This window comes from Colossoma macropomum, unplaced genomic scaffold, assembly GCF_904425465.1.
Source record: "Colossoma macropomum unplaced genomic scaffold, Colossoma_macropomum, whole genome shotgun sequence".
NCBI classification, from domain to species: domain Eukaryota; kingdom Metazoa; phylum Chordata; class Actinopteri; order Characiformes; family Serrasalmidae; genus Colossoma; species Colossoma macropomum.
In genome coordinates this window covers 45,478,843-45,550,931 of record NW_023494791.1, presented here as the reverse complement: position 1 = coordinate 45,550,931, position 72,089 = coordinate 45,478,843, and the positions used below count along the sequence as shown (strand labels likewise).

The following is a 72,089-nucleotide window of genomic DNA, read 5'->3' as shown; positions in this document are numbered from 1 at the left end:
GGGACGAAGTTTTAGCTCTTTAAAAGTTTAATGATTGTTAAAAGACACACATCCTACATTTTCAGTGTCTTTTATTTTGCCCACTTGCAGCATCTGTGTGGGCTTATATACCAAAAGCAGTCATGGTTAAAACGACTCACTTTGTATCCCTTATGATTTAACAGGCTGTTTTGTGTTGCTGATATATCATCACTGTCGAGTAAAAACGCTGCATCTCCACTCTTGTAGGTTTTTTTATGCATAATTTATAAACTCCAGTTACTCTTTGCATTGTATTACAATTTCATGCCAAAGAGACCAACAGAAATGGTCCGAAATTCTTTGGAAAAAATTATATTACATTAACATTCATTGCAAGTTAAGACAGGTTTTTCTGTGTTGTGTAAAGTTACAGTTTTGGAGATACAAGGTTTTGTTCCAAAGATATATAAATATATATGTAAATGAGCTCTGTTCTGATTAGTTGTATTGCGCCTCATGCAAAGCAGGCAGGGCTGAAACACCCCTTATAACTTCAACATGAAGGTGCAGGGCTAAGCTGCTGCAGGCCTAATAGAGGGGTATATGTAAATGTTTCAAGGAAAACTAGCATTTTTTAGAGCATGTAAACAAATAAACAAACAAATAAATAAATGAAATAAATACAAAAAATGGAGATGGAGTCCTGACAGCATGATATGCTAATCATTAACGTTCGTAATTAATAATGGTACAGTGTAATAATAGTATAATAATATGAATTACTGTTTGTTCTTTATTTATTCATATAATTATAATTATAATATATGTGACTTATTATTAATAATAAAACATGCTTAATAATGTTATTTTAAATTCAACATTGACACATTATATCCATAGCAACCAACCCCTCCGTAGCGCCGCCCCCTCTGTCTTACCTGCCGCAGGTGCTACCGGAGCTGAACTCTGAATGGATGGACAGAGGAGGGGCGGTGGAGGGGGAGGGGGAGCGAACCGAAGGCTTTTAAACGGACCGAGGGCTGACAAACAAGCATCGCGCGCTGTTTTCCCCTCCGCGAGTGCGCGCACTGTAGACCTCCCTGAGAGAGAGAGAGAGAGAGAGAGAGAGAGAGAGAGAGACAGAGAGAGACAGAGAGAGAGAATGGGTCGCTACACGGGCAAAACCTGCCGCCTGATCTTCATGCTGGTGATCACCGTGGTGTTCTTCGTGGCCGAGATTGTGGCGGGCTACGCGGGGAACTCCATCGCGCTGGTCTCGGACTCCTTCAACATGCTGTCCGACATGGTGTCGCTCTGTGTGGGGCTGCTGTCCGCCCGCCTGTCGCGCCGCAGCGGCTCGGAGCGCTGCTCCTACGGCCTGGCCAGGGTGGAGGTGGTGGGCGCGCTCTCCAACGCCGTCTTCCTGACCGCCCTCCTCTTCTCCATCTCGGCCGAGGCCATCAAGAGGCTCAGCCGACCAGAGCCCATCGACGACCCTTTCCTGGTGCTGGTGGTCGGCTCGCTGGGGCTGGCGGTCAACGTGGTGGGGCTTTTCATCTTCCAGGACTGCCGGTGGTTGTGCGGGAGAGGCCAGCGTGGAGCAGCCGAGGAGAAGAGCGATGAGAAAGTGGTCATGAACGGAGAAGCAGGTGCTCATATTTTCGCAACGGTTGCTGCTTTTTCGCTTCTATAGAGGCAGAGATAAGCGGGACTCGGTAGCGCGAGGAACAAACGAGCGTTAAACTCTTTTATCCGCACAGAAAGTGCGTTACTTTTGATTTTCCCACCCATATTCCGGCGAGCCGCTCTTGAGCGCTTTGTGATTGGCTAGTGGCTCCTGCTCACGAGCAGTTCTAGCCAATCATAGCACAGCAAAGTCGAGGCTGTCGCAATACGGGTGGGATAAAAACGTGTCCGAGTTGCGGTTTGCGTGAGTCAGCGATTTTTCCTTCGTTATTGACTCTTTTCGACAGTAATGTGGAGCCCGTTCCGCCAGACACAGCAGGAAAAATCTTATTTTTCTGTCTCAGTTTCTGGCAGGATGTCAAACCTTTGGCGTAGTTTGTCGAAATAATGATCCATTTTGTCAAAATATTGCTTTAGTATCTGAAAATCATGACTTAGAATTCATTATTTTGTCGAGATTTTGAGTTATTGAGGCATAATGTATTATTAAATTTGATAAGTAATTATTTCAACGTAGTAAGTAAATTTTCTGAGAAAATAAGTCTTTATTTTGACATAGTAAGCTAATATTTAGAGTCAATAAATCATTATTTCGACAAAGTAAGTCATAATTTAGAGAAAATAAGTCATTATTTTAACATAGTCAGCCAATATTTAGGAAAAAAAATAGTATTGTCATTGTCATAGTAAGTCAAAATGTGGTCCTTAATTTGACATATTAAACCAAAATTTAGAGAAATGAGTCATTATGTCTACATAGTAAGTTAACTAAGTTATTTTGAGAAAATAAGTAATTATTTCGACATAGTCAGTTAATATTTTGAGAAAATAAGTCTTTATTTTGACATAGAAAGCCAATGCTGCCAATGAGTTTTGACATGGTGACATTTAGAGAAAATAGGTCATTATATGGACAAAGTAAATCAATATTTTGATTAAATAAGTCTTCTGTTTTGACATAGTAAGTCAATATTTGGGGAAAATATGTTCTTTTTTAACGTAATAAGCCAATATTTAGAGAAAATAATTATTCTGACAGAGTAAGTCAAATGTTTGAGAGAGTAACTCCTTACTCACAATTTTGACTTATTATATCAAAATAATGACGATTTCTCTAGATATTAGCTTACCTAATATCTAGAGAAATCGTCATTATTTTGATATAGTAAGTCAAAATTGTGACACACTGCTGCCAGAAACAAAGAAGAAGAAAAAAACTCACGACTGTGATTTTGACCCTGTTTAAACAAAACCCTGTTTGCACAGACGCAGATGTATGTAAATATGTATGTGCATGTACAGTGATTATGAGCAGCATGTTCAGTGTGCAGGATTTGAATGAAAAGCCATTCTTTGACAGTTGCTTCACTTTTTACAGTGTGGTCTCAACCTTCATTTTAACCTTCTCCACATGTTCATACTGTTCTCCCCAGATCTGTGTAAATGGTTCTTAACCCCCTGAATGCCAGCAAGTGCGCTCAGCACTGGTTTTCTGTCCATCCACAGGCTCCCTCGCCCAACAGACTGACTCACAGCAGAAAGATAAGAATCAGAGCGACGGCCAGCCGCTAAACATAAGAGGTAGGTTCTCTGGACTTATCGTGCGTGCAGCTATCAGACAGAAAGCCCTGCAGCTATCAGACAGAAAGCCCTGCCTGATCACACAGCCTCACTCACCTCTACTGGTCAAAAGTTTGGGGACACCTTGCCTTTTTCACTGTTATGTTTCAGTGCAAAGGTTTTTTCAACATAAAACAGCTGAGTGTTGATACTGTATAATTCAGCACATAGATCCATGTTCATCAAGGTGTCTTGCTTGGTATGAAGAGTAAGGGAGAGCGAGAAACAAATTTTTTTGTTTGTTTTTGTTTTTTTACCAAATCATTCTTAACATTTTTGAGTTGAATATTATTAAATATTTGAGAAGAAAATGTGTAACGCTCTATAGAAGCAACATATACACTGACCAGCCATAACATTACAATAACCTCCTTGTTTCTGCGCTCATTGTCCATTTTATCAGCTCCACTTACTATATAGGTGCACTTTGTAGTTCTACAGTTACAGACCGTAGTCCATCTGTTTGCATACTTTGTTAGCCTGTTTTTCAATAGTCAGGACCCCCATGGACCCTCACAGAGCAGGTATTATTTGGGTGGTGGATCATTCTCAGCACTGCAGTGACACTGACATGGTGGTGGTGTGTTAGTGTGTGTTGTGCTGGTACGAGTGGATCAGACACTGTGCACTGTGCAGGATGCACTTTAGTTTGACTAGCTTTGCTGCAAGTTGTTTTTTTTTTTTTGATGCTTAGATCTAAACAGCTTTCTGTTTCACATGCTTAGTTACTGCAAACCTACAAAGACAGCATGAACATTAAAACAGTGAGGTGTCCCCAAACTTTTGATGGGAGGCTAGCACTGCACAAAGTGGACAAAATACCACGCGGTATGGACTGCTCTCATGGTTATTTATTATTTTATTATTTTAAGCTATGCATATCAAATAACTAAATCTTTCATAACAAGCTATAATTGATGCAGTTTATTAATGCATATGTAACTGTTACATAATCATGAAACGGCATTTACAACCTATTAGATAATGATTATGTTGCTGTTGATTAAGGCCTTTTATTGTGTGTTACAGTGTTTTGCATCAGTTCATTAGACTTTTTAGCAACTGTTGCAACCAGCCCTTCAGTCTGTTACAGTAAACCCAACATGTGGGGTAGGTTGTAATAGTTGTGCTCCCACTGCTTTTGGCTGAATTGTTCACAAACATTAGTTGCTGGAGAGAAAGTTTAACTTTTAAAAATTGACCTGCATTATTTTGACCAAAACGATCCACCATTGTTGGATCACAAGAATGCCTAGATGAATCAAAGTGGCCACAGAAACTCATCTAGAATATTTGAGGTTGGTCAGGATGCACATGATGAAAAGTTTTGTGATTTGTTAAAGGACTCTTATTTTGCATTTATTTGCATATATTATATTTCTTGCTGTATTAGTATTGCAAAAGTAAAAACAGTAACAACAGTGAACGGTATGTGCCTTATTTAGCTGCAGCGCAGAGATCTGATGGACGTCCTGGCTTTGCTGTGTTTATAGTTGATTACACTTGTTGCTCTTCCTCCCTCTACCTCACTCACCTCTCTTCCTCGCTCTCAGGAGTTTTACTCCACGTGCTGAACGATGCTTTGGGGTCAGTGGTTGTGGTGGTGGCCTCTGTTCTGTTTTATGTAAGGCCCTTGCCCGACAATGCCCCCTGTAACTGGCAGTGCTATGTGGACCCCAGCCTGACGCTGGCGATGGTGATCATCATCCTGTCCTCGGCCATTCCTCTCATGAAAGAGACCACTAGCATTCTTCTGCAGATGAGCCCACCTGACATGACTGTCTCCACAATATGTGAGTATGAAGGGCTAAAATAAGCAAACCTGTTGTTTTAGGGCTTTATTTATTCACACTTTAGAGCCTAATGACCAGGGCCAGAGGCAGTTAAAGGTGGAATAGGCAAGTGCCTGGGGCCTCCGTATTGCCAGGGGCCTCCACAACGCTGCTGTGACAAAAAGGTGTTGGTTTTATTATAGGATACGTTGGTTTGTTGTCACTGGTCAGAAAACCATCGATTCAAGCACTTGGCATTTTGCATGTCCCATCGAGACAATGTTTTATATACTTATGAATAAACAAGGGTACATGGTGTCTCACTTGTGAAGTGGTCAAACAACATAATCTTTATTCTGTATGTAGAATATTACAGAAAAGCACAGAAAAAGTTTGGACAGCACTCGTATAATTCATAAAATATTTATTAAATTCACAGGTCAAGCACAGACACAGCCTTCCTCAGCATGCTAATAGCATTCCAGCCCTCAGCCCAATAAATATATATAATGTTCTATATGAGCAACATATACACTGACCAGCCATAACATTAAAATCACCCCCTTGTTTCTACACTCATTGTCTAATTTACCAGTTTCATTGACCATATAGGAGCTCTTTGTAGTTCTACTTTGTAGTGCATACGTTGTTTGCCTGTTTTTCAATGGTCAGGACCCCCATGGACCCTCACAGAGCAGGTATTATTTGGGTGGTGGATCATTCTCAGCACTGCAGTGACACTGAAGTGGTGGTGGTGTGTTAGTGTGTGTTGTGCTGGCATGAGTGGATCAGACACTGTGTAAGTTCCATGAACCACCAGCTTAAGATACCACTGAGGCGAGTCACAAGTGCCAACAAGATCCATTACCAACCAATTTTTTCTATTTGTTTACTTCTTTGGATTCAGCACTTTACAGGTCCTTTTTGATGAGGAAAGTAGCCTCTTTACCTTTTTGCTAAACAACCAAGGGTTTCCTCTCTTTTCTTGGTCCACAAAAGAAAAAGAAAAACTTGAGAGCTAATAGCACCCACTTGTGGAGAAACTTCAGCTCCTAAATGTGTGTGAGTGAGTTACAGACCAGTTCAACAAGAAGCTATCTAAAAATGAGAAGTTTGGACATTTGTTTATTGCATGCTGTTACCATTCTACATTCTAGAACTTATTATACATAAAGGCTTATGTATAATAAAAGTCCCACTTAATCAAATACTCCCACTCAGCTGAACTCTTAGAAGACATAACTAATTACATAGCTAATTTACATTTATATTCAGTTTTCATTCTGCGTCGACAGAGTCAGCACTTCCATGTGTTTCAGTGACAAGAAATAAAAATGTGGCACAGATGTAGACTATAAGTTGTATTTTTTCTGCATAGACTGTGTGGAATAATGTTTCATCAAGTTTAAATCATAATAAAAATCTCCTCTTCTACTTGCAAAAACAAATGACTTTTCAATTTTCCTCTCTTTCTCCTTTCCATCCACACAGTGGTGGACGTGTGCCGGCTGCCTGGGGTCATCGGCGTGCATGAAGTTCACGTGTGGGAGTTGGTCAAGGATCGCAACGTAGCTACCTTGCACGTCAAAGTAAAATCTGAATTTCCTGAATCCCAGTTTAAGAGCCTCCACTCCCAGATCAGGGAGGTCTTCCACAAGGCCGGCATCCACAGCGTTACTGCTCAGCTGGAGGTCAGCGACGGTGAACTGGACAGCAGCCAGTGTAGCAACCCCTGCATGTCCCCCGACTGTCTCAAACTGTCCTGCTGCCCGGTAGAGTCTAAATTACTTTTAGGACATAAAGCGAGCCAGTCCCGCTCATCTGGAGAAGTGTCAGTGGACATGATGGACGGCACCAAAAACCTGCTCAGGGAACGGGACACTAAAAAGTTAGAAGGGAATCTCAGAATCTCAGATGTCACAAAGTTTTAAGCCTTGAGGGCTAGTTTCTCAGAACTTGACGACGCCTGTTCCTTGACTGTCCTCTCTTTGCTTTTCAGTCAAAGGATAAGGCTAACGTGGCTCTGAGAAGCTGGCCCAGAGTGTTTCAGATAAAAAGAAAAAGAAAAAAAAAAAACAGGCACCTCAGGGAGACGAGTAGAAGGGCCTCTGACTTGTGAGTGCAAAATTCAAACTACTGTATTTATTAACTTGCTGTGCTTGTACTTGATGCCCCCTGGACTTTGAGTAGTTGGGCTTTAGGCAATTGTAAATCTGTCCCTGCTGAACTCGGTGGAGATTGTAAGCAATGCTGACAGTGCTGGAATACAACTATATACATTCAGACTCCTAACCTTAAAGGGGAATTCCACTGATTTTTCAAATTTTGTGCATAATTACATTGTTAATTCATAAACAAAGTCATTTAGAGTGGTTTGGTGTGAAATGCTCTGTTCTAGAGAAACTTACTGGGTCAGAACTGTTCACAGTGGTGGTGATAGGAACCAGACGCCTGAGGAGTTTAATGCTTTAATGCCTCTCGCACAGAAAGTTAGTACACATTATTAATACACTGCCAGAACCTTGTTTTATGATACTTTTATGCTAAGCTTTTAGTCCTACAACACATGCAAGGTGTTCTAAGGCACAATAGTCCCCAAAGAAATCTTATTTTTCAGATTTTACACTTTTTTACCATAAATCAACATTCCATATAAAACTCGGAAGACACATGTAGGTTCACTGGCTTCAAAAACTGTCCGATTCAAAATATGAATCGGACAATTTCTCTATATCAAACCACTCTGAATGACTTTGTGTACATCTCATTGGTGGAATTACGCAGAAATGTTGAAAAATCTAATTCGTCTTTACATGTAAAGCTACTGTATGATTATGATAAATTTCTGTACCAATCTCTTAGTAGAGCTGGCTTTTTGAAGCCCAAATAAGGAATTGCCGTTCTAGCCGCAGCTCTGGGTTTATCAGCAGATGGTGAAATCGCCTGCATATTTTAGCTTTTGGTGAATGCAGTCTTGTTAGCATTGCTGCTTATATTGCTCAACCAAAAACTGGTCAAGCTTTGACCAGTGGCAGCAATTCCTGATTGAGGCTTTAAATAGGAAAGCCAGAAATGTTTATTCTGCTTTCTACATTAGTAGCTACATGGTTTGCCACATAAGAACAGGAATGGAACTTTTACCGTAAAAAAGTCACAGGCGAAATTTCCCAGACAGTGCCTACTACTATTAAGCAATGTTCATTTTTCTTAAAATGCAATCATTTTTTACTGGAAAATTCTTTTACCTTTATTTAAGCTAAGACCAATGTGGCATTGTATTTATATACTGATGATTATTAGTCTTTGGACCAGGAATAAGTACAATCACTAGGACTTGAAGATGGCTTTGATATTAGAATGTATTGTAAACATTAAAGTCTGTGTTGTTTGTGTAGCTCTGTAAGGTAAGAAAGTCAACCATATGACTAAAAGTATAAATGTAGCAAGAACAAAGTCCATGACTTACCAAATATGGCAGCAATTTGAAAAAAAAATGTGAAAATTTCATCTTTAAACAAACCAAGACACTCCATTTGTACACGCACAGGGTCATTTTAAGGATTGTCTATGGTTATTTACAGGTGAAATTTTGGTGATATTTTTCCTTATAAACAATAGACTTCAATTACTGTGTCACGTTTTGTCTTTTCTGAACTCTGACCTGATTACTTGTTAAGTTTGAGTGAACAGCTGTAAATTTCACTGTAAAATCAATTCAGATGTAGAATCAGTTATCGTTGTATTACCTGTTTGTAAATCACATCATATGCTCTTAAAAATAAAGCTAATATTAAAGATATCTGTTATTACTGTACATTCAGATTCACTTCTCTGAAACACCATTACTTCTTAAAAAACAAAGGTTCCTTCGAGCTTTAAATGGTTCTTTACACATTCTTCTTTCACTCCAAAGAGCTTGGCCCCCTCTCACACCATTATTTTTAAGAGCATATCTTACCATTATATCATGATTTATGAACAAGTTATACAACAAAAATTTATTTTACTTTCTGATATTCACTCAAACATAACATCATTTGTCTGATGCCATGCTCTACCTGTCCTTTGTTCACTGTCCTTCTCTGCCATCTAAGCATTGGCCCGATCTTCAGGAGATTCTGATTTCAGTCCCTGGAGATGCTACAGTCATTCGTGCTCAGGAGTGCAGCATCATTGTCCTCACTGTGTCAGGGGAGCTAGGATGGTTCTCTCTTTCCTCTCCATCACTCAGCGAGCCAACATGGGTGTCTGTCAGCTGATGTAATAGAATTAGTAGTTAGTGTTCTCCTCCAAGCATGTTGAGCTGCCCAGTGGCATTGTGTTAGCAGCAGTAGTGATTTATATGGCTCAGAGGAAGCAGGTGCTAACGCTCATCCTCCCAGCTTAGTAGAAAAGTAATGTTGAGGAAGGCCTAGGCCTTGGAGAAAAAGAGAAAAATATTTATAATTTTATATATATATATATATATATATATATATATATATATATATAATTATAAATATTTTTCTCTTTTTCTCCAAGGCCTAGGCCTTCCTCAACATTACTTTTCTACTATATATATATATATATATATATATATATATATATATATATATCACAGCCATAAGAAACGGGCCAAAATGACTTGGACGAAAATCTGGAATCTGGTTCTATTGACTTTAAAAGTTGACATTAAAAGTTAAGCAGGTTTTTTCCTTCCCCTGTAAAGTTACCATTTTGGAGATACAAGGTTTTCTTCCAACAGCGATACATATAAATACACATACACACACACACACACACACACATATATATATATATATATATATATATATGTGTATACTCCACACACACACATAGAGAGAGAGAGGTCCATATAACTTTTTTTGTCTCTGGCTGTTTCCATTGCTACACTGACTAAGGACTGTAGGTAGTGGAAGATTTTTTTTTACCCCAAACTGAGACGCCCTAGTGACATGAAGTTAGAGTGATGATGACATATGAAAGGTGATTGTGCCCAACCACACTGTAAAAATGTCTACTGCAAAGCACTAGAAAATACGTATTCAGCAAATATGTATTGAGCAGCCTGGAGCTCAGGGAGCGCCTCACATACTCAGAATTATAGGAATACTCTGTGTGTTTCTGCTGAAACACCTGACCTTTGAGATAACAGGTTTTCTGTTATTTCTGAAAAAAATTAATGTACAGGGTAACTGACTGTTAGCTATGGATACAGTAGTCATAGATTGCACTTGTTGCACAGTAGTGAAAATACAAGCGCTGAATAATAATTACCGCTCACCAACAGGGTTGGGCTTTAGTAGAGCTCAGTAACACTGAGATTAATAACTGATCATCACATTGATTTATCAGTCTACTCAGGCTTTAGCAGAGCTCAGTAACACTGAGATTAATAACTGATCATCACATTGATTTATCAGTCTACTCAGGCTTTAGCAGAGCTCAGTAACACTGAGATTAATAACTGATCATCACATTGATTTATCAGTCCACTCAGGCTTTAGCAGAGCTCAGTAACTCTGAGATTAATAACTGATCATCACATTGATTTATCAGTCCACTCAGGCTTTAGCAGAGCTCAGTAACACTGAGATTAATAACCGATCATCACATTGATTTATCAGTCTACTCAGGCTTTAGCAGAGCTCAGTAACACTGAGATTAATAACCGATGATCACATTGATTTATCAGTCCACTCAGGCTTTAGCAGAGCTCAGTAACACTGAGATTAATAACCGATCATCACATTGATTTATCAGTCCACTCAGGCTTTAGCAGAGCTCAGTAACTCTGAGATTAACAACCGATCACCACATTGATTTATCAGTCCACTCAGGCTTTAGCAGAGCTCAGTTACTCTGAGATTAATAACTGATCAAATTGATATTTAATTTCTCTATTTTGACTATGCACTCCAAAATACTCCCACTACAACCGAACCCTGTTCACCAATTGTATTTTTTTAGTTTCTTTTATCAATAACACTATATCTGTTCCTGAACTCCTTCACTGGTTGCGTAAACTATGCTCGTCTAAGCTGGAGGAAGTGAAGCAGATCATATGAAGAACATCCTTGTTGTCAGGAAACATGATGCACTGCACATGGCTTTTTCCAGCATCTCTCTCTCTCTTAATAGGTACGTACAAGATTTGGTGCAAACCAAACGGAGTGTAAAGATAACAACAAGTGCAGCTCGTACATCCCAGCAGACGGATAATGGAAAAGTCTTCCTTCCCTCTCTGACGCACCTCCTCCTGGGGGGTTCCACGCTTACGTGCATGACAAAGAGCTGCGCATGAACTCCAACGACCTATAGACACCACCATTCACCAGTCCAACACTGAGCACTGCTTTAAAGTGATAGTTCAGTCAGTACATTCTTTCCCCCCTTATCTAAACTGTAAATGAGTGTCTGAAGTTTGCTGATTTAGTTTTATACTGGACGCAACGGTTAAATGATACGACATGATACTTACAGATAAGAATTAAGATAAAGGCCCATTTTGATTTCAGGTTGACCAACTAGTCTCAAACAGAGTTAGTTCCGCACACTGTGACATCCTGTCATCTACAAAAATGATCAAAAGGATGCATAGATAAAGTAGATAAGATAAGTAATAGATAAGTAGCCTAGATAAAAAGATAAAAACATAGATAAAAACAGAAGTAGCAGTGGATTTTGTGGCACAATGCGAATTGCTGGCTATTTGCTTTCAGTATTTGTTAGCTATATTAGCCTCGTAGCTCCATCCATCCATCATCTAAACCGCTTATCCTTCTGGGTCGCGGTGGGGTGCTGGAGCCTATCCCAGCTGTCATTGGGCGGAAGGCAGGATACACCCTGGACAGGTCGCCAGTCTCGTAGCTCCAGCACAAAACTAAAGAACCAAACATGCTTAATCAGGAATTTACTTTTGTTTATATCTTCTAATAAATGTGAGACAGATTTGACAGATTCTTCATACATTCAAACTCAGAATCCACCGGCTCAGCTAATGTAAGTCTCTCTAGTACTGTACAAAACGGGTTCTGTAGCTTAGGTTCGTTTAAAATCCAAGCAATGGATCCCAGGACCCCCAAAGCGGTTTCACTGTCATGTGAAATATCCCTCAGCCTCATTACCACCAGTTATACTGCTCCTGCTGAATCACTAGAAATAAAGCAATAAAGGTGCCAAAAAGGATTCTTTGGAAGTGACAGAAGAACTATTTTTGTTTCCCTAAAGAACTTTTCAGTGGAAGATGATGTTCAAATCTGAAGCTTAATTCTATGTCTGTGCCATTTAAAGCTTTTTATTACAGAGATGGTGACCATATTTAGGTTTTCAAAACAGAACACACAGGGCAAGAGGGCAGCATGGAGTAGCAAAGTCCCAGTCATTTCAGGCAATTTCCCAAAAAGGTCCCAAAAAGAGGACATATGGCCACCCTCAACAGAACAGAATTGAAGTCCAAGCAGGGCTGTTTCCTGCTATACCACTAGGGGGCGTAGAGTATGTACTTTTTAGCACTTATTCAAGCCCTTTCTCTTTTCTAAACTAATAATTCTGATCCTGTATACAAAAGAATGGGATTGGTGGGTGGGGGCCCTGCATCTGAGCCAAAAGCCATTGGATACCATTATTTTTAAGAGCATACTTAAGTACTCTTTTCGAGTATGTATACCTTATCAAACATCGTACTTTTCATTCCACTCTTGCATTCCAGAATGCAAGAGTTTTCGAATACTGAAAATAATAGTTTCCGAGTAATGTCATGTTTTAATAACCAGCAAGTTTTTTAAGAGAGTTTATAACTCTGTTCTTAATGTCTGGAGTACTTCTTAATAGAAATGCATGAAAATACTCACAGTACTTTTACTTTCAGTACTTTTAAAAGCACCTTCTTTCTTTTCGCTCAGGTAATACTTTACTAAGGGTATCTCCACTCTCATTCAAGGATATGCGTACTTTGTCCACTGCTGAAAATCAGCATTCTTTTACAAGCACTAGCGAAAACAGCCAGTGCCCTGGGGTCAGATTTCTCTTTAAAATGACAACAGCGCTCAACGAGTTTTGGTTTTTGGCCTTATCAGCAGATTTGTGTTTGGTAGGAAAACCGGCATGCAAACGTTATCATTCAGCAAATGTCGCTTCTTTCTGTCATTTAATGAAAACTTCGAGTTAATAAGTGGCGGTAATTCCTCTCTCTCTACACCAGATGGCGATAAAAGACTCTGAGTTAGGTGCAATGAATGGAAGTCATTATAGAATGAAGATTTACCATGAGGTGACCACTGTAAAATTTAAGTAAACTAACTGCAAAGCTCTGGAAAGCTGTAAAAACAAATGGCAAATGTTAGCATCACATGTTTAGCATCTCAGCATCCCAGCAAATTGAGTCGGTCAGCAAGTTCGGTCAGATGTTGGAGGGTAAATGTTAATTTTCCTTGAGTTTGTTGTGCAAGTTACTACTTTGCATTATGCAAATTAAGTAAGCAACCCAAATAAATAAAGCCAATCAACAGGCATTCTCAGAATGTCATTATCTTGAGCAGCTATCGTTATTAAAAATGAATTCCACTCGCATAACTTTATGGTTGAGAAGTAAACAACTTCATAAACATCATAAAACAGTGTCTCAGGCATCAGGCAGCATATTTATAAGCATTTCATGTAATAACTTTCTGTGAGGAAGCTTTTAGAGGTGGATGTCTGGTTCCCATCACCATCACTGGGAACAATTCTGACTCTAAGTTTCTCTAGAACAGAGCGTTTCACACCAAACCACTCTGAATGACTTTGTTTACATCTAAACCCTTTAATTATGCAGAAATGTGGAAAAATCAGCAGAATTCCCCTCTAATAAAATATTCTCCTTAGCTATGTTTGGACATTTTACAATGGCTTTGAAGATAGCTCAGCCAATCCGATTTAGAAGCAGAATGTGTGTGTGTGTTTGGTTGGATCACATGGTGTTTGGTTTGAAGCTCCTGCATAAACATCATTAGTTCTATGGCCTGTTTCAGGTTAATTACACTGTACCCAAGATTACACATATGCTACATAGACTGTCTGGCCTTCTTTACTGCCTTGGAAATTAGGTTAAAGGTGCTATTTAGGACATAATAACTTGGCTAAGGCACTTAAGCGGTTTTAAAAGGAGCAGGGCTAATCTAGCAGCCATCGAAATGAATCAGACAGTCAAGTAAGGCCTAATCACACTGATCAAACTTCAATACAAACTAACATCAGTGCATCATGGCTCAGACTTTAAAACCTGTTCCATTCAGTTCCATTCAGTTACAGTAAAAACTTCATTGCATATTTGACCTTTAAGCTGACCTGGTCTGACCTCTTTCATAACCTCTTTCCATTGTGAACAGGCTCTGGGGTTAAAACCTCACTACGCGCCCGGGTTTATATGTCATGTTTGTAACCAGTTCAGCATGTTTTGTTTTCCGAACACTCACAGCTAATGGTTAGCCTTGGCTTTTGCATGTGGACCACAGGCACGTTTGTGTCAGCCTAGAAATAGCTTAGAAGCACAAAGACGGTACCTAAAAAGGCAGAACGTGCTACTTCTAAGTGCTCATTTTGACCGTGTTATGCTATTACATGCTGTTTTTCATTAATTCAGTCAACATTACTGCTTTTGCAAAGTGCCTTCCAGGGTTAATAGAACACATGAAGCTTAGCCAGCATTAATAATCTTCATATTCCATTCATCTCACTGTCAGTGTCTTTTAGTTGGGCAGGGCCGTTTTTTGCTGTAAACGGTGGATGCTTAGGGTCTCCAAGCCACCAGGGGGCCCCAAGTATGTACATTTCAATTGTTGAAAAACATGCACTGTACAGGTGCATTTTTGTTCATCAACGTACAAAACTTACACACATTTCACACATTACACCAGTATATATATATATATATATACACACCGATCAGGCATAGCATTATGACCACCTCCTTGTTTCTGTGCTCATTGTCCATTTTATCAGCTCCACTTACTATATAGGTGCACTTTGTAGTTCTACAGTTACAGACTGTAGTCCATCTGTTTCTCTGATACTTTGTTAGCACCCTTTTACCCTGTTCTTCAGTGGTCAGGACCCCCATGGACCCTCACAGAGCAGGTATTATTTGGGTGGCGAATCACTGTCAGCACTGCAGTAACGCTGACGTGGTGGTGGTGTGTTAGTGTGTGTTGCGCTGGTCTGAGTGGATCAGACACAGCAGTGCTGCTGGAGTTTTTAAACACCTCAGTGTCACTGCTGGACTGAGAATAGTCCACCAACCAAAAATATCCAGCCAACAGCGTCCTGTGAGCAGCATCCTGTGACCACCGATGAAGGACCAACATAAACTGTGCAGCAGCAGATGAGCTATCGTCTCTGACTTTACATCTACAAGGTGGACTGACAAGGTAGGAGTGTCTAATAGAGTGGACAGTGAGTGGACACAGTGTTTAAAAACTCCAGCAGCATTTATATATATATATATATATATATATATATATATATATATATATATAGATATATAGATATATAGAGATAGATAGATAGATATATATTGATACACTTTTGCATCAGTTTGTTAATAAATTTAAACATATTTCAAAATGTATTACTTTAAAAATCTACTTTTCAAAAAATACATGAAAATACATTTTAGGTAAATTTTCAAAAATACATGAAATACACATGCAAATATACAAATAGTATACTATTGATGTATTTAAGTGTGCTTCTTATGCTATTGTTACAAGTCGTAGAGTCCTTTTTTGGTTCTAGATAGAAGCTAAGAGTGAGACGCTAATGAACTGTACGTCATTCAGCAAAACATAGAAACACCAATAAAAACAAATGGAAACATTAAACGGTAAAAATCCACACATCCAGTGATCAAACTCTACACATTCTCCTCTACATTTATGAAACTGACTTTGCCTCAGGACCGTTCTGACCTGCACCCTACACGTCCGTCTGCTTGTAGCTCGGAGCTTTTGGGAAATATTATTACGCAACATATGAACAGCCATCAAAATGTTTTAAAGATAAACAAATCAGAACCACATTTCTATTATTATTCATTCCCTTAGTTTGGTTCCTAATAGGGTGGTGAAAACACATTGATCCTTTCTGGAAAGTTGGAATGGTTTGTAATAATAGTCAATAAAGTATGTTCCCTTTTTCTGCCAAAATAAAATTCTCAGGCTATTTTCAAACTCAAAAATCCCCCCAAAAGCTTGATGAATTGATTTTGTCTGTATTTCACTGGACCCGCTCAACACACAAGGCTGACCACGATTAACCCTGTAAACTCGGTAAACTTGGTATCCATCTATCTTAAGACTTATATATCTGTATGTGAACAAAACCAGTACAAAGACAATCTTACCAACAGCGTCCTGTGACCACTGAACACAAACTGTGCAGCAGCAGATGAGCTATCCTCTCTGACTTTACAAGGTGGACTGACAAGGTAGGAGTGTCTAATAGAGTGGACAGTGAGTGGACACAGTGTTTAAAAACTCCAGCAGCACTGCTGTGTCTGATCCACTCAGACCAGCACAAAACACACTAATACACCACCACCACGTCAGTGTTACTGCAGTGCTTATTGATCCACCACCCAAATAGTACCTGTTCTGTGAGGGTCCATGGGGGTCCTGACCACTGAAGAACAGGGTAAAAGGGGGCTAACAAAGTATGCAGAGAAACAGATGGACTACAGTCTGTAATTGTAGAACTACAAAGTGCTCCAATATGGTCAGTGGAGCTGATGAAATGGACAAAGAGTGTAGAAACGAGGAGGTGTACTTAATGATGTGTCCAGTTGGTGTGTAGCATTTGGCCAAAACCTCAAAAGTACCATAAAACAATGTCTCAGGCATCAGGCTGTGTATTCATAACCATTTCATGAAATAACGTTCTGTGAGGGAGCTTTAAACTCTGGTTCCTACTGTTTTTCTACAACAGAGCATTTCACACAAAACACCCTGAATGGCTTTGTTTACATCTTAACCATTTACTTATGCAGAGCTTTCAGAAAAATCGGAGCTCCCCTTTAGTACATGGAGTGAATTTGACCCGACAATAAAGGTTTGGAGATAAAAAAAAGTTCTTTAAAGTAGAACAACTTTTGTTTCCCTAGAGAACCTTTCAAAAGACAGTTCTGTAAAGCAGCATCTTTAGAAATGTTTCTAAAGGCTCCACACAACATGAAGGTCCTTTCCAGCCAAGAAGGTTTATTTTGTATATGTATTTGAGGCTGTTATTGACAGAAGACACACCTGGGTCATGTTGGCTGTATGCACGTGAACTGTGAGGTATATTTGTCCTCTACAGGCGTCTGAAACTTCAGGACGTGAGACCTGCAGGCCTTCTCTCACCTCCACCCGCCCAGCACAGGTCACACCAGCAGCCTTCATCCCTGAGCGCTCTGTGATGTCAAAACAGACAGCAAGGACACATGTGAACACTCAGCCGTATCTCTGTCAGCAGAGGGAAAGGGCGGGGAGCGGGAGAAAAAAGAGCAGAGCTGCTTTGCATTGACATCACATGTTACCAGGCAACAGGGGAGTCAACATCAGTTGTCACGGCAACTCGGTTTCACCTTCAAACGTCCTATCCCGTCGACTCCCCTCCGTCTGTGCATGCGTGTGTGTGAGAGTTGTGTAACTCGTCCATGAGAAGACACCGCAGGCATGCGACCGTCCTCTGCTGCTCACAGTTACACTAGCTGCTAACAATTAAAATACAGTTTAATTCAATTTTGCTCCTATTTGAAAGGGAAAGTCCACCATTTTTTCAAAATGTCTGCATAACTGAATCATTAAAATGTAACCAAAGTTATTCAGAGTGGTTTGATGTGAAATGCTTCATTGAAAAGAAACTAACAGAGGCATTATTATTAACAGTGGTGGTGATAGGAACCAGACGTCTGCCTCTAAAGGCATGATTTAAGGTTTTGGCCTGTTTTCTTACTTGCATAGATCTTTTTTATATTATTTATATGATGAAGAGGTACATGCAGGGTGTTCTAAGGCAAAATAGTTCTCAAAGAAAACATAATTCTCACGGATTTATGATGATTGAGACCCCTGGTTCCTCTGGTTTTTCTAGAAGGAGCCATTTCACTCATCAAACCAATCTGACTGACAAGAAGAAATTTGGTGGAATTTCCCTTTTGGTTAGGTTTTTTTTACAGTCACCTCTCAAAGAGTGACGCTTCACAACTTACTGAACTAAATATGCTCAAATCTGGTCGTGTTATGTTTTTTGAGGGGGATTTTTTATCCCAAATTTGTCCCCAATTTAGTCATAATTTCATCTGCTAGTTAAGTCTCCTCCAATCATGCAATGCTACCGAGCTGGGAGAGTGAAGGTTTGTACACGCTCTCTGAAACTCTCAAACGGCTACCTGAAAACACTCCTGCTTAGTGGACATCAATTATTTTAATGTTCAGAATGTGAGGCAGCTGCCTGGAGGAGCCCATGGCTGCTGATTGTTGGGACGAGGTTTGAGGAGTCAGTGCATTTTTTTAGAGGCACTTAATAATCTGATAACTGCAGAACATTTTTGTCAGATTTTGTCAGTAATCCGATGAACGCATTTATATACACTTGAGTAATCAGGTAATGTAAAAACTCTGGGTCTACATGAGTCAGACAGTAATCGGATTTCTTTGCAACCAGCCAATAAAACTCACAGAAGACACAACTTTACCTGAAAATATTAATATACATCATCTAGACAATGAAGAATATTTAAATCCTTAATTTCGTCAAGCATGTATTTGGTTTCAGCGTCGCTCCAAAAGTGTTTTGCTGCATCTCACTGCGACGCTGCTGCTTATTTCCGGTACAGCAGTCTGTTTTCGCACATGCACAGACTGACAACTCCGAAAGAAATCAGAGTAAGAGCATACGTGCATTGAGAAATCTGATTACCGATCTAAAATCCAGCTCTCTTCATCAGATTTCCAGACCTTAATCCAATCGAAGAAATCAGATTATTCATTATTCAAATGGTCATGTAAAAAGGAATAATCAGATAACTGCAGAAATCTGATTATGATCGGATTTTTGAGTACATTCATTTACAAAGCTTTGAAATTCGTATCATTTGGCCTTCCTAACCATGACTACGAACTAACCACAGCCCTAACTAGCTAACTAAGGCCTGAGACCTTGGAAAGTATTCTGAGAGCTCAAATCTCTTGACAGTAACACATTTTGACCAAACTTTGCATGCTGCTGTACTTGTTACTCTGCAGTGTATGGAGGTTGCTATTTACAGGCTCCCTATAAGTGGTCTTTTTATGATACCCACCCCTAGCGCCCACCCAGAGGCAAGACAGGAGGAGACACGAGGCTGAAAATGTAGTTATTTATTGGAGCGCTGACAGCTATTGATTTAACGACAGACGACAATGATTGAAAAGAAGAAAAAAAAAACAAGCATACCTGAGGAGAGTGACTATAGTGTGATTTACCAACAAAGAGAACAACAGATAAACAGTATCATATTACATAATGATTGAGAGCGTTTGGTGAACCTTACAGACGAATAACATTCCCCATCACAGTGGCTGGATCTTCCTCTACATCACAACAGAAAGATTAGCTGTGTTGCACTTGTAAACATGTAAACTGCATTAATCATTCAGCATTGAAAACATATGATTACCCTCGTTCCTCATTAACAATAACATAAGATTAGATGTCCTTTGATTAAGATTATAAGCTTAATCTTTTCCTACCGTAAAGTATGTCAGCATTAAGGATAGATACAAACACATAAACAAGACTGATTTCAATGGATTGTCAGGCATGTTGCTAAGAGGAGGACGGTGTATCAGATCAGTGGTGGATGGCGAGGGCAATGTACAAGTGTGTGTGTGTGAAGGGTGGTCTTGCCCCATAAAATGATCATGTAAAACCCTCTTACATGATTTTGGTAATGTTTTCAATCTTCACTGACACACTTCCACCTTCCTGTACTGCACTCTTACGAAGCTAGTGTTGCTTAATAATGTCGCTTTATGACAATTTGCCTCGAGCCACATAGATCAACTCAAACTATGAGGTAAAAAAAAGACAGAGGCAGAAAGAGGCCTGTCACAATTATTACATAATCACCTGTTCGCAGTTATTTGAGCTGTTAATCGCAATTTCCACAGTTTTTCACAATCATATTTAAAGAAGGTGTTTTCATCAGCTGGACTAAAACAAATGCATGTAAATAAAAGAAAGCAGCAAATGGATTTACCGAGACACGTCTTGGGTCTTTTACAAAAACAGAAGCTCTAACTGACTGGTGCTAATCACCTCTAGAGGGCAGTGCTGAGTTATGTTTGTTTATTTGAGCTCAAACTGTATTGGTCGTCAGCAGGAAGCTACTGAACAGCTCCCGTTTACGCGAAGGCTTGCGCTTAACAGTTGCGTACCATAAACAAAGAGAATAAAACTGTGGATTGCAATTAATCTCCAGTTCAAATTTTGTGATTGTGACAGGCGGAAAGATCCCAATGAAAAAATGATAAGCAGCATGAAGATTCGGTTACATATTTCTTTCAGATTTTTATCCTATTGGAAAGGCTACATGTAGATCAAAAAATAAAGAAAAACCTTTCACATCCATACAAAACACATAAATGTATTCATGTAATTAATAACGACACAATGCAGATTTGACAAAATAAAGCGCTCAAATGCTCCGCCCACAAATACATTCTGTTCTAACTACTGTTGCTAGGTTAGACAAGCAGTACGGAACGTTCTCATTCAACTCAATGAGAAACTATATTGACCAAAAAGAGGGCATTTTTCATTTTAAATGATATTTATTTAGTGTGCATCAGTATCATACTGTTAGATTGTCTTTTGTGTGTGTAATTGAGCACAAATACTATTTATATGGTGGAGAGATACATGCAGGGTGTTCTAAGGCAAAACAGTTCTCAAAGAAAACAATTTTTCAGATTTATGACTATGGCGACTGCTGGTTCCTATCACCATCAGTGTAAAGAAATCAGTGACGGTGAGTTTCTCTACAGTGAACCAATTCACTCATCAAATCACTCTGAATGAGTGTTTACATTTTGACGACTGAATGGTGCAGAAATTTTGAAAAATCGGTGTAAGTCCCCTTCGGGTAGGTTTTTTTAAAAAAAAATTTTAACCTTTTCAACTCCTTGAGACCACCGGTGGTTCCAAAACGCACTTCGTCATATTCTTCATAACTTTCATATTTCATAAGCTACATTCAAAAGGTGGGGGTCGTATGAGAGCTGTAACTCTTCTTTCCAGTCAAGTAGATGGGTAATGTAATTTTAAAACTTTATAATAGAAGAAGCTGAACTCTCTTTTTTTGTCTACTGAAGTTTGACCCATATTCCACAAATCTGGGCTATAAACTATAAACAGATGGCGTCTCTTCAGTGATCTGCTCTGTAAAAGTTATTTTTATTAAATAATTCAAAGAGCATCTAAGATTTTTGGCTTTCTGCAATAAACTGTAAGCATATAGCAGTATGTGTATGATCATAAAACACGTTCTGTTAATTTGAAGGGAGCTTTTAAATTAAAAATCAAAAACATCAGTAAAGATTTACAGTTATTTCATGCAGTTACTGAATAATTTGCCTTACAATTTGGTCATGTAAATTCAGATGGACAAACCAAAATATACCCTGGTCAATAAGAGGTTAAACACATTCATGGTGGATATTCTGTTGCCAAAATCTCTAGCCACTTTAAATAAAGCGGTCTTTCCTAGAGCTGCAACGATGGTCTAACCTGGTAACAGTTGCTATGAAACAATGCGTTTGTGGGCGGGTCAGGTTTTCAAACATGTCTGTATTTCACTATAGTGTAAACAGCAGTTCCTCCAGTCACATTTAGGTATTTAGTCTATTTCATTCTTTTTTTTAATTCTTAATTGTATCAAAATAATCAAATTCAATGCACTGTTAGATTTCTCTATAGACTTCCTATAGACTCAGAATCACTACTGAATCAGATTGTGAGGTCAGAGATTTATGCCCCTGCAACTAGAAACATAATGTAAGTCGACACGGCCCAAGTTCTTATTCGGTTGGGATTTTTGCCAGCGTTCCATAAACCTCGTCCAGCCTGGCAACAGTAGCTACAAAACAACACTTTTCCGGGCGGAGCACAGACAGATCAACTGAGGAAGAGAGAGAAGAATCGCTGTCAGAATATCCTGTGTCTAAACAGCATCATGAGACATAATGTGAACCCATATCCCACCAGATACCTTTCCCCAACCGTAGATTTGGAGCACGCTGCAGCAACAAGCAAGTACATGGTTGGAGTATCTGTTAACTAGATGATCTCAAAGCTCAATGAAAGCTGGATTTACATATTCATACATACAGCATTAAACAAGCGTCAACGTGATTTACTTAAAGCAGCCCTGACTGAAAGCTATAAGCCATTTAATTCGCTTCTTTCTCCATTTTACAATCAAATTCACCCAATTTCTTTTTTGTTCTTTTGCAAACTGCATAAACACAGCCATATTTGATGAGTTTGTTTGTGCTGTCTTTGACCACCAAATGGCTGTGAGCAGTATATCTATCTCTCTCTCTAAGCTGTGGTAGTAGAGTATGTCTCAATGCGCTCTTACTTTAACGTTCAGTTAGTTTCCTACTGCAGCTTTGCCAAAGCTCAGTCTTTGGTTTTCCTCATGCAAAAAGCATCCGCAGCCATGCACTCAGCCCGCCTTTGCCTACCTGCCGTACTAAACCAGATGTTGCTGGAAAAGATTAAGTAAATAACTATTATTCAGCTTGATTCACTTCTTTAGTCTTAAAGGCGCTATGTACGAGAGATATCCGGCGGCTTCCAAGTGCTTAAATGCTGTCAAGTCTTTTTCCCCCCCATTACAGTGATTTGTTTGGCTACACTGTGACTAACAAAGGCCAACAACAGTGCCTTAATCAACAGCTATGCAGTATGGCTGTTATCCCTAACTATAAAATAAATAAATATATACAAAAAACAAAAAATCTATTAAAAAAACAAAATGGGGGCACAAAAATAATCATAAAAAAAATATTAAAATGATTTCAAAAGATGGCTAGAGCAATGAGTGACTCACTGCCTTGTGGCAAAGTAAAATAAGAGGACCAAGACATTGAGAAAGGAGAAAATACCACAAAATTAAAACAGGAAAATAAGACCGAGAGGCAAAAACAAAAACAAACCTAAACGACAAAACAGTAGAGCTGGCCCCAACGGCATTTTGCACACTTTGAACACTCGGTTTTTTCCGAATGATTACTTGAAAATCACCCTTACAAGAAATATTTACATCGCATAATTACCTAGAACTTTAATTTCGTTCATTTTTTTATTCAAAAATGATTCGTTTTCGAATGGTAACAGTTACACATTCACACATCCTTTTTTAAGATGAACGTCCCAAAGACACAGAGACCGATGTGCTGTAACATGATGTCTGATACACAAAGGAAGATGACTGGACTTTTGCTTACAGATCGCAGTGATGATACAGTAGTTGCTGTGATGATAAACAGTCAATTTACCTGGATAGCCGAACTAAATTAGTGATCCAAGTTCGATTCAATCACAAGTGAAATAGCTTAGATGAACATTAATCTTGTTCAGGATTGAGGTTGCAAATTATTTCAATGTTCTCTACTAAATTCGCCACTTAACGCCACTCACAACCTACGAATCAGCTAAACAGGCTAGCTGGCCAGCCTGCAGAGCCTGTTTCTTGGCTCCGGCTAAACAAGTGACCTTGGCTTTGCCTGAATGTTCAGGTAAATGGCATGAATAACATGAATTTCTCTTTGTTTAAACACTGTTTGCCTTTATAATATCTTTTATTAACTTATCTTGCTTCAGTTGGTTGAAGGCCAAGGGTGACACTCTGAAATCATAAGGGGGGGACGGGGCAGACTGTGTTCAGCCTTTAGCTAACATTATGTGTATGACATCAGGTTTTACAGTCTAATATCATTACCATCATTCAGTATTGACCATTTTTCCAGGTTTAATGATAAAATGCTTTGTTTAAGACAGTGATAAATACATCTCTACAGGCCTAATCACACCAATTTTATAGACAAAAATAAAAACCATAAATGAAAAAGATTTAAGAATGAACGCACATATATTAACGCCGTCTTTCACACCGAGTCCAAAACTGACTGACTGCGACGTCGCAGACAAAATTTTAATCCTCGATTACTGCAACCATCGATTTACTGCAACCAATCAGAGCCCTGTTGTCATGGTTGCAGTCTAAACAAATGGCAGCAGAACATTTACATTTATGGCATTTGGCAGACGCTCTTATCCAGAGCAGCTTACAATTTTTCACCATTTTTACACAGGTAGGCAAAGGTAGTGTTGGGAGTCTTGCCCAAGGACTCTTATAGGTATAGTGCAGTGTATTTACTCAGACAGGGGATTGAACCCCAGTCTACAGCGTAGAAGGCAGAGGTGTTACTCAGTACACCATACAAACCACAGAACAGCTCATCTTGCTCAGAGCTGACTATAAAAATGCAAATGCTAAAGAAACTACATGTAGGACCTGAGGTGAAAGGCTGCAAATGGCGGTGAGTACAACACAATGACTGGTTATAGCATTCATAAAAACAATGCCAAATTCATCGCTGCTACTATTTGAGGAATCCATTTTTCCTTCCTCTTCCATCTTTCTCCAGATTTCCCATAAAAACTTATGTTTTTGTCAGAAAAAAACGTACTTGGTGTGAATAGGCCTTGACTCTTTACTGTTGGGACTCCAGGAGAAGGTCTGCTGGGGTCTAAAGGACTACTAAAAAATGAAGTTTCTGAATACTAGATAATGAAACAACTACCAACATAAGGAAAGAATCCTCAAGTATTCAAATGATTGGGGCCAGCCCTACAAATAAAAAAAACAACCAAGAGACTCAGTAAGGATGGAACAGACAGAAGGATATTCAGGGGAATGAAAAGATGAGTCCGGGTAAAAACACGCACACATACAACCTTCCTCCCTCTCACACATGACTCGCACAGTGACTTTTGTAAAACAGTATATTTGAGCTTCCAGCATAGAAGAAAAAAAAATCGATCCTTATTTCTTTCTGCTTCCATCCATCACTGTAGCATTGAGGCATCTGTGAAGCAAGCATGCTCCTTTCTTTCCTTCTCCCTTCACTGAAAGCGACAGAGTGAGGGATCCAGCTGGAAAAGGCAGCGATGCTGAGAGTTCATTGTGCGGGATGTGCTCCGTTCCAGCAGGGGGCTCCACCTGCCTGCAGTCCTTATATTCGCCCTGATCCAGTCAGTCTTCTCACTCCTTCTTCACCTGAGGTCCGTCCTTCTCTCTACTTCTCGGGGGCTTTCCGTTCCAGTGGCGATGGCACGCCAGCTCCATCATCTCAACCCCGCCCATGACCTTCTGCTGAACCAGGAAGAATGCCACCACCAGCAGAAAGTACATTCGCAGAGGTGCCCACAACCAGAGGCCGACGAAGGACAAGGTTATGAACAGGGTCCAGTAGCAGAGGGACGCAGCTTTGACCAGTGTCACCCTCAGCTCGCTCTTGCAGGGCGGCACCCGGGCCTCGGGGTCATCGAACAGCCGTGGCGACGCCCCGTAAAACTCCCGCAGCCGTCGCTCCTTCTCTGCCCAGCGATCCTGGCACCAGGCCTGCAGGAGATCGGATTGCTCGGGCAGGGTGGACAGCGGGTAGCGCCGCACGTGGAAGTGGATCTCGCGCGGGAAGAGGCCCAGCACTAGGTGGCGCTCAGTCTGAGGGATGTTCTGCGGGTACGCCACGGTGACGTCGTGGACCGCGTCCAGGTTGTTACCTGTGGAACAGACAGGGGAAAGCAGAGGTGGAGTTATTTCGGTGATCCACAAGTACATGCAGATACTTTGTACCTACTGTTGAATAATTAACTACTGCTATAATTAACGACACAACTTTACAAAAAATTATTTAACATTTAAAATAAAAAAAAATCCTGAGAGCCTCGAGACTAAATCTTTAGCATTAGTTAGAGTCGCTAAGTTAGTCTAGTCGGCTATAGTAGCCTTAACCAACAGCAGTAGTGAATGGAATTAACACTGGCAATGTAAGCTTGCTGTGTCTAATGATTAGGTCATTAACCCTGGTGTGGTGTTGGGGTCTGTTAGACCCATTTTCAATGTTTACCAAAATAAAAAAAATTGTGATTTATTATTATTATTATTATTATTTCAACCCCAGATTCTTTGGCCTTGGCAGGGAATAAAAGTGTGGTGGTGCTTCACTCTGTTCTCCTCCTACATGGCCTGTTGTTAGTGTGTGTGTGTCTGTCTGTGTATGTGTTTGTATAGGTGTGTGTGTGTGTGGACGGACAACATGGATAGGCTGCTGACTGGCTATAGCTGCTAAAGGAAAACACTACGCTGACCACTTAGCTCAATCGGAATAGAAAAATCCACATGAACACTAGTCCGATTGAGGCCATTCGGAATACAATTTCTATCTGATGGAACGAGGTGGGTAATCCTGTAAATAATCTGTTAAATAGAAGAATAATATTCATGTAAACGCCCGTATCTGATTACATTCCCAATCTGAAAGTTTAAGTCCGTTCTGATCATGTGCGTCGCGTCATAGTGAAAGTTTATAATGTTCAACATGGCAGGAGCAGAAACTGGTCTGCAGAGGAGACGAAGTTTATGCTCTGAGCTTTAAAAGACGGCGGTGGGACGGACGTCCAGCTCATGAGTCTCAGAACACGACGTCTTCCTCTCGGCCTTCTTTAAAGAGCACACGCGAAGTACTTTTTCTGAGTCTGATGTTTTTAAAGCAATTAAAAAAAAAAACCCAAACGCGCCGAATGAAAACTCATCTCACTCAGACTGGACCTCACGTGACGTTCGCTGTCATGGTAACGTTTACTCTAAGTGGTACTCCAAGCATGTGCGTCATTTTGGATCAGACCACTTGTAGTGTGTATTTCAAAGATTTTCGATCAGACTGTTGAATAGAGTGAGCATATAAACACCTCAGTCTAAATCTGTAATCGGAATGTATTCAATCGGATTGGCAAAAATCTTTGCATGTAAACACAGCCACTGTGGACAAACCATTTCTCAGTGGTGAGTACATGTATTTTTCACGCTACTGTCTGAGTGTCTTTTACAGCCTTGCTGTCCATCAGACTACGTTGAGGACTGGCCCATCGAGCCCTACTTTGAGCTCTGCCTTAAAGTGTTGGATTAGTTTAGAAATTTCACTCTCATCTCTAATGATTTTGTTCCTACCTACATTTAGCCCTAGCTGTCCCCAAACTTTTGACAGGTATTGTAAACGTTACAATTTGCTGATACAAAGGCCAGAGGATGAGTCAAGTGCGTCCTAGTAGGCAATGTTACCAGAACAAACCCGCACTTCAGTATCTTGTAGCAAAGGCACGACAATGAGGACTCAATGAGTAATGGGTAAAAATGAGTGAGTATTCAAGCAATTTTAGATGCAGTCTTCCAAAAAAAGACCAGTGCACATTACTGTGTATTTCTGGCAGAGCACCTCAGAGCATGTCTTTAAATATAGCACATAATCTCCGCTAGCACACCGACACCATCATCACACTGCTTACATAAGAGAGAGCTGCCAGGCATACAATAGAGTCAGAGCATGACAAATGAGTTTAATGGATGACACATGCCTGGGCCCCCACGCACACTTACCCTGGTGCATAGCGGCCAAAAATAGAAAGACTGGATAGAGGGTGCGCATGCGCATGGCGGCATGGCATCAGCTCTTGGAACATATTCTAATGTGTGGGACATCAGAGAGGCTCATACACCTGTTTAGTGGCGCATTAGTGTAATACAGAGCCGTCTGCTTTAGACTCTTGGTGGGACGCCAGCTTTACCTCATTACACTGTGACAGCATGTGTGTGGAATCTGAAATGCCACCGTGCTCCATTAGCTACAACGTAAACCTCTGAGAATAATCTAGATTTGTGTGGCTTCTAAAACATGACCTGATGTTCACTACAGCCCTACTGGGTTGTTTCTGTGATTTTAATCCAGTATGAATCTGTAGTGTGTGTAGTTTTACAGTCTGACAGTAATAATTGTGAGTGATATTAATCCAGTATGAATCTGCAGTGTGTGTAGTTTTTACAGTCTGACAGTAATAATTGTGGAGCGATTTTAATCCAGTATGAATCTGCAGTGTGTGTAGTTTTACAGTCTGACAGTAATAATTGTGGAGCGATTTTAATCCAGTATGAATCTGCAGTGTGTGTAGTTTTACAGTCTGACAGTAATAATTGTGGAGCGATTTTAATCCAGTATGAATCTGCAGTGTGTGTAGTTTTACAGTCTGACAGCAGTAATGGCAGGTCGATTTTAATCCTGTATGAATCTGTAGTTTGTGTAGCTTTTACAGTCTGAAAGTAATAACTGAGGCCTGATTTAAACCCAGTATGAATCTGCAGTGTTTAATTCTCTTAGTCTGACAGCAGTAATTTTAGAGTGATTTTAATCCAGTATGAATCCGCAGTGATGGTAGCTTTACAGTCTGACAGCAATAAGTTTTAATCCAGTATAAACAGTGATGATGTTGGAGTGAATGGTCTTCTGTAATTGGCTGAATGCAGAGCTCCCTCAGTAACAGTAGTCAAGTTCCAACCCACTTCATACTAATGGAATAACAAACCCTGTTAATAGACACAACTGTGCAGTGTGTTTTGCTACTAAGTGGGTCCAGGGGTATAATGATCACAGACCTCTGGGCTATGATCTTTTAATCCAGGCCCTCTGTGGGAAGTTGGGGAAATTACAGATACTTTATCCTAAACCAATCAGCCTGGGCATGTTATAAAATCCCACACATTATAAAACCTCACCTGTTAAAACTAATCCAGCTCTTTTGGTCATAATAATAAATAAAGATAATAAAATTTAACGAACAAAAGACAGTTTATCTTCCTGTACCTTCACATTCTCTGTAGCTTTTTAGGACTATCTATACATTCCACAACACTACTGGAACAGAGAGATGAGATGCATTAGAACTTCCTGGTGAATTGAGAAGCATGGCATGGAGCATCATGGTGCACAGCTCCTTTGTGTCTGGACAGCTTGAAATCACTGAGCCAATTCCAAGCTGTATCAAGTTAGGACATCCGTCTGTGATCTAGAATCTAAAAATGTCAGCCAATTCAGAGTCTTGACCTCAATCCCACTGAGAAGCTATAGTGTGATCTGAAGCAGGTCCTTCAAAAGCAAAATAAAAATAAACAGGTTCCAAAGCAAAATGTAAATAAAATGAAACATTTTAACAGGAGGAATGGACCAAACTGTTTCTAATGGCTGTGCAGGACTCACTTGTAGGGTCTGGTTGGGGTTACGACCAATAAGAGGTTCCACTTAAATTAACTTGGCTGTTTAAAGCTATTCGATCATCATATTGCAGTGTAAAATGTAGTACGTTATAACAAATCCACAGTTGAGAGGACAGGAATCAAATGCTATCTGTACCATTTACTATTTATTTACTGCATTTTTTTCCAGTTTGTTGAACTCAACAATTAAATAGAAATTGTGCACCAAAATTAGCAGAATCATGGAATAATTAGGAGCGTTCTCAGAGGATGTGCTTATTGCCACTAAGAAAAATCCACAAAACATGATCTGAACTTTTGCATACAAATGTACATACAGTATGAGTTGGTGTGGGTGGCTGTGCTATTAAAAGCCTGTTGCAAAACTAAGGTACTGCAATTTGTAGCAGTTTCTAATTCTAATATATTAATATTAAATGTCATTTTGTATCGCTTAGCATTAGTGTATTAACATTACACAACATTTGGGGGATTTGGTTTCTAGCATAATCCTGTTTCGCAATGGCCTCACAACACCTTGTGTGTTACCTCTTCCTTATATACTGATATGCTGAAAACATAAATTAATACTGATTTACTTCAATAAGCATCATATAATTGCTTAACTAAGAGTTAAGAGTACATTTATTAATTATTTAAAATTTCACAAGAAGTGTTCATTTTAATTGACCACAATACAGCACCACAGTTGAGTACTGGCAACCGATTTAATTTTAGTCAATATTTAATTAATACTTCATAATAATTAGAATTTAATTATTGGACATCCAGCAAATCAGGTCGGTATACCATGAAAGCACGAAAAGTTTAATAAATCATCACAAAAACATACAGCGATACTTATCCAAGTACTGTAGCCTCCGACTCCGCTCTGTCCCTTAACCATTCAGGCCGGAATATCAACTTTCTACATCTATTCTCTGATTAAACAGTTTTACACCAAGTCTAAAACTTGACTGCACAAAAACGCAGATCAGTCTATTGCGATGAATACGTTTTATGGTTGTATCAGAAAAAGTCTCACTGTAAGTACAGTGCAGTAAACTACTACAGTATAACAGTTAATATAGTTCATAGTAATACAATTTAGAACGGTATAGAAAGAGGAAGCATGCGATTTGATATCTATGGAGTTTAGGCTTCAAGTGAAAAAACAGGCTTGCGTTTTAATAGACAGAAGATGTCTGTCCAGCACAGCCGATGGGGGCTGAAACACTGATTAAAATGGAAGCGTCTCTGTTCGGTAGGGCTGAATGATTTGGCAAAATGATCTAATAGCTATTTTTCTGACTACTGTTGTAACTGCTATTTAAATTGCAATGATTTTGTAGTCATTTGCATAAAATATCTGGCATTATGAGCTTAAGAGCTGTGTGAAATCTCTTCAGACAGATGTTTATTTGAAAAATGAAAAAGATACATGATCATAAATTCAGCACTTCAAAGAAAAATACTTAAGATGTTTTAGGCAAGCAGCCTCAGACTGATATTTTTGCTGAAGAAGGCCAGCTTATCCATTTATTTAGGCTTTTTGAATGCAGAACAGTGTGAGAAATTGACAGTTAGTTGGGGCTGTGTGGTGACGTGCACATTAAGTGGGTGTTTGGATGCTTCTGATTGGTCCGTCCATGTACAACTAATCAATGATTCATCTATAACCTGCACGGTGCATAATAATATGGATTACAGTGAAAACCTGTTAAAATGCAAAACAAATTAACACATATTGAAATTGTTATCAGACACAGTAAAGTTATTAATTATTAGTCAGCATATGGCCTCAAATTTCCTTTCTGTGCATCACTAACAAAAATAATTACGCGCAACATCACGCTATTGCATCAAGTTCGGGAACAGGGTGTTCAGTAAAACACTGTTTTGCATTGGTGAAGTTCCATTCTGACTGTCAGCTGTATGAACACAGAAGGAGCCCGACATGGATGGGTTTATTCCCAGGGCTGAAGGGATCAGGTGCAGCACATTTCCTTAATTAGAGGTGCCCTCTGAGACAGAGTAACCCAGCAGGAACAGAGCAGCTACGGCAAGGGAGGGAGCATCATCACTGCAGGTCACTGCAGATGGTTTTGCCTTCTTTTACTAATACAATAGTTCTTTTGTCTCCAGAAGCTTAAAAACCAAAAAAATAAATTAATAGTATGAACCTATTAAAAAATACTTGACAATTTTTTAATCTGCTGAGAAATTAAATTTACACAACACCAAAGAAAACAGTAGTTGTAGCCATCTTGAAGCCCGAGTCTAGATTTTTATAGATGTCACACAGTGTCAGGAACCACATAACCAAGTATTTATGGTTACTTAACTTCATACAATCTCAGCATTATTACATATTAAGGTTTATTATCCAGTAACTACATAGACTACAATGCAAACTGGCTAAGGCATATAATTAAATAATAAAAGTTTGGACCTGCTGACGGGTCCAGACCAGTTCACCCTGTTTGTGAATTATGAATATAAACTACAATATACCCACGGTTAACTGAAAATCCACTCGTTGCATCTTACTAATACTCAAGTATCAAAGTTAGAACACATCCCTACTTAGAAACACAGTGAAGTACAATGTTTAAATGAGCCCATGTGAAGCCTCTGACCTTTCCGAAGTGTGTCCACGATGAAGGTGAAGCCAGTCGTCCGTGGATGAAGCACGTACTCATACTTTGGGAGACCATTCTTTTCCGCAAACTCATCACTTCTGGCACGAGTGTTATCTACAGATGACAGATTTCATAGATTAGTACAAAAAAGTTAGGACAGCATGTAAAATAATACTAAAAAACAGAAAACAGTAACCAATGAAATCTGTTTGAGCTGCATTAAATTGAAAACAGTACAAAAACTGATTTCGTTTTACCTGTAGAACTTTGTTTTCTTTGTAAAAATATGCTCATTTCAGAACTGACGCCCCCCTAACATGTTCCAAAAACAGCGTGTTTACCTTCATCCTTTTAACAACACTTTGCAAAACATCCAGCCTTTGGCTTTACAAGTCTTCAGCTGTGCAGCTGTACAGACCCACCACACATTTTCAATGGAACACCGAATGCAGCTTGCTGTTGTCATGTTAAAATGAGCATGGATTTCCCTGAACAACATGTTTTCTATAAGGCAGCTTATGTTGCTTCAAAAAGTGCATCTCTCTTTAAGCGTTTATGGTGTCTTCCCAGATGCCACGGGTGCCACATACGTCCCCATACCATGACAGACTCGGGCTTTTGCACTTTATGCTGGTAACAATCTGGACTGCCCTTTCCTTTATTGGCCCAGGGAACAATATCCATTATTTCCTTAGACAATCTGAAAGGTTGACTCGTCAGACCACAACACGTTTCCACTGTGCATTCTCATTTTAGACGAGCTTGAGCCCAAAGAACTTCTGCTGTGCAAAGCATAGTCTTCCCTTACATTTTCAGCAATAAACAATGAGTTTGTCAAAGCACTCCTTAACCCATGTGGTGATATCTATCACAGAAGCATGCCGTTTTAGTAATGAAGCGCTGTCTGAGTGACTAAAGGTCACAGACTTTCAGCTGGGCCCTTGCCTTTTACACACAGAGGGTGCCCTCTAAATTCCACTTATGATATTATGCATACTTAAAATCCTTAAAATCTCTGCTGTCTCTCACTGAAGAACATTGTTCTTAAACTGCTGAATTATTTGCAGACATGTTTTTCGGCAAAGTGGCGAGACTCGAACCATCATTAAAACTTTGTACTTTCTGTTTAAAGAAAGTGTCAAAGTGGATTTACAAATCACTGCTTTCTGTCTCAAAGTGCTTTGGAATTGAGGTTTGTATTTGGATAACCAAAATAAATAAGTAAATGAATACAGATTTTGAATATCAGTTCATCTTTCTGTATTTTCTGGACTCCACAAATGTGTAACAAGCAAAAATCACACAATTGTAATTATTGTAATTATTGCAATAATCCTATTATTCGTCCATTAACCCTTAGCACTTCAGCCTGGTAGCACCAGCGATTTAATCTGCCAGGTGTCGTCAAAGGAAGTCGAGGCTGAGTGTATATCAATACCCTGCCCTATAAAGAGCTGCTGAGTGTCTTTCTTGTTCTGTCTGATAGAGGTCACGATGTTCACGCGCTGGTGCGCACACGTGTGCCCTTCTGTGTGTGTGCACCTAGACCCACTCTTGATCAGTAATTAGATCAGGCCTTTGTGATCCCCTGGGCTCCTACAGACAAGATTAAGCATCAAATCCCCTTCCTCCAAACTAGTGGGAGCAGGAGAGAGTGAGAGAGAAGCTAAGCCCACTAAAATGAAGACGTCACTGTTAAACAGGTATCAAAATCTCCTCTAAAGCCAGCTCTAATAAGGGGATTGGACAGACCTCCATGAAGAGAGGTATACTCCTCTCTTGCAGCTTCACCTTGCTGGTTTACAGAAAGAGACTGCAGCCCATCTGTTGATGCGCAGTTTGTATTAGCCATCCGTAGCCTTTAGTCAGTTTCTGCGGCTTTGTTGTCAGATTTTGCAGTGACTGTGACGAGTGAGGTCCTTCGGTGGTCCCTCTCCATTCATGAATGGGGTAGAGGGTGGCTAATTAATTGTGCAGCAACAGATGGGCTAGATAGCAGGGATAGGTATAAGACCAGTCAACACATCAATAGTCACATAGTTTACAAAGCCAGAAACCCACTAACAGTTTCAGGTAAGATCTGGGAGGTCAACTGAAACTGTCTGCGGCAGGCAGACCATTAGTTTGGAGTTCTATAAGCCTTTTTGAGGTTGCAGGATGACTAATCAAGAGAACTCCAAACGTACTGTATACAGTATAGCAACGTGTATAAAAATTGGACTACTGAGAAAGTTGAAACATGCACAGAAGTCAAGTACTGTGGAGCTGATGTTGAGTATTGTTTGTCTTCAGGTTATTTTTAAACAGTCTTTAATACAGTCATTGCCTAGATTTTGTTGTGTGGTTTTATTCCACTGTTTGGTTTGAAACTGCACTGAATGTTGATTGCAGCAGCAGGTCATGGCACCCCAGCATAAACTGGGTGATAAACATTTGCTCTAGGAGCAAAGCACTGGCACTGTCTCAGAAATCTGTAGTTCCATATAGCTTACATAAATAAAATCTCTCCTTCTGAAATACCACTTCTTTCTATTTATTTGCTATAAAAACAAATTATAAAATTATATATATTTAAAAAACATTAATTGTGCAGATGCTGGCTTTGTTGGATGCAGTAAAAATGGCTTAACTATCCAAATACCAGTCAAATAGTCAAAAGTCATTTTGACCATGGACTGTTTAAATACTAATCAGCTTACTAGCAACTACAGTTACTATTCAATAAATACTGAAAAATAGTACATTTTAATTGAGATTTGCTCACCTGCATAATTTTTTTCTGGGTTTTTTGTCAAAACATAAAATGGCAAACAGACATCTCTATATTTTGCTTTGACACACCGTAAAGCAAAGAAGAATCACTTTTTCTCTCAATGTAGGGTAAATATTAAGACCATGCCCACTTTTCAAAGCCTCTGTTTCTAAAGAAGTTACAAGTCTATATTTTATACGATATCAACTGGGCACAACAGCCACATTTACATGCAGCCTAATAATCCATTAATAATCTGACTAATAGCTCAATTGGAACAGAATACATCCATGCATACACTTCAATCGGAGTGCAATTTCTATCCGATTGAACGAGATGGGTAATCCTGTAAATAATCTGTTAAATAGAACAATAATAATCATGTAGAGAATAATAATCTGAAAGTTTAAGTATGTTCTGATCATGTGCGTCACGTCATAGTGAAAGTTTATAATGTTCAACATGGCGGAGCAGAAACTGGTCTGCAGAGGAGACGAAGTTTATGCTCTGATCTTTAAAAGACGGCGGTGGGACGGACGTCCAGCTTATGTGTCTCAGAACACGATGTCTTCCTCTCGGCCTTCTTTAATAAGGACATGTGAAGAACGTTTTTCTGCCATAAGTAGTAATTAAAAACACCATAAGTAATTAAAAACACAAGCGTGCCCCTGAAAACTCGTCTCTCTCTGACTGGGACCTCACGTGATGCTCGCTGTCACGGTAACGTTTACACTAAGCGGTTCTCTACGTACGAGCATCATTTTGGATCAGATTACTTGTAGTGTGCATGTAAACGGAGATCTTCATTAGATTGTTGAGTAGAGTGAGAATATAAACACCTTAGTCTAAATCTGTTTTTGGAATCGGATTGGCAAAAATCTTTGCATGTAAACACAGCCAATGACGTTATTCCTAAAAGTAGTAGAAATCCAAGTAGGTCAACTAAGGAGGCCTTCATTCACATGCACTGCTTCTAATGCCCATCCCTTATACTGTGTGCATGTATATATACACATGAGCATATGTGCGCGAGTTGTGTGCGCCTCACCGGTGAGGTCAGTGCCCTCGGGGAAGAGAAGCAGCTGCAAAGGTTCCCTGATATCGCAGAAGTACTCCAGCATATTTTCCATGTGGCTACGATCCTCCTCCCATCTCCTCTGGATGAAGATAAATGAGGCCACCTGCATCGCCCATCCTAAATAAGATGCACAAAACACGAGGAAACATCACTGTAATGACCAGGATCACAAGAACAATCTTCCTCTTACCCCAAACACACTCAACCACCCAAGACATGTTTGGTGTTTTTGGCACTGAAGCTATAAGGCTAGTGTGGGTCAGCCACGAAAACCCATGAGCAGTGAAGAAGGTGACAAGTTCAGAGACTTATTCTCCTCTAGAGGAATCAGGCAGCATCATTCCTAGGAGACAAATTTAGCACCCAAATTTTCATGCTTTCTGGTGCACTCTGAGACTAATACACAGGGGTAACTGCTGTAGAAATATTTAATTCATTCAGTCGGACAACAAGGCGAATACAAATTTTAGAGGCCATTCTCTGAGAGAAGGATTGAACTCTCAGAATGACCAGCTGGCAGCAGACACCCCTGACCCTCTCAAAACTAAAAACTCAAAATCTACACAAGGTTTGACCAACAATCATACGAATGGCATGTTTATCATTCAAAACCGTGAATTTTGCCAAATGGTAAATAAGTAAAGGAAGCTAATACTCAACCAATTAGCATTGTGCTAACTGCCCGCCTACATCATTACATACCACCCACATCAAGCAATAAAAGCATCCTGAAGCCTGAATTTTGTCCACACTTTCGTCCATTTTCAAATTTTTGGGGTACTGGGAGAGTTTTGATTTTTCAGCAAAATGTCTATCATCTAAAATGTGTGTCAGTAAGATTTACAACGCAATGCAAAACAGGTAACATGATAAAACGGAAGGATAAGAGTGTGTGTGGTGTGTTTATGCATATTATGTGTTGGGAGGAAGGAGCTCACCCACCAAAACCAGGCACCGCTTTGAGGGCAACTTTCAGGCAGATCTTCTCCAGGCGGAGGTAGCTGTACCTCAGCAGACAGCACCACAGAAACATCCAGTCCAGCCGAGTGCGATGGTTCATTATAATCACACTGCGCTCCCCCGGCACAAAGCCATCGCCTGTTATAACCACCTTCACTCCAAACACCACCTCCAACAAAGCCTGGAGAGAGAAGGAATACACAAACATCACTCAGTCACATCAAAAATTTTGGGTGCACCTGGATCTGCATCTGGCAGACGCTCTTATCCAGAGCGACTTACAATTTGATCATTTTACACAGGTAGGTGAAGGTAGTGTTAGGAGTCTTGCCCAAGGACACTTTTTGGTATAGTGCAGGCGGTTTGTCCAAGTGGGGGATTGAACAGAGGTGTTACCCACTACACTATACCAACCACACCACACAAACCATAAAAACCACCAGTTTTAAAACCAAATTGCAACCACCTGACACACTAAATAGATATTGCTGTTTAGATTTTGCCATTTTACTTTGCAAAAACTGTACAAGTCAAGGATTCAGCAAACAGATACTGGTAATTATTTCTTCCCAATTAAAAAGTAATAGTGAAGACCAAACACTACTTGGAAAATTTCAAAAGAAGGCAAGTTGTCAAGCTTTTGAAGGGCAGTGTACGTAGTGCTGGGCACTAAGGAGCAGATTTACTGAAAGAGGTGCTAAATAGTGACAGTCTAGAACTTTCATGCAAATAAACACAGTTGCAACCTCGTAATTAACATATAAGCAGCACAATGTAAACCCGTTTCGCTCCAATCCTTTTTGTTTGGAAGCTTTCTTTGGATTTCCAAAGGGGAAAAAAAAAATTCTAGTCCTATGTGAAAAAGTATAAATATTCTGAGATAATAAGTAAATACTTTGAGAAAATAATACATTAATTCAACATACACAATCAAAATATTGAGAAAATAAATAAATTTCAACATACATGATCAAAATACTGAGAACATAAGTCATTATTTCATCAAAACAATTCAAAGAGATCCAATATAAGCCAATATTTGACATATTATTGAAAGGATTTCTGTTAAAAACTGGCCTTCATTTTGTTGGAAGGATGTCTCTGAGCAACACTGTCAGTCATGTTTGTGCCAAAATAAAACAAGCTTTTCTCAGGTGTTCAATAGCACGCATCATCAAATCAGTATTTACAGTATTTATCAGCTTTAGTAAATCAGAGTAGGTGCTTCATCATAATAATATTTAACAACAGTATTTTGAGCTTTGAGAAATAAATTCCCATAAAAGCACACACAATGAGGCAAAAGTGCAAAATCATATTAATTGATGTTATTAGTTACGTTTATGGGCCGTTGCATCTATAACAGTAAAGTGTCAGTCACTTTTTACTGCCAAAAAACAGTTTTGTGCAAAACATAAGTAGATCTGCCCCCCAGACTATTAGTCTGGCTTTACAGGAAGGTCTTTATGCAAATATGCTCTTGTTTGGTCAACTTGGGTTGTAATCAGAATGTGTAACGAACTGAATTCTATGGGAGTCAGCGGTTTTGCTGGTTTCTAAAAATATAGTCTTTTCTGTTTAAACAGGAAACGATCTGAAAGTCATGCTGGATGATATCCAGTTCACAAGCGGATATACGGGTTTCTCTATGCAACAGTATTTTGGCTAAACAGAAGCTCCTCTTTTTACATGTTAAACATGTTATACATTCAGGTTTCAGCACGAGTGTACAGTGTCACATGACGTTGTCACGTTTATTCTTTCCTTATATTACACTATATATGCTACAGGCCAAATATTTGGAAGCAACACCAACTTTGTAGAAATACAATTTGTTATTTTCCTATAAGATAATATATAGTAACATGTTTATTAACACAAAAAGGGTTTTTTCCTAAACGCCTGTTGAAGTTGTGTGTGCAAATTGCTTTGGTTTAAAACAAGAGGTCAATAAACACATACTTGGCTAACTGATGGACACTGAATTGGAAAATATTTATGAAACTTAAAAAAAAAAAAACAAGCATCATTGTATGCTTTTATACTTTCGTACAGTTGTATGCAAAAGCTTGACCATCCCTGGTCAAAACGATGAAGGGAACATGATTTTTATTTATTTCCTGGGAAAAAAATAAACATTCAAAATAAAATGTGCCCTACCAATTGTTTAATTTCAAGGTAATTTAAATATAATGTAATTTAAATGTGTCCTAGAATACGTTAAATAAAGCAAATAAACAGTAACTGTGTATTAAAGTGTGTTGTCTGTGGAAGATGTGTTCACTCAGATTTACTTTTAATCTGACCAGGGGCACCAAAACTTTGGCATACCACTATATTTTTGTGCCTAAAAAAGCCAAGAAAAAGCTGCAGTAGATTATTGGTGCACTACAGTGCTGATCTAATGAGCGATGAAGATGAGAACATACCACAGGCAGGGTCAGCCAGGTTGCCACGATGCGGTCAGTAAGCCAGCGGTACCAAGCGGGGGACAGCAGCATCAAAGGCAGCACTGGACCCAGCATAAAAATACTGCCGAAGAAGCTGCCCAAGAACAGAGTGACCACAAAATAGAGGCCGCGTACAGAAACCATCGCCATGCCTGGGAAACTGAGAGACGCAGAAAAAGAGATTTTGGTCAGTTTTGCTCATCATTTTTTTAACACTGATCAGAGAAAGAACTGGACGAGTGGGCCGATGGAGCCGGGAGCACAGGCTGATTTGGAAAAACCTTTGGGTGAATTGATCCACGGAACAAATGGAAAACCAGTAACAATGACTGGATTCCTTTATTGGACAATAAGGCAATGTGCACAAGATCTATTTTTCTTCTGTTTTTTTTAGGTGACCAGACAGATTATCCAAACAAATTAATTGCGATTGTGCTTAATAAATAAATCTCTGAATGATTCTATTTGATATGATTCCTTAGTAAATGATTCACAGCATCATGAAATACCAAACTATCACAATCCAACTAATCAGATTCAGAATTGTTTTTAAAAACACAGTGAATATAAAAGATGAAAGACAATATTTACACAGCAGAATATAGAATAAAAACAAAAACCAAACATTTTTGGGACTTTTTTTCTATATAATAATTGAGAAATTTGGCTAGTCATTCATTTAATTTCCACTTACTTTAAACAAAATAAATTAAAAAAAGGCAACCGACATCTAAGGCCCAATCCCATTTCACTGATCGCCCCTACCGCTTAGCCCTTACCCCTCCGTTTTGCATGTTCATGTGTAGGGGTGGGGTGTCCCGATTTTTGTTGAGATAGAAGGGTAGGGCGCACAGGCAGAGGCGCACTTCAAACTGAATGTTATGAGACAAACACAAAAAACGGCAAGATGGCTGCGCAAGCGACCAAAGAAACGTGAGAATTTTCGTCATGAGAAAAATGTGGTGACTGCTGTATTATCCAAGCTTAATGGCATTTTAATGTATTATGGTCCTTTTCTTCACAACAAGCATAAAAACAGCTAGTAGTGTGTCTTGTTAGCTAGCTAAACCCGTTCTTGTTCAAATTTTCCCGTTCTGCCTTAAACGGTGCAGCAGTTCTGATGCCTGAGGCGCCAGAATGTAACTGTTGCTCCATTTAAGGTGGAACGGGAAAATTCAAACAAGAAGCTGGTGAATAGCTGACTTTTTCACAAGAATTAGGGGTGGGCGATAATAAATAATTGCCCCCCTCTTTGAAGGCATATGATTCCCTAAATGTAACTAAAGCCCAGCAGTGAGGAGCTGAAATTTACCCTCCTCTGCTATCACTGCGGACTGGCAGGGTCGCCTACAGAGCAGCTCTAATAGCTGTTAATGAAGTAATGCTCTTTTTATTTGAGGGTCCCATTTCATAGGGAAGATTTCAACCACTACCCCTTGTAACTCGAAAACAAGGGGTAGGGGTAAAAATAAGAAATGGGATTGGGCCCAAGTCTCGAAGTGCAGACACACCATATACTGAAAAATTACCACAACATACTGGAGTACTAATCTAAAATAACAATATATATTTGTCGGCGACCAAATATTTATGAACCTGACTGTATTTCGTTGTGAAAGTGAATGTAATGTTCTATTAAACATATGTTTTCTGCTTTGTCCTCAGATGCTGAAACATGTATAACTTGTACTTATTGGCCACTTTGACTGGAATATATAAAAAAAAAAAAATGAATGGTCTGACTTTTGCACAGTACACACTTTACTGAATATTATCACAATCAATTCTAATATCCCAAAAAAATGATGTAGCTGAATAGGAACATCCGGTATGTTATCACCCCTATTTATCACACTCTAAAATTAGATTTAGGACAGATGGAGCCCTTGAACTTGGACACTAACGCACACAGTCGCAAACTCTGCAGCCCTTCAGTGGAGCTTTAAATATTTTCTGCAGTCTGTGAAGTAAAAAATAATGAGAACACAAAACAAAAAAAGTTAGTTAAAGGGCAAAGTCAAATATAACTCTGACGACGTGAAAAAGTGCAGCAGCAGCTCTACAGCTGATTTGCTGAGAGTGCATCAGGGACATTTGCTCAGCAGTGGACAGCTGCTCAATGTGCTCCATCTAGGGGACTAATTAGGGTCATTAAGGGTCTTATTTTCAGTTTACAGACTCAAACATATCTTGTGTATTTTGATTTTAACATGACCAGGCAGCACAGTTACTACTTACACATATGTGATTAACAATTGGTAAATATTAGGGTGGCACAATACGGACAAAGTGCTAGTGTGATAGGCCTCGCTATATATTACCACTGGTATACTGATAGTGTGAGATGGTTAAAGACTGGCCTGCATTATTTGGTCTAACATGCTGACCTCCAGTACAGGGCAAATCAGAGACCACCCTTTCATTTACAAGTTATCAATTTTTAACCATCAGAAAGAAAGAAAAAAAAATAACAGAAAATTTAAACAGAAGCCTCAACAACAAAATGTAATATTATTTACCATGTTGACTCTCTACCTCCATTACAGCTTTCATTCTTTTCAGAAGACTTGCTTTCAGCTATTTAAAAAAAATAAAAATAATAAAAATCTGCAGGGGTATTTTTTCACACCTCCAAAAGTTCAGTCTTACAAGTTGGCTGCATTTTCTGCTTCTTATGCCTTAAATGATCCCAAATACACATTTAGACTCATTCTCCACATCTCAGATGTCCAGTTTCAATGTTCTAGTGTGAAATTTCTTTTTCTCTTTTCTCATTGAGGGCTTCTTGACAGCTACACATCCTTTAGACCCTGAGAGCTGCATGGGGCTCTTTTACTGCCCTGTTGTGGCTCCACAGCAGAATCAGATTTGTAGGTAAAAATAAAATAATCCTCCTTTGCAGTAAAATAAAGCTCTGCTGGTCGTTCAACATAGTTTAACAGTAAATGGTCTTAAGTGGAGTTAATGTACAACTCCTAATTCACCCTTTAACCCTGAAGGTTGGCGTGCAGACTGCTGGTCACCATAGCAACGCAGACAACAATCTCACCTAGCGAGCAGCTAACAAAAAGGCAAAGAGAAAGATTTAAGATGAACATCCAAAATTTGGAGACAAATTGACTTATTTGACTCAAACAAGCTGAAGTCAGTTTCTCATTCACCAGCGTCTTGCTCACATTTTAACATTTCTCCTTAAATGGGCAGTTAAAGTCTGGCGTCCCAGGCACCACTTAAGGTGGATTGGGAAAATGACAAGAAGCTGGACGATGAACACTTCAATTTAAAATCATCAAATGTTGAGACATTTTACAAGAAACTGTTCTACTTTTGCAGAAAAGTTTCCTGCCGGAGATGCGAGAAAAGCAGCTATAGCTGAGCTAAAGCTTAAAGCAGAGCAAAGTAAGTCTGTGTTTTCATTATATTTAGCCTGTACTAGAACATCAGCACATACTGAGGCATATTTACAGCCAAAAAATGTTGTGGCTCCAAAGGTGGTTTGACTTTCGTGGGACAAAATGGCTCTTCTACACATTTGGGTTGCCAAACCCTGGGATTAGATTGCATCTAATCTCATCAGTAATATCACCTTCAGAAATCTGAGAAGGAAATTAAGGTGAATTTGGGTAGCTGCTTATATGAATGCGTGTCTCTTTGAAGAATAACAATGTCAGTGACTCTACTGGGAGCGGCTTTTGTTGAGAGAACACAGCTGTTTTAAGACTGGAAGTATGGAAAAGTTAAAGAGGCAGTAGAATGCATAAAAGTAAAAGAGCACAGAGACTAAATGCAAATAGATTTGTTGATATTATCCTTGGCAGTTATTGGCTTTTGCATAATAATATTAATCAGGCTAATTAAAGCACACAGTAAAGAACACAGACTGGCAGAAGGCTCATTTGCCTTCTGCAAAGGTCAATATCACAATAACGATTACCAAACATCAAACTGTGCAGCTGTGAGTAACACTTAATGCCATCATATTTTATAGGGTACAACATCCAGAGTGGAATTAAGAACAGTCATATTTTAAATCGCTGTCAAAAATATCTGACTATGTTTCAGCCCAAAGCTCTCCAAGAGGAGGGGCAGTGGCCAGTCCGGCTGGAGCTTAGAGTTAATCTTCTCCACTCTGTGATGTCAGTACGCTCTGAGTCATTACCGCAGCTTACGCTACTTCCATATCCCAGAGAACTCATTCGGACTGACCGCATTGTTTCCAACTATAACTCAATGCTTCAATGCGGTTTAGCCATGTCCTCATCCAGACAGCCCTTGCTGGAGCTGTCCATGAATAATACATAAACGTCACAACATCGCATTTTTTGCAGTGATACAACATATTTTTGATTTACATGTAAAAAAGAAATTCTAACATTCGTTTAGTCAAAGTCTTGTTGCCAAAACAAGCCATTTCAAAGGCACATACATTTAAAATACACAAAAACTGCAAATGGCATAGGGGACTTTTGTTTTCTGTGGTTATATTATTACTCTGGTGCCAAGCTGACATCAAACTTGTGCCAAAAATGCAACAGTGGCGGTAAAGAGTTAATTTAGTATCACAATCCTGTCTAGTAAGTGAACAACACGGCAACCAGCCCCGCGGCAGCTGCAGCAGCGCGACCGCCAGCGTGCTTCAAACGGAAAACATTTCGAAGCAAAAAAAACAAGTCTTTTCAAGCCAGAAACACATGGCAGTTTGTGTTTAAGGTGTGGTGAATTCAGACTGCCTTAAAAATCTAACCAGCGTGCTCAGAGACCTCCACTGTTAGAATGTTTAATCACTGTGTTTCTCTCCCTGGAGTTCGCTGGTTTAGAGTGGCTGCTGAGTGACTAGTTGTTGTGGGTTTCAATAATATAATTTAGAAACAAGCGATTATGCTTAAAGCCATTTCTGTCATTGCTGCTGTATTGAATTTTCATTAAGAATAGTCAAATTTTAATGCCACAGGTATTTTGGCAACATGACAATCTCTTTCAGGAATATTAAGGAGCGTGTTTGTGTGTGTTTTTTGTTTGTTTGTTTTTAAACAGAGCAGTAGAATCCTTTCCAATTCTGTGTTTCCTTTAAGATTTTTTTTTTTAATAGCGGTCAGACCCAGGTCAGACCCCACGCCCCCCCGGACTGGGTCAAGACCACCCCTCCTTTAACCCCCCCCTTTCCAGCCACTGAAGATCAGGCTCCGGCCGTCAGTCTTAACCACTTCATTTCCTTACCATAAAGTTGTAAACAAACAAGATATATCGTTCTTAACAGTAGCTCGCCCTCGTTGGCTAGCTGGCTAGCATTAACACATTACAACGAGCAAGTAGCCGGGTTTCCACATACTAAAACAGATAAACAGTCCTTCGACACAGTTTATTCATATTTCAGACCACCATTGTCTGCAAAAGTCCACAAAACGTAAAACTGAACTTCAATACTGCAAAATAAGGTCAACCCAGCCTCCTCACAGTGCGCTATGTTCACTAACTACAGCTTGCAAAAACATTTGAATAGTCCGCACTTCGGCTCAACTCGGCTCTCGCCGAGTTTTCTAATTGCAACTTCATGGCTTTTTATAAAATTCCGGCTGGTGCTGCAAAATATATACAGTGGAAACACTCCAATTCATGTGAAAATTAATTTTATAGCATAAAATCAAACTGCAGCTGATTCAGAGTAGTATGCAGTACACAACAGAAGGTAGGCATTTTTTTTCCCACGGCTTTGTGGTTGAGCTGTTGTTGCACCTAAACGAATTCACAATAATAGCACTTACAGTTGTCTGGGGCAGCTCTAGCAGGGTAGAACTTCCAAGAACTGACTTGTGGCAAAGACAAGTCACTGAGCTCTTCAGTACGAACCATTCTACTGCCAATATTTGTTAGAGACTGCATGAAAATATGCTTGATTTTATGCATCCTTTCATGCAGTCTCACCTATACATGCTGAAAACAATCAGAAAAAAGGAAAGTAAATGCAAAGCAACACATTTATAATGCTGAGGATTTGCTGAATCAATATCTATATGCAAACTGAAAAATACACAAAAACGTTTTACCCATCCGAGTAAAATCACCACTCTGGAGAGCTGCTTCCTAAAGCTCTGTTTTCAGCGACTTTAAACACTGTTTTGGGTGGACAGGAGGCCATATAGAGACAAAAAAAACATCTTTTAATAAGTCAATATACGCACTGATGTGGTCTTAGACAGTTGGCATGATGCTAACTGGTGGGATCTAAGCTTCTATTATTTGTTAGCTATACTAGCCTTGTAGCTCAGGTGCAAACCTACCCCTTTAATCAGAAAGAAGCCAGTCCACATTCAGATCTGTTCCAGTTCCTAACAGACCTGACCAGACAATGATCATAACCGATTAATTCGTTTTTTGGTCTTTACTGTCACTGCACATCACTGCAGCCGTGCCCAACCCTTCTCTTTCTCCATGACTCAGCACTCGGACCAAAGGTGAGGTGAGGTTGTTATGAAATCATTCCTTTTTTCCTCTCTCAGCAATGGAAAATATGAAATAAAAGAAGAGGGGGGGGGGTGATGACTCTGCAGTCGAAACACATGCGATTACCTCCAGTTTAGATGCACTCCCACGCATGGGACAGTGGGTCAGAACACGTTCACACATGGACCTTTGAGGCCTCTGGACAGTGGGAAGTGGCGTGTCAGTGGAACGATAGTGTTTTTGTTAGGTCTAAATGAGGTCGAGGGAAAGAAAACAATACTTTCCATTATTATCACTGCATGTGAAGTGGAAACTAGGGGGCTGATTCACAGTTCAACCAGTGTTAAGACTCTGGCGGACTTGAGCGCTGTGGTGTCATCATTCCTAAGATGCACGTCTGCTCTTCATCCAGTATGACTACAGTATTACTGATGAATCTGCAGAGAACTATTTGATTAGCTAACCTAACCTTTGGCTTCTCTTCAGTAGCTTCTACGATCATTTAAAGTTCCTTCCATGAGGCAAGTAATTTCTTTTTTATAGTGCAATGAAACGATTAGCACCATCATTGTTTTTTATTTGCAATCTGCTGATTGTTATCAGAGAAAATGGCCTAAACTGAAGAATAACAAACCATGTATATCCTTTAAAATATTCTAAAATATTTTAGTGGGAAAAGATACAATAAGAAGCTTTTCTAAAAACGTAATTAACAGTAATATGTGACAAAAACATACAGTGTATATGATAATTAAGCCCATCAGACTCCATTTCTTACTGTAACGCTGTATCTCATTTTACCTCCTACTGACTTTAATGATGACACTGCTGCAAAGACAATAATTGCCATGTTGGGAAACAACTGAGAGAATGTTTAAAAAAAATTAAAGTTATAAAATTATGAAAATATAATACTTCATGGTTTCTCAAAGGTATCTAAAGTTGAACTCCAGAGCACCTCCGCTAGAACGATGGAAAACATGTAAAGCATCCGGATGTGGATTTGGAACCCGTGTCTAGCAGTCTGGACTTTCTCCAGCAGGGGGAGTTCTCAGTACACAAGTTGCTTTAGTGTGCATTCCTTTAGAGAAGAAACAGCCATAAACCTCAGCAAAATCTAACAAATGCACAAATGTGTTTGTGATAACTTAAGGACAGTTTATTACCAAACGATATCGACTTACTCAGTATCAATTACACAGTCTTCCTTAAAGAATTACACTACATCAGTTAAATGTTAAAAAGCTTCTAAGAACAAGTAATAAATTTATCTGCTGCTCAAACTGTTTAAATGCATCAGCCAATAACATTATCTAAGTAAATCTGACACTGCAGACCTGCTAAATTCTGCTTTTTTTTGGACATAATTTTCAGCCTTTTTACTCTTTTGGACAAAAAACAAAAGTGCCACTTTCATCCATTTTCAATAACTATAAATTAAGTGCACCCCTAACTCACCACATTGACTAGTTGTAGCAGCCCAATATAAGCCAAAGCCAGACTGAAATACCCACCCACAGCCCAACTCCCACTCATGCAGAACAGACATTCCTCACATTCAACCTTCTTTTTCCCATTCGGTTAATTAAAACCTGAATTTTCAGGGAACAGGCGGACAATTACAGCCCTGAAGCCTTTGGGAATAGTGTTCCTCTGCTGTGCTGCAGAGATGAGGCATGTCAGACAGTGTGTCAGAGGTCCCGAGAGGTGACCCATCCCTCGAAGAACGCGCTCTTGGTCCACTCTGCAGTCTGCTGAGCAACAATGGAAAAACCAGCAGACTTTGACCCGTTACCATCCATCCAAATCTACATCCCCACACACACACACACCGAGTTAATTACTGTCTGTGCTGATGAGGGCAGGCCGTGGGCGGGGTGGAAACTCGGCTTTGATTACTTTTTTCCACTGCACTGCATGAGAACAATATCTAAAAGAGTGAATGAGAATAGGCGCTCAGCCAGGACACTCACACACCACGTCTGCACTACAGGCGTTTAACGATTGGAACGGCATATCATACACAAAAGCTGTGCCATGCCGAGTCACGCAGTCTGCTTTCAGAAGATCTGACCCGATCAACGTTAAGTTCAAGTCACAATTGACTAAAGAAAATGAATACAGCACAATATGATACCAATCCGAGCATTTTTTTCTTTTAAACTGTAGCATTTCATTTAGAACAGCTATCTAAAAGTATATATATTTCAAGCAAACGATAACAGGGCACTAGTATTCCGACAGGTGAACATAACTGAACTTAGACTATATGTTCAAAAGTATGTGGACACCTGATAATCACTTCTATATGGCCTTGCTGGACACTCCGTTCCAAAACCATTGACGTTGGCAAGCAATAACAGCCTCCACTCTTCTGGGAAGGCTTTTCACAAGATTTTGGAGTGTGTCTGTGGGAATCTGTGGCCATTTAAGTCAAAAGAGCATTTGTGAGGTCAGGCATTGATGTTGGACGAGAAGGCCTGACTTGCAATCAAGCAACTCATCCCAAAGGTGTTCACTGGGGTTGAGGTCAGGGCTCTGTGCAGGCCACTGGAGTTCCTCCACACCAAACTTGTCAAACTGTCTTTATGGAGCTCACTTTGTGCACAAGGTCTCAGTCATGCTGGAACAAGAAAGGTTCTTCCCCAAACTGCTGCCACAAAGTTGGAAGTATATAACTGTCTAAAATGCCTTTGTATGCTGCAGCATTAACATCACCCGACACTTGAACTAAGGGGCCCAAACCCTTGGAAAAACAGCCCCAGCACATTATCCCACTTCCACCAAACTTTACTGTTGGCACTAAGTGCATGTAGTAGCCTTCTTTTGGCATCTGCCAAACCCAAATTCACCCATCAAACTGATAGATAGTGAAGCATGAGGCTCCAGAGAACACGTTCCCACTGCCCCAGAGTCCAGTGGTGGCGTAGTTTACACCAACTTACTAAACTGTGCTATTATGTCATTTTTTAAAAATTTTTTTTTGACAAAGACTGAGCTTCAAGTCCACGTGTTTGCTCCCGAGTCTGGTTTAGAGTCAGGGTCTGTCTCAAAATTAACAGCGGATAAACTGTTGTTGCTGCTATTATTATTATTGTTGTTGCTGCTTCTTGTGGCAGTAAAAAAAAAGCAAAACAAAGTCCTAAAGTCCACATCACCCCACTCACTTAACCCAGTCTGACAATTTCCCACAGTTATTTTCCACTTATTACCTCAATAAAAGGATTCTGTTACTAGCACAGGCCAAGTGTGTGCAAATGTTGCCCATTTCTAATAATTTTAATTCTAATATAATACTTAACTATCTAGTAATGATAGCGTATCGTTGTTATCACACAACCTACTTTCCTTCGCTTTGTTATGTCACATCCATTCATCTGTTTTTTTTTAGGCTAGATTTGTTACAGAATCAGATCAGATTTGTTATTTTTCTCTCATATCTGACCCAGCTTTCTCTGCTGGTCTTAACCCAACAAAGATACTGAATATCAGATTGGTGAGTAAAATGCATTAATCACCTTGCCAGATGTGCTTCAGCCTCAATAAACATCTCATCCTTTTAAAACAAATCACTCAAACGCTTTCTGGCCTCTACCTTCAACATCTTGCAACATTCTGAACTTATTAGAGGGCTCAAAATACCTGAAGATGGATGGATAACAACCATTAAATTCACTGAAGACTAAATCCACTTGATTTAAAAGCAAGTCTAGATTAGAGAGTGTGGAGTCAACATCAGAGCGCTTCATTTGGCTAATGGAGTTGTAAGCTGTGGTCTGTGGGGGGGGGGTCTCATTCTTGGGCTTAGTTTCTGAAAAATGTTATATCACAACTCGTCATGTGGCTGTTATATCATGGTATTTGGTTTTTCCTTTATGATTTTTTACCCAATTTGGTCATGATTAATTCAGGCATCCCTCTATCACACAATGCCACCAAGCCTGGAGGGTGAAGCTTAGCATCCAGGACAACTGAAGTCCCAGAGCAAATTTTTAAACTGCTGCTAATGCAACGTCACTGGAAAGCTCAACAGGCCATCAAGGTGCCCTGCGATTTAGTATTTCATACCCAAAGGTCGTGTCACTCAAACTGTTCTCACCTCAGGCTAAGTGTGGGTAATACGGCAAATATCGTAACACAAAACATCACATCAGTTTTTCTGAGGTTTGTGAACAATCTGTAAAGCCTGTATGATTTTAGCCCATTTTTAAGCCCGAATTTCACGATTGTGCTGAATTTCAGCTTCATCGGCCGTCGTTTGCCGTGCAGTGTGAGGGGAAACGATGCCCGATTAACTGTCCAAACGAGCTCGGACTGAGCAATCGGATGATCGGATGGATTTCTGACATGTCCGAAATTTTGGTCGCTTGTCTCACAGTGTGAGCAGCCTCACGAACCGATTTCTCAAAGTCGCCCCCAAAACCACACACAATCGAAACCACCGCTCCTGCACAGAGGCATCCATATATGACGACTTTGCTCTGTTTGACTGAGTTGAATTGCAAAGTATAAATAAATACGGTGTTTTGTCCTCGTCGAGCTGTCTGTAGACTGCCTGGTCCTCAGCTTCAGCGCACAGTGTGGCAAAAGTTAGCAAAGCTGTTTTAGCGGTTTGTCAATGGCTGAATCTGGCTTCTACATCAAAATAGTGCACAGTTTGTCCAGTATGGAACTGTGCACAATGGCTAAATCTCAGAAGGCTTTTTATTAGACATTTGATGCACTTTATGGGTGCAGGAGCCACTGTTTTAATATTTGGTGCACTACAAAGGGAGCAGGGAGCCACTTGAGATTCAGCCAATGTTCTTGCTTGGGACTCAGAGGCACAGCGTGTTGTTTAGAATGAAATAGCTTTACTGGAAATTGTCTGTAGACAGAGCGTCTGTAGTGGCTGCGTTTCATGTGCAGTGTGAGCACCCATGTCATGTCAGTCGGTCCAAGTGTTTTCGCACATCGTGTGCACATAAAATCGCAGACTTTGGCCGAACATGAGGGGCGATTCAAACATACAGTGTGAGCTGTCACCAAAGAACAAGATTTCTAAAATATGCCCGGCTTAAGGGAGAAAATGCACCAGCAAAAATGTAGTGCCCTAATCTGAAAAAGGTTATGAGAAACTACAGTGTTTTTTTATTATTTTAGTATGAAAATCAGTCAGTGGCATAATGAGCTGCCATCCAACCAACTACTTGCTACTACTGGAGTTTATGCAGTTACTGTACATGCGTTTGTACCTATGATACACATACGAAAGTGCACTGCAACACCATTAAATCACGATAAACATAACATATCGCCCACCCCTACCATCCATCCACTACAGAAAAAAGACTTTATATATGAAGCAATTACTGATAGGCAAACGAAGACACTGAACATTCAGTATTAGTGACAAGCACCATCATGCTATCTGCACACTTGAGCCAGCTCTGATTCCCTACACACAGCAGTGGCTAATTCCACTGCAGTGCCACTCCTTTCCGAAGACAGGGGAGAATGCAGCAATTGCAATTCACTTGTTTTCTTCCAGTAAATCAAATAACCACAGAGAGGAGACAAAGTGGGAATTGCTGCCTTCGTCCTTCATGCTTGGTTCATGCATCCAATTAGACTGGCTCTACTCCATCCCAATGGGAAACCGTATAGAATGTAGACATCACTGCGGAACTTAGGGCAGCTGTAATTGTAAATTCAGTCATTTGGGTTATCAAAATATCAAGTAGCCAAGTCATTTTTCCATTTAGTTAATAGGTTTAGTGAGGAGATCTCATCTCTGCATGCACTTTTGCCTAAAGACCATACACATTAATGCATGTTAGAAGTAATGACTAATAAAGCACTGGTGAAACAGCAGACCTGACACATGTAAAAGGCCTTCAATCTTCCATACACACACAGCAAAACTGCACATAAAATGCATTATGTGCATAATATGCAATCTGTGATTGCAGCCCTCTTATTCAAACATTAGCTGCTGTAGCCTCTTCCTATAGTCCCCCTATAGCGGCCATTCTGCCAGGGCAATAAAAATCAGCTTGGATATTTTTATTAATGTAATCAAATGAAATATTTTTCCCCCGTTATCAGATTGTGATTGTTTAGCTGCTAGCGAGCAATGAGGAGTGAAAGCCAAGGGCTGAGCCCCTTCTGCGGCTGTGCTGAGACAAAAGGCTGGTTTGCAGGTTTCTACATATCGAATTGTGTACAGCTGCCACAATAACAAACAGTACTTAAACACAATAAAAACACTTGTTAATGTTGACTTGTTTGCTCACCTACAAAGATGAAAATCTGGTTTTGTAAATCATGCTATCGAAGTGAATTTTATCAAGAAAACGGATGCATAGTTCAACCTAGGGATCTCCAAAACAGACGACAGCCCTTTGCGCTGGACAGTGCTCACGGGAGACCTATGGGCAAATGCAGCCACTGTTGCTCTCACTGAGTGTCGGTAATTGCTTTGGAAAATCTTTAGGGTCAAAATAAGAGAAAAAACCAAAAGTGATTAATCAATATTAACTACAAAAACAATGCTACACACAACAATGCCTCTGGAAGCATCAACGAACAATTTCACATAATTGACAGCCCTAATATATAAATAATACATAAGACTCAAGCAGCATATTGCACATATTTCATAAGCGACAGACGTTTTGCACTCCTAAACTTGTGTCTACAAATATGAGCAATTTATCAGCCTCAAAGTTTCAAAGCAAGTTCAATGCACATTAGACTGATCTAATAGGGGCATTTTTACTACATCATGACCAGCAAACACACTCCTCCTCATTCCCATAAACCAACAAACCAATGTGACACATCATAAACATTACAGCACACGCTTCAGAAGTGTCCCACGCAGATGCCATTAGGCACTGACAGGCTTTCTGACTTTGCCCATTACTGTCAGTAAACTGATTTACGGTGGAGGCCTATTAAGAACTTTGTACTTCTATTTATCTTAAGGCCAACTTGGGCACTTCAAAGATGTGTCTGGTTGGTTAAAGTGTGACACGCCAAGACAACTGAATGTCAGGCAATCAACGTCTGCACCTGGAGAATCAGGTTTACACTTTAACTGCGGCGGACTTCAAAAGAAATTAAACACCATCCTACATGTTCCAGGATCTGAAATGAAGGGTAAAGACAAATCTTGTCTACACAGATGCAGCCAATTATGTCAAAACTCACCAAACCTGACCAGGTCAACTGTACTGTCTTTGCACTTCAATAGTTCTGTCCAGATTCCTTAGGGCCCCAAAATGAGGTTCAGCAAGTATAACGTGATTTTCTTAAATGTAACACGAAAAGCGTGATTTCAAAGAAACTTACCAAGTCAGAATTGTTTACAGTGGTAGTGATGGGAACCAGATGGTTGAACAGTTTAATGCCTCTATAAGCTCCCTCACAGAGAGTTATTACATGAAGTGGTTATGAATATGCTGGCTGATGTCTGAAACAGCTACAGCTAAAACATATTTTTAAATATATTTATGGCACAGAATGCACAGCATCGTGAAAACAGTCCTCAACAAAAACTGCCACGATTTACCAATATTTTACCATCAACATTACATATAAAAACTCAGAAGATGCGTATCGGACCACTAATCGTTTTGAATAGTAGATAAAATGGCTTCGTTTGAATTGTAACTAGTGAGACTATGACCACCAGAGTAAAAAAATCCAGGTCGGCAAGTTTCTCTACAACGCACCATTTCACATCTAACCACTCTAAATGACTTTGTTTACATCTCAACAACTGAATTACGCCCATTTTAAAATCAGTTCAATTCCCTTCAATACTTCATGTGACAGCTCACTGAATGAATACACTGGAAAGCTGATTGCCAGGCAGGGCTCATATGGTGCCATGGCACTGGCACATAAAAACATAGCCAGAAGCAGAGGTTACAGCCCAATTCAGTCTGTAGTCCACTGCCTCTCGCCATGCAAGTTACAATAATCAATTACGGCATTACCTTGTGGGCTCAATGCTGTCACAGAAGCTAAACAGCTTATAACCAGCTCACCACTATGTTAACGTTATGTAGTAATGATTAAAGCTGCATCACATGTGATGACAGCTTCTCTATTAAACTAGCTATGTATTTAATTACCCACTTCATGGTAATGTCCAGATGCTCCAAGTCACACTAATGCTAAATGACCATGACTATGTTTTACGCCAAGAGCAAAGTTTCTTTCACTCTCTCAAATCACAGTAGCACATTATTATCAAAAAGAGATGTATTAGGAATACAACGTGTTCACAAGCCTTTTCAGTGCTACCATCACTAATGTTATTGAATAACAAGCTTAAAGCAGAATTCCAGACATTTTTCAAGCTCTGCAAAATTAGTTGGTTAAGATATAAACAAAGTCGTTCAGAGTTGTTTGATGTTAAATAATTCATTTGTAGAGAAACTTGCCGACTCAGATTTCTTTTCAGCGGCAGTGATAGAAACCAGGGGTGCTGATGTCTACAATACAAACAGCCATTTCATTTACTATCCAAAACCACCAGTGAACATATACGTGTCTTCTGAGTTTTCTATGTAATGCCTATGAGGGCAAAATAATGGTCACTCTGAAAAATAAGTTTTCTTTGGGGGCTGTTTTGCCTTGCAATGCCCTCCACAATGAATGGATTAAAATGTTTTAGACTAAAACCCTCTCAAACAATTACTGTGAATCAGTGTTTCAGACATCAGTCTGAGTATTCATTACTATTTCATGCAATAACTTTCTGTGAGGGAGCTTTTAGAGGTGGATGTCTGGTTCCCATCACCATCACTGTAAAGTTTCTCTAGAACACAGGTGCACAACCCCCTCCTGGAGGGCTCGGCGTCCAGCACGACTTGGTGATTTACCTGCTCAAACACACCTGATTACACTCATCTATGTAAGCAATGTGAGCAATGAATGCTGCCTGTTGAGGCAGGGTTGCCACCTCAGCCCTGTAAAATTGCTGAACACTCAATCAGTGGCATGATTTTTTTTACTAAAGAAGTTATCAACAGTGCACATTCCCCAATACACTGTCCCTTCATTGATGGTATTCTGAACTAATAAAATATATTCATATAAAAAAAACAGGTTTATATGGTGTGTTTGAGCAGGGCAGCCACCACTCTGAATGACTTTGTTGACATGTTAGCCATTTAATACTGCAGAAATTTTAAAAAAAATCGGTGGAGTTCCCCTTTGAACGTCTTTGCAGCCTCAAAAAATAATAGCAACGATCTAGATTTATAGCTATATAACGTTAATGACCAACCATCAATAAAAGGAGGAAGGAGTGTTAGTTAGCGTCGACACCGGCTCGACAAGGTAATGTTAGAACACACGAGGCTGACAGCAAAGCTAGCTTAGCTTAGCTTAGCCTAGCACCACAGTTACTGAGGCTAGCTAGCTAAAGCTTCAGCAGCTACTTTTAGTGCTATAGTGCTTTAGTGCTACAGCTGCTTTGCGCTCCTAATATGTTCTACTACAACATAACAAACGTTAGTTTGGCTTGTTTCTACTGCAAAGGGCAGCTAGTTGGCTAAAGCTAGCGTCTAAATGATGGGACCACTCGCTTTAGCCAAGTTCTACAGCAACGACTCAGCTAGTTAGCTTAGCATAGGGGTGCACAACGCCGGTCCTGGAGGGCCGGTGTCCAGCACAGTTTGGGGGTTTCCCTGCTCAAGCACACCCACTTAACCTGGCAATTAAAGGATAAGTGTTGTCAGGTGTGTTGGAGCAGGTAAATCAACAAAGTGTGCTGGACACCGGAGCTGTGCACTCCTGGCTTAGCTTGTTGCTAAGTTAGCTACCCAGCTAGCTAGCGTATACAACAAAACTAAAGAAACTGAAGTTGGCTTCTTATTCGAGTTTGCCCGGTCCACCTTAAATGGTGCAGCAGTTACATTCAGCTCAGTACAAAACCAGGTGTGTCTCTCCGGTTCAGCCAAGTTTACTACAACAGCGTATCTGGTTTGTTTCTAATGCAGGTTAGCTAGTCGTTTAGCTTCAAACACAGACTTCTGCTATCGTTACAGCAGCAGGACACAACAAACCAGCGAGTCACCTACCCAGCTAGGTAGCCAGTCAGCTAACTACCTCAGCTAGCATCCAGTAGTTACGGTCGATAACAACCCAATCAACGCATTTTCCGCAGGCGTGCTTTTGCTGTTTGCTTCGGCCCACAAATGTGAATGTAGGTTAGCGCACATTCAGGACATTCAGGCGTGTCGGCGGCGAGGGTGCAGGCTGGAAGGATGCGGGCTCGCGGCTGTTTGGCGTGCGGTGGGCGCCATGGTGCTGCTATCTGTCTGCTTACACTCCAATAACCTCTCAACCCTGCTTGAAATCAGGGCCGAGTCGGTCAGCAGAGGCCGCCGTTCGGTATGTTGAGCGGGGCTATGTTTGTCAGACCGCAATGTTAATGAACTTTAGGTTAAACGAATTATGTTGATGCATTGACGTCATGCTCTTAATGCTCTTCTAGCTCAAAGGGGAACTCAACCGGTTTTTCAAAAATTTCCACAAAAATAAATGGTTGAGATGCAAACAGAGCCATTCAGAGTGGTTTGCTGTGCTCCCAGTCATAAGAACTGTTCACAGTGGTGGTGATAGGAACCAGACGTCCACCTCCAAAAGCTTCCTCACAGAATGTCATTACATGAAATGGTTATGAATACCCAGCCTAAAGCCTGAAACATTGTTTTATTATAGTTTTGTTACAGTTTTGGCTTAAAATGTAATTGAATCCAAGGAGGGCCATGCAGTCAGGTCAAAATAGTCCCCAACGAAAACTTATTTTTTAAGATTCATGATTATTTTACCATCAACTTTAAGCTTAGAAGACGCGTGGAGGTTCATGGTGGTTTTGGATAGTGAATAAAATGGCCGTATTTGTGTTGTAGAAGTGGTGACCCCTGGTTCCTATCACCACCACTGTAAAGAAATCTGAGTCCCTGCAGGGAAACATTTCACACCAAACCACTTTGATTGACCCTGTTTACATTTCAAGGACTGAATTGTTCGAAAAGTTTGAAAAAATTGGTGGAATTTCTCTTTAAAGGGACAAAGTGGAAAATTTAACCATTGCCACATTAGTTATGTGTTGTCAGTTAGGATGCCTACTCACATCTTCGCGGGCTGCAGTAGTCTGTAGAGCGAGATTTTAAGGATTAAAAACTAGGAAACCATCTTCTGGTGATGTATCTTTAAGGTAGAGGGTGGGGTGGGGGTACTAGCAGACAGGCTGTTTTGCAATGTTTTTTCTCCCACAATCCTTCACAGACAGCTCAAAACAGTTTAAAAAATGTCAGAAACAGCCGTGAGTGGAGAGATGCTGCAGCGGCAGAGTTTGTAATAGAATATAATATATTTTTAAACGTGTGATGTGTCAGCACAGCCTGCACAGGCCTTCTCAATTCTTCACTGTCCAAAGAAAACCAATTATGTCCAAAATACTCATCACTTTTATTTATATAGCGCCTTTCCCATGCTCAAGGATGCTTTTCAATCAAGGAACATCAACACATTATACATCAACACATTAAACAAAAGGACAATACAGGTAAACATTCAAGTATAAACGGAGCAATGATAACACTGTGAAAACAAGTACGCCTTTAACAGAGATTTAAATGAAGATAGAGAGGTCGTATCCCGAATAGACTGGTGGAGAGTATTCCATAATTTGGGAGCTAATACATTAAATGATCGACCACCCATAGAAGCCAGTTTTCAAATACTCAAATGTCAAATACTGTAGTTACTTTACATTCAATGTAATTCAATGTAAAGAGCTTTTATTATTAGCAGTTTTGGAGCATTTCTATTGGTTTAATCATAATGAAACTGTCACACAATGTAAAGGACAGCTGCCTTATGCAAATGGTGTAGAAAAGGAAAAAAAAAAAAAGACAAATACATGTTTTTCTTGGAAAGCGATAAAATGTGCATGAACACTGAGGAGGAATCTTTGTATACCTGCTCTAGGAAGGTCCCTCCTGCCTCGACTGCGGCCTTAGCTTTGAAACACTGCTAGTGTCTGTCCTCGCAATCAGGATTCCTTTATCTGGGAGGGATAGCATGTTTGCGTAATGCATACTGGGTACTGTAGTGAGGGAAAACTGTTGGACAAAAAAGACACAGAATTGTGAGTTCTGTCAGGATGAGGGATGTAATGCTGAGCTACAGTATATTACAGAACATGATAAATGACATATTAACTGCTAGTTTTAGGCTGGAATGCCCCTTTAGTAACCTCGTCCAGAAGGATGTTGCTTTGCAGAGACTTTTAAGCAATGCTGAAAGGGTTAGAGGAGGCTATTAAATAACCGCTGCAGACACTGAGCAAATATTTTCTCGCTCTTGTTGGAGAGCGCTGCTCTTCTTCTCGTCCAAACTGAAGACAGGGAGTGGAAGTTGTGTAACTGGGACCTCCATGAGTTATCATAGCGCTCCATTTAAGGGCAATGGAAAAATGGACAGCTCAACAAATAAACCCTTTTAATAGGGGCCAATCCTGCCATCACATTATCTCAGCACCAAAGGATGTCTCTCTGTGTGTGTGTGTGTCCCTGCATGTGTGTGTGGCCCCTCTCTTAGTCAATCTCAAGACTTTCCATGACCTGGTCGCTGTGGCATGTGCTTTATCTGAAGGGATTGAGTTTATCTGTAAACTACTCAAGGGTCAGCGTGTCACTGAAGAGGTCAAACCAAAGACCTGCAGATCTACGCCGATGCCAACTTGCTGTCTCATTTTTCTTCCTGAAGCCTAAGCCAAGGTGAAATGCACCAAACCTGTCCACTGTGCTAAAAATGGCCAGTGTTACTCTCTTAGGTTACCATACATGGTGTAACAGTGAGTAAATGGCTTAAGTTGGCTAAAATATTTTGACTGTTGCAGTGTTGTTATGAACATGACAGTAATAGTGTCATGAACAATGCAACCTGCATGCACAACAGCCAGGAGACATAAAATGTAGATTTTGCACAGTCGGATGGACAATATGGCAATGTTTTTCATTATTTTTTTGGGGTTTTTGGTTTTTGGTTACATCACAACATGCTTTTCTGATCATATCATGGATATTGTCAGTACATAAAGTACCCCTAAAGTTGTATATATGTTACATGCATTATAGTGTAAACCATAAACTATAATCTATGTTTAATATAGCATTGTTAAATATGTTTGTGTATATTTTATGCTCAGGAAAGCACTGAAAGTGGCATCCCTAAACCTCATAAGTAATGCGAAGATTTAGAAATATGCATATGCATGCAAATTATTAACGGTTTCTTACTTCCTGGTTTAGATGTTTTCCAAAGATGATACCAAAATAATGTAACTAGCAAGATTTAAAAAATAAACTGAAAAAAACTGAACAACAGTTGCTAAGTATTGAACAGTGCTAAGGAGAGCACAGAGGAGCCTATTATGCCAGTGCAAGCTTAGCAGGCTTATAACTTAGCCTAACACACCATAGAACAGGTTGCATTTTGTCTTTCTGTCACTTGTTTAGCTAAAAGCTAAAAAGCTGTAGTATGCTATGCAACTGCTACCTGGTACCAGAGCAGCTCTACACACCATATTTGATAGTTTGTTAGATAGATATGGAACATAAATTGGACACTGTCGTAATTTTAAATACCACTATCATTTATCTGTTTTAGCTAATGGCTAAATACACAGTCTAAACATCTCAAACAAGTTAGCGATGTCAGCGCAGTCATGTTCTGTAGCTGCATGTTTCCTGATGCCACATTATCCTCTTATTTTCATAGGATAGTATGATAAGTTCAAGCTTATTCGTGATGATGCAGTGAACTCTGCACTATGGTTATACTTGAAAAAGGCAAAAAAAAACAAACAGAAAATTACATATAAGCCTCAAGCCTAAATACACACGCACACACACACACACACACACACACACGTATATAGATATTCAGTATTGTTCGCTCTGTGTTCACTCTTTGCCTTTATTGCAGCTTCCATCCTGGTGGGAGACTCGCTTTCAGTTTTTCAAAGAAATCTGCAGTCACACCTCCAAAGTTCAGTCTTAGAAGTTGGTTGCATTTTCTGCGATCGAAGTAATCCCAAACACATTCAGTGATGTTGAGGTCTGGACTCTGGGGTGGTCAGTCCATTGTTCTGAGAACACCAGCAGCTTCTTTATTTGGTTTCTTCTTTTTGTGTCTCATTTTCTCAGTAAGGGCTTCTTGACAGCTACACATCCTTTCAGACCTATAGTGGAGGAATGGACAGAAACCCTGATCTGCCGGGTCTTCCATGGTTGTTATGAGTCTCATTTTCTCTAAATAATATTTAATTTTAGCTGCTGTTAACTGCATTGGATTATATCTCATGTCCTCCTCCTGAAAAATGAATTGCTTGTACGTAACAGTCATTTTGACTGGAAATTAAATAACTGAAGGGTCTCCAGCTCCAGCTCATTCTGTCTGCCTCTGTGATTCTTGCACAGCTATGTTGACAAGCAGCAAATTAATTTCCCACGGATCAGTCACTCTTTTGTCTTTTCATCTCTGCCATTTCCTCTTGGCATATCAGATCATTCTCGTGTTTTGCCACCATTAGCAGAGCAGTGAAGTACACGCTGAGGCCCAAAGCAAGGCGGCTGCACACACATTCACATTCAGGACTAAGCAGAGCCATTCATTTGCAGTGCCGTGACCTGGCCACAAATAAAGAATGGACAATGACCAGAGCTAATACGTGACAGAGAGCACACTTCATGGCTTAGAGGAGCATTAGAGGATGCTGCTGGTACACCACCCTTCAAAGGTCTGGAGTCATTGTTTTTGTAACCACTTCACATTTTCTGCAGCTTCAGAAATTAAATCATTAATAGGAAGCTAATAATTAAATAAGTTAGATGTGTCCAGAAAGATGGAGACCCTCTTATTGTTCTCCAAAAAAATCTGAAAACACATTTTGGTGGTTAGTGTGAGTCCAAACTTGTGTAGGTCTTCAGCAAGAGGGCTGATGGGGCCTTGGATTTCGGTAGCAGCTAGGAGTATCTGCTGTCCTGGACACATCCTCCAACATCCTCTTACATTCAACTGATGACTCTGCACGGTAGTTGGATAGTAGTAATGCTAGTAATGCTTTATGTGATTCAGTGGCAAACCATGACTATTAGAGTTGAGCCTTCAACTCAGGCTGTATATATCAAAAAGGAGTTCTATTAGAATGCTCATTTTTACTACCTCTCCAATAGGATTCTAGTAGTATGTTAGCGCTAAGCTAACAGCAGTTCATATGAAAATTTTTTGGCTGTTCTAGATTCAACACGACACGGACATTTGAGCTTGCAAACACCATCCATATGGTCTATATATCACCGCTGTCGGGACAAAACCTTCCATTTCCGTTTTTGTCATTTTTCATTTTGTGACATCGTTTGAAAAAAGCAGTTGCCCTTCATGTTCTGTCAAAATTTCCTGATGCACAGACCAATATAAGTGGTCCAAAATTACTTGAAAAAACAACAATTCTTCACTAACTTCCATTAAAAATCAAGCATGTTTTTCCTTGTCCTGTAAAGTTACCTTTTTGGAGACACAAGGTTTCGTTCCGACAGCAGCGATATCCCATACATGAGAAGCCTGCAACATTCATTAAAATATTTTACCATGTATGTTGCAGTTTTACAGCACAGCTGTCAAGACTCAAGGTTTACGCTTGAGACTCACGGTGGGTGGTCTCAGTTTTTATCAAATAAAACCTCCATATTTCTATTAGGGCTGAGTTGACAGCTGTGTTACAGTGACACTGTCAGTAAAGAGTCCTGCCATAGAGCTGCTGCTGTTTTCCATTTCTTACAACTTCCTGAAACCTGGTTAGACTATGGCTTGTATTCACAGTCACTGTGAATGTCTAGAAATTCCTAGTATGATGTTCTCCCAAAATTGGTCCCACCCATTGTACATCAACAAGTGATTGGTTCATTCCACTGTAAGTCTGTAATTATGTTAATCTAAAATGTAAGGCCTTCAGTTCAGCTCCTGAAGTTCTAACCAATGGGAGAACAGCTTTGTAAAGATGGTTCTTCCAGGGTTCTTTAGTAAAGACAATGGTTCTATATAGAACCATGAATACTCAAAGAACCCTTTTGCATGATTAAAGGGTTCTTCACATCCATGGAGAATGTGCTGATGGTTGTATCATAGGTTGAAGATATAAGCTTTTTGAAAAGGGTTCCATATAACACCAAAAATGGTTTTTCCATTGTTATGATGTCACTAGAAGATGATGCTATATAGAACCCCTTTTCAAAAAGGTTCTATATAGAACAATCTACAGCCCATTCTCCATCAGTCTGAGGAACCCTTTCATGATGTAAAGAACCCTTGAAGAACTATCATTTTTAAGCATGTGCCCAGGCTGTGTCTACCTAGATATCACAAGGAAGAGAATCCTAATTGGATGTTTTTCTGATTTTCCTTTTGGAATAAGTGAAATAAAAATATTAATACAAAACTTGCATTCACAGAAATTATTAGGTCTTCTCTAAAGGGCCCAGAAGGCCCTGTGGGTTTCCCACTGGTGTGATTAAGGGTGCGCTATTCCCTTTTAGGGACGTGTCTCAGTGAAAGACCCCTATTGACTATTAATGCAAGTTAAAGTGCCCTTGTTCGTGACTCTGTGCGCAAGCGAGAGACTCCGTGCGATTCTTAATGTGCTCGTGTGACCTTGTAGAGTCCTGTGTGTGTGTGTGTTGTGACTGACAAGAAGGATGAAGACCTTAGGGGAGTAAGTAAGGAATTCTACAGAGAATGTTTTCTTTCGGCCTTTGGACATTGTGTCTCGGGCTTGGATTTATTTTAAAAGGAGGCTATTGATAGCACTTTAATGAGGCTTTATTGGAAAGAATCCGGGCCAGATTGTTGTGTTTTTTTTCCCCCCAACATTCTTGTCACCTATGACCTCTCCTTTTTCGGGAGAGGACAGGGGGAATAAATAGTGTCAGAGAAGTGCCACAGGAGATTTATTTTCGTTCTCTGCTTTTCATAATCTGCATTCCAATCTCCAGTATTCCATTTCTCCTCCTGCACTTCATATTCGTGATGCTATACCCGTTTAATTGGGCTTCAGTGTCCACTCAGGAGACTCGCTCACAGTAGATATTCAGATATCATAGTTCTCTCTCTCTCCGAGTGCATTTTTTCCACCACATTCTCCAAGAATAGAGGATTACCGGAGAACACTGGCCACCTATTTATATCAGTGACGGTAGATGGAAGCGTGGCAGTGTGCAAATTAGCGCATTACCATAGTAAAACATACACGCAGGTCTCAAACAGAGATGCAATGATTGAAGTAGCAAAAGCTGGCAGACCAGACAGACCATGTAACATCTCCCCATTATGCAAAAACATGCGTAGCAGATTCATCACAGACTAAATAAACCAATAAACCATGTGAGGCCATGCATTACAGTGATTTTCCACAGTTAAGGTGTGACAAGTGGAGTGAATTACTGTACTGTATGCCTTCAGAACAGCATTAATCTAGTCTGAAATTTTGGTCAGAACCTGGATACCCTAGAACTCTCTGTCGAAACCTGACCTGACCCACAGGACCAAGTTTTAAGTCGAAACATGATCCAAGCCCAACAGAATTTTGTCCAAGTCCAACATGACCCATGTTATTGTGCTTTGAGGCCAAAACTGACCTCAAGAAAATTCTGTCCAAAACTGGTCCAAACAAGCTCATCATCACCCAAAGTGCAGAACAAAACCTTACAGATAGCACTAGTTAAATTACCACATAGCAACAGTAATAGCTGTCATTGTATCACAAACCAATATATATATATTGCCATGCAAATACAATGCATTTTGCAAGGGAATGCAAAATATGAGGTTTGTGAGGGAATGCAAAAATTATGCAAGGGAACGCAATGTTGTGTAAAATGGATTACATACAACATATTGAACAAATTTAAAAATAGTTTTGGCTAAACAAATTAAATATTAACAACCTTTTGGCTATTAGTTTCCATGCATCTGTTGCCTTACTAAGTGCATTTCATTTATGGTAAAACCAGTCTGACATTGTCCTAAAAGTTTTTTTGTTTTTTTTTCCTGTGAAACAAATATCGTTTTGCTATTATTTTATGAAGTAATCTAAAGAACTTCATTGCAGCTTACTAATGGTTAAATGGTTAAAATGCCCAGATACCTTTTGGGGCCACTGTAGTTGGTCTCATTAGTGATTCTTAAAATGTCTACAAAACAATGTTTTTTTATTAACTTGGCTCATTAATACAGAATTCAGTTAATCTATTCAATCGAGTATCTTACAACAACTTCAGAAGTTGCTTAGCCAGTCAGATTTTTGAACCTGAACCATCTACTTTAGAATACTGATTGCTAGCTGATGTTAGCTGAAATGAAGCCATTGGACCCCTGTGCAGCAGACCAAAAGCACTGACCTGTAACTTTCCATCTTAATGTTTCAGACTAAAACTCTATTTATCTCTCTCTACCTCAGCAGTGCCCACATATCCAGATGGAGCCTAAAAAAGCAGCTGTTTTGACAAAAGCCCATAGAGATCTCTCTCCTTCTCACACTCTCACAGTCCTGGGAAAAGAATCTTTCCTTTACACACAACTCTCTCTCCCTCTCTCTCTCTCTCTCTCTCTCTCTCTATCTCTCTCTCCTGTTGGCCACAAAAATGCACAAAGGTCAACACAAATTATTTTCTAGTACATTAATTCTGGCTCCATAGCCCCAGCATGCTGACATGTACTGTAATCTGACATAATACTGTATTATGCTCATCACTGAACATGTCACTATAAAAAGCTGATGGGAATTTTAATCAGAGGTAGAGGACAAAGGGACAGACAGACTGCGTGTGTGTGTGTGTGTGTGTGTGTGTGTGTGTGTGTGTGTGTTTGTTTGTAGAGAGACAAGGGGTGTAATGGAAAGGGTAGTGCATTAGATCATAGGATACGCCCATGATGCAGACAAAACTCTTTTATATATATTCACTATATGGACAAAAGTATTGGGACACCTACAAATTGCACCTACAGGAGCTTCTATGACATCCCATTTTAAACCCATAGGCATTAATATGGAGTTGGTCCCCCTTTGCAGCTATAACAGCTTCCACTCTTCTGGGAAGCTTTTTGGAGAGTGTCTGTGGGAATTTTTGCCCATTCATCCAGAAGAGCATTTCTGAGGTCGGACACTGATGTTGGACGAGAGGGCCTGGCTCACAATCTCTGTTCTAGTACATCCCAAAGGTGTTCAGTGGGGTTGAGGTCAGGGCTCTGTGCAGGCCAGTCAAGTTCTTCCACACCAAACTCACCCAGCCAGGCCTTTATGAAGCTTGCTTTGTGCACTGGGGCTCAGTCATGCTGGACCAGAAAAGGTTCTTCCCCAAACTGTTCCCAAAAAGTTGGAAGCTTAGAATTGTCCAAAATGTCGGCTGAAGCATTATCCCTCCTCCTCCAAACTTTACAGTTGGCACAATGCAGTCAGGCAGGTAACGTTCTCCTGGCATTCGCCAAACTCAGACTCGTCCATCAGACGCCAGATAGTGAAGCGTGATTCATCACTCCACAGAATACATTTCCACTGCTCCAGAGTCCAGTGGCGGAGCTTTGCACTACTTCATCCGATGCTTGGCCTTGCGCTTGGTGATGTAAGGCTTTCATGCAGCTGCTCGGCCATGGAAACTCATGCCATGAAGCTCCTGGTGCTCAGTTTTTGTGCTGATGTTAATGCCAGAGCAGAACGCTGGCGACTTTTATGCACTATGTGTCTCAGCACTCAACGACCCGCTCTGCAACTTTACGTGGCCTGACACTTCATGGCTGAGTTGCTGTGGTTCCTAAACACTTCCACTTTTCAATAATACCACTCACAGTTGATCATGGAACATCTAGGAGGGAAGAAATTTCATGAACTGACTTGTTGCAACGGTGGCATCATGTTACAACACCACGCTCAAATTCAGTGAGCTCTTTAGAAATGCAGGCATATAGATGCTACAGATTATACAAAATTCTCGCAAAATGCTGCTACTTTACATGCACAGTATTGTATATAATCCATATGGGGCATGTTATTATTACATATAGGTGCTCATATTTATGTGAAGCTTATAGGGCATATGTATGACACCAGTTCTAGAGTTTGTAAAAAGCAAATCTGTGTGTGTGTGTGTGTGTGTGTGTGTGTGTGTTTCTGACACCTCTAGGAAATGACATTACTTCTGGACAGAGGGTGCTGCAGTGTGTGTGAGGATAGAAGAGGGTGTGAGTGTGTGAACTCAAGTGACAGGCCTGAAAGTGCAAGCAAGAGTGTGTGTGTGTGTGTGTGTGGTGTGTGTGTGTGTGTGTGTGTGTGTGTGGGGAGGCTTAAAGTGTGCTGACAGACAAGGATCAGTGGCAGATTGTTTCCACTGGAAAGAATTCTAGGAATGAGAGAGAAGAGCTATCAGTGACTGAGCACTATGACCCTGACAATAATTTAAAACACACTCTCACACACACAACACACACACACTACACCACTCTCCATGTGGCTTGCCCCCTGTTGACAGCCCCTTTCAAACACAAACACACATTTTTTGTCAAGAAATGAATGATGAAGAGTTATTTTCCAATAATGCTGTAGAAACAATACAACTAACAATCTCACTAAGGTTACACAGTGCATAGTAAACCCTCATAGAGCTACTTTCCTATTTATCCCACCATATAGTTCACCGTAACCGCCAGAAGACCACCTGTCCACACATCATACTCATTTTACATTGACCCTTCCTGATCATTGGACTTTAGCATGCATATAGACTCCCATTGTGATGAGGTGATCACCTGATTCTGACCACACCTGTCGACCCGTCCACTGTGACGACTTCACCAGTTGCCTGGGTGAACTGTAACATTGTCCACTGTATAAATAACTCTGCTGTGGGTGGCAATTTTCCAGGAAGTGTCTAACAAGAGCCTCTATCAGGGTGGAATGTCAACTCACTCTTTCCAGGAAGTAACCTGAAGACCTTGGCAGGGAACCGCGTCTTCAGTTAACCCCCCCCCAACCATTGATCCGTGATTCCATCCAACCTGTTACCTAACTGTGGGCAAAATGTCACGAGGGAGGTTAAATCTGCTGCACCCCTGCAAATCCAGGCACCACTGCACCATGAGCCCAGAGCACCGAGCCAACGTTCTCCAACAAACCCAAGCGCTGAGGTGGTGTGTACCTGTGCAATGTTATTAGAAGTTTTTCTCCCCCATTCAGACTGGTTAATCTGGTTTGTCAGTTCTTATTCTATGTGTCTTATACACTCTTATAAAAGATGGTTCTTCAGGGGTTCTTTAGTGAAGACAGTGATTCTACACCAATCAGGCATAACATTATGACCACCTCCTTGTTTCTACACTCTTTGCCCATTTTATCAGCTCCACTTACTATATAGGTGCACTTTGTAGTTCTACAGTTACAGACTGTAGTCCATCTGTTTCTCTGCATACTTTGTTAGCCCCCTTTTACCCTGTTCTTCAGTGGTCAGGACCCCCATGGACCCTCACAGAGCAGGTACTATTTGGGTGGTGGATCATTCTCAGCACTGCAGTAACACTGACGTGGTGGTGGTGTGTTAGTGTGTGTTGCGCTGGTCTGAGTGGATCAGACACAGTAGAGCTGCCGGAGTTTTTAAGCAGCTGTTTCACTGCTGGACTGAGAATAGTCCACCAACCAAAATATCCAGCGTCCAGCATCCTGTGGGCAGCAGCAGATGAACTATCGTCTCTGACTTGACATCAACAAGGTGGACTGACAAGGTAGGAGTGTCTAATAGAGTGGACAGTGAGTGGACACAGTGTTTAAAAACTCCAGCAGTGTCTGATCCACTCGTACCAGCGCAACACACACTAACACACCACCACTGTTACTGCAGTGCTGAGAATGATCCACCACCCAAATAGTACCTGCTCTGTGAGGGTCCATGGGGGTCCTGACCACTGAAGAACAGGGTAAAATGGGGCTAACAAAGTATGCAGAGAAACAGATGGACTACAGTCTGTAATTGTAGAACTACAAAGTGACCCTATATAGTAAGTGGAGCTGATAAAATGGACAATGAGCAGAGAAACAAGGAGGTGGTCATAATGTTATGCCTGATCGGTGTATATAGAAACAAGAACACTCAAAAAAGATTTGCATGCTTAAAGTGTTCTTTGCATCATGAAATGTTCTTCAGATTAAGGGAGGATGTGTTATATGTGGTTCTATATAGAACCAAAAAGCGTTCTGCTATTGTTATGATGTGAAACATTTATCAATAGAACAACCATTTTTAGTGCTATATAGAAACATATACAACACATTTTCCATCAATCTGAAGAAACATTTCATGATGCAAAGAACGCTTTAAGCATGCAAATGGTTCTTTGAATGTTCATGGAGCCCTTAAGAGCCATCTTTTTTTTAAAGTATATATGTATATGCGTCTATATGTCTTATTTTGAGTGTGCCATGCATGTGTGTGATTGATGGGCATTTTTATACCATTTTTGCAATTCATAGTGTTCTAGAATGTCCTCTCCCATTCAGTATTTTCAGAATGTTCTCTCATCATTCACACTGTTCTGCAATGCTCTCCCCCTGTTCACACTCTTCTAGAATATTCACCCTCATACACACTGTTCTAGAATGTCCTCCATCATCCTCATTGTTCTGGAATGTTCTTCTTCTATTCACACTTCTGGATTGTTCTCCCTGAATTAATCCTTATCTGTAATGTTCTCTCCATTCACAATGTTCTAAAATGTTCTCCCTTATTCACATTGTTTTAGAATGTCCTCCCCTTTCACAGTATTTTAGAATGTTCTCTCTTATTCACATTATTCAACAATGTTCTCCCTTTCTGACACTGTTCTAGATTGTTCTCTCTCTATTCACGCTGTTCTGGTATGTTCTCCACCATTTAAACTGTTCTAGAATGCTCTCCTCATTCACAATGTTCTAAAATGTTCTCCCCTTTCACAGTGTTCTAAAGTGTTCTCCTTCATTCACACTGTTCTGGAATGTTCTCCCCCATTCACACTGTTCTGAAATGTTCTCCCTCATTCACACTGTTCTCAAATGTTCTCCTTATTTACACTGTTCTGAAATGTTCTCCCTCATTCACACTGTTCTCAAATGTTCTCCTTATTTACACTGTTCTGAAATGTTCTCCCTCATTCACAGTGTTCTAGAATGTTCTCCTTAGTTCACACTGTTCTAGAATGTTCTCCCCCATTCACGCTGTTCTGGAATGTTCTCCCTCATTCACAGTGTTCTAGAATGTACTCCCTCACGGACACTGTTCTGGAATGTTCGCCCTCATACACACTGTTCTAGAATGTTCTGTTCCATTCACAATGTGCTAGAATGTTTTCCACCTTTTACTGTTCTAGAATGTTCTCCCTCATTCAAACTGTTCTGGAATGCCAGTTGCTGATATTAACATGCTGGAAACGTTGGGTCGGTGTTCACTGGGCTTTAAATGTCAATCGATTCCATCATTAATTATTTCATAACCAGGCTTAGCCCAGAACCCTTCTGTACGGAGACCGTAGGGATCATTTTGTGTGGAGGAAATTTTGTTTATTTATTTTCTTTATTTTCTAAACACATTGTTTTCAGGCAGTTTTAGACAAATCACCCCAGAGCAAGAAAACATAACCTTCAAATGAAACAAGGACAACATGAATCACCGTTAGCTTTTTGAGAGCCTTCATGTTCTATAATTAACTTAACATTTATACCTAATGATAAGTGTTCATTTAGGCCATGTTTATGGTTTATAAGTTATTGTGTATTAAAATGTGAATGTTATTAAAATTGATCCTTCATTAAATTAAATCACTTGAAATCTTTTTTCTCTAAACATCTCACAAGGTATCAGTAGCATCTTTGAAGTTACTTCTTGTCATTTTTTGTGTGTTGTTTATATTTTTCTGTATTTATTCAGTTTTCTTTTTTCTTTACTAAAATATTTTGTGAATAATATATATAGTATATTATAATAATATGAGTATGACTCACTATGTATATATATATATACATATATATATATATATATATGATATATATATATGTATATGTATATATATATTTGTATATATATATGTGTGTGTGTGTGTGTGTGTGTGTGTATGCGTGTTGTTTTCTTGCTATTTTGCTCTCCATGGAGATAAAAGGGTAATTCTCAGCTTTGATGTATCCTTGAATTGCTGTAGAACCTTTACATTTTTAGGTTTTTTAAGCGTTAAAAAAAGGTTCTTCACACTTGCAAATTCAGAACCACTCATTGAAAGGTTTAAAACCAAAGGTGGTTCTTCTATGCCAGTGGTCACCAGCCCTCTTTTTGGAGATCTGCTTTCCTGCTGTTTCGCTCTATAACTCCAATACGCATCGAAGGGCGTTTTTCCACTGAACTGACTCAAACGGGAACCAACAGAACTTATGGTTCTAGCTCTAGTTTGTTTTTCAGCTGCTCAAGAGGCAACTGGAACTATCATAATTCCTTGATTAGCAATTTAATTGTCTTTTTCTTGATTTTGAGCCATTCTAAAGTGTCTATTTTGACTAGTAAGCTAGCATGCTTGCTAAGTATAGTTAGCCTAATGTATCAGCTGATATGAAACAGGGGTAGTGCACTCATACAGTGTCTGTACTCACACAGCCTCATGTAGAATCAAAGCTCATGTTATCACTGTGTTGAGTCTGAAAGCATGAGCAAAAAAACACATTTGGTGGAGGCTAGCATAAATGCTAATGGCATTACTGTTAGCCTCTAGCTTGTGCCACTGTGGTTAACTTGATGAGCTAAAAAAGTAATAATATAGCAATCAACACATCAATATACACTATACTGCCAAAAGTATTCAATCGTCTGCCTTCACACGCATATGAACTCGAGTGACATCACATTCTTAATCCATAGGGTTTAATATGATGTCCCACCCTTTGCAGCTACAGCAGCTTCAACTCTTTCCACAAGGTTTAGGAGTGTTTATGGGAATTTTTGACCATTCTTCCAGAAGCGCATTTGTGAGATCAGACACTGATGTTGGACAAGAAAGCCTGGCTCGCAGTCTCTAATTCATCCTAAAGATGTTCTCTCGGGTTGAGGTCAGGACTCTGTGCAGGCCAGTCACGTTCTCCTGGCAACCGCCAAACCCAGACTCGTCTATCGGATTGCCAGACGGAGAAGCGTGATTCATCACTCCAGAGAACACGTCTCCACTGCTCTAGAGTCCAGTGGCGGCGCTTTACACCACTGGACTTGTTGCACAGGTGGCATCCTATCATGGTTCCCCGCTGGAGTTCACTGAGCTCCTGAGAGCGACTCATTCTTTCACTAATGTTTGTAGAAGCAGTCTGCATGCCTAGGTGCTTGGCTTTTATACACCTGTGGCCATGGAAGTGATTGGAACACCTGAATTCAATGATTTGGATGGGTGAGTGAATACTTTTGGCAATGTAGTGTAACATTCTAGTGCACATATTGATGTAATAGTGCTTGGTGACTTTATCCCCACTAGAAGAGTCAGTAATTCGCGAAATAGTTATTGGCTTCAGCTGCATGTATTAGCAAAAAGGAGAGTAACATTATCTTTGTCATAATGTATCATAATCTTTGTGCAGATATTAAAAATCATAAAACTGGAACCTTTGATACTGGAATGCAGGCCAATTGAAAAAGTAAAGTATCCAGTTTGGTTCCAGTACTTTGTCCACTGGAAAAAACACCTTTCCATGTTGCGCCCTTACCTATAATGAATGCATCTGATCAAGCCACTCAAACTTTCTGAAGAAATTGCATTAAATTCCAATCTAAATAAATATATTTAGAAGCCATTTTTCATTCTGTGTAACAACTGCACCGCTTTCTGAACGTTATCTTGCATCGCTGACCCGTCCAGACCACTAAAACAGTGCAAATGTGTCATGCTAATGATACAAGTAGACGGTTCAAGGCCTGTTGCAACTACAACTGGTCTAAACTGTAGAATAGAGTGGAAATGGTGCCTAGAACCTTCCGAAGCAGTACCCACACCAGTCCTTCGGTCAGATGGTTTATGAGAAAGTGAGGCAAGAAAATGTCAGCATGCATCTTCTGGAGAGGAAGTTTACAAGGCTCGAGGTGAGTTTAGGAAGACAGGAAGGCAAGATGTGGTTAGTGCAACTAAATACAGTGTGCATTCAAATATGTGCGCAGTGTTTTGCAGGAAGTTGCACCACGCGGCTTTAAAACCTCTCGATCAAATGAGACGAGTTGCTGCGAGGGAAGTGAAACTGAAAGGGGTTTTAA

At 40.0% G+C, this 72,089-nt stretch overlaps 2 protein-coding genes across 5 annotated transcripts; one reads left to right on the top strand and one right to left on the bottom strand.

Moving 5' to 3' along the window:
- The first annotated feature begins 950 nt into the window (after positions 1 to 950).
- LOC118810977 (zinc transporter 10-like) lies at positions 951 to 4,986 on the top strand. The gene is made up of 3 exons (XM_036575159.1): positions 951 to 1,610; positions 3,081 to 3,228; positions 4,821 to 4,986. Exons 1-2 carry the CDS (start codon positions 1,124 to 1,126, stop codon positions 3,107 to 3,109), a joined length of 516 nt encoding a protein of 171 aa, XP_036431052.1. The 5' UTR covers positions 951 to 1,123; the 3' UTR covers positions 3,110 to 3,228; positions 4,821 to 4,986.
- A 17,748-nt stretch (positions 4,987 to 22,734) lies between these two features.
- Positions 22,735 to 57,785, bottom strand: lclat1 (lysocardiolipin acyltransferase 1). 4 transcript variants are annotated; one of them, XM_036575158.1, is made up of 6 exons: positions 57,721 to 57,785; positions 39,271 to 39,451; positions 36,824 to 37,022; positions 35,852 to 35,998; positions 32,049 to 32,165; positions 22,735 to 25,889 (listed from the first exon to the last, which is right to left on the bottom strand). In XM_036575158.1, exons 2-6 carry the CDS (start codon positions 39,439 to 39,441, stop codon positions 25,369 to 25,371), a joined length of 1,155 nt encoding a protein of 384 aa, XP_036431051.1. In that variant the 5' UTR covers positions 39,442 to 39,451; positions 57,721 to 57,785; the 3' UTR covers positions 22,735 to 25,368. The 4 variants fall into 4 exon arrangements, with proteins under 4 accessions (XP_036431051.1, XP_036431048.1, XP_036431050.1 ...); XM_036575155.1 differs by lacking the exon at positions 57,721 to 57,785 and adding an exon at positions 55,812 to 56,140; XM_036575157.1 differs by lacking the exon at positions 57,721 to 57,785 and adding an exon at positions 52,008 to 52,125.
- Positions 57,786 to 72,089: the final 14,304 nt, after the last annotated feature.

What these genes read in the sequence shown, in the direction of transcription:
- LOC118810977 (XM_036575159.1), top strand. Translation starts at nt 1,124, where the DNA reads ATGGGTCGCTACACGGGCAAAACCTGCCGCCTGATCTTCATGCTGGTG. An exon ending in GGTCATGAACGGAGAAGCAG is followed by an intron (nt 1,611 to 3,080) that starts GTGCTCATATTT and finishes TGTTCTCCCCAG; the next exon opens with ATCTGTGTAAATGGTTCTTA.
- lclat1 (XM_036575158.1), bottom strand. Translation starts at nt 39,441, where the DNA reads ATGGCGATGGTTTCTGTACGCGGCCTCTATTTTGTGGTCACTCTGTTC. An exon ending in CCTGGCTGACCCTGCCTGTG is followed by an intron (nt 37,023 to 39,270) that starts GTATGTTCTCAT and finishes TTCTCTCTCCAG; the next exon opens with GCTTTGTTGGAGGTGGTGTT. An exon ending in CGAGGGCACTGACCTCACCG is followed by an intron (nt 32,166 to 35,851) that starts GTGAGGCGCACA and finishes TGTCATCTGTAG; the next exon opens with ATAACACTCGTGCCAGAAGT.